The 72,089-nt window shown below is 42.4% G+C and overlaps 2 protein-coding genes and 1 long non-coding RNA gene across 9 annotated transcripts; 2 read left to right on the top strand and 1 right to left on the bottom strand.

Moving 5' to 3' along the window:
* On the bottom strand, positions 31,658-35,496 carry LOC110436783. 7 transcript variants are annotated; one of them, XR_002454626.1, is made up of 6 exons: positions 35,103-35,496; positions 34,936-35,024; positions 34,535-34,851; positions 34,200-34,305; positions 33,122-33,184; positions 31,658-33,033 (listed from the first exon to the last, which is right to left on the bottom strand). It is a non-coding gene; the product is annotated as an uncharacterized LOC110436783 (long non-coding RNA). The 7 variants fall into 7 exon arrangements; XR_002454625.1 differs by having other exon boundaries at positions 34,535-34,646; positions 34,729-35,496; XR_002454623.1 differs by having other exon boundaries at positions 34,936-35,496.
* Positions 48,987-50,096, top strand: LOC8067955. The gene is made up of 2 exons (XM_002445277.1): positions 48,987-49,776; positions 49,933-50,096. Exons 1-2 carry the CDS (start codon positions 48,987-48,989, stop codon positions 50,094-50,096), a joined length of 954 nt encoding a protein of 317 aa, XP_002445322.1.
* On the top strand, positions 60,318-70,623 carry LOC8067954. The gene is made up of 3 exons (XM_002445276.2): positions 60,318-60,569; positions 60,688-60,884; positions 70,138-70,623. Exons 1-3 carry the CDS (start codon positions 60,456-60,458, stop codon positions 70,424-70,426), a joined length of 600 nt encoding a protein of 199 aa, XP_002445321.1. The 5' UTR covers positions 60,318-60,455; the 3' UTR covers positions 70,427-70,623.

Here is a 72,089-nt window from a genome sequence, read left to right as displayed (position 1 = left end):
GTCACAAGCCATCAAGCCGTCTAGGAGGTGGCAACCTCCAAGAGTAACAAGCACCACCGGCTTGTAACATGAACACCTAGGGCCACTCGATGCAATCTCTCAATGCAACGCACTAGAATCGCTCTCACTCACAATATCAGATGATCACTATCAAGCATATGTGAGTTAGAGGCTTCACTAGCACTCCCCAAGCATGGACACTAAGTCCCAAGAGTGCTGTACACCAGCCAAGGCCGGGCACCACTTTTATTTATAGCCCCAAGAGCTAAACTAGCCATTGCCCCTTCACTGGGCAAAAGTTGTGAGCACCGAACTCACTACAAGTAGCCACCGGACGCACAACCCCCAGCGTTCGGTGCTCAGGCCACAACCACGTGTCACTAGCCGTTTGAACACGACCGTTGCCACCAACAGCTAGCACGCACGCGCACCTGCACCAGCCACACTAGACGCTCTACAGCTTCACACCAGACACGTCCGGTGCACACCAGACTCGTGCGTAGAGAGCACCGCAAACTCATAGGGTCACCGTATGCACACGAACAATCACACCGGACGCTCAACCCAGCGTCCGATGCTCAGTAGTTAGAAACCCCTCGCGCACACTGCTGACGTCACGCACCACCGGACGCATGAATAGTGTCTTGCCCACGTCCGATGCCAGCATCCAGTGTGCTCAGCTCACATGCGCTAGAGTCAGACACCTCACCGGACACGCAGGGGGCAGCATCCGGTGCTACCAACACTAGTGAGAAACACTCCTGCAACTTCTCTAAACTTCCCACCAGCACAATAGAAAATATACACTTAATTTTCTCAAAAGCGCCGAATCTCGCCTCGCAAGCTCGGCGGGAGGGAGAGAGGAACCCAAACCCCTCTCTACCCTAGGAACTCCACCTCCTTTGTAGATGTGCTAACACCAACATGTGTACACCACCAAGTGCAAGTGTGTTAGTTTTTTCACAAACATTTTCTCAAAGGAGTTAGCCTCTCAGACTTGCCACACCACTCGATCCTAACACGTATGCAAAGTTAGATCACTCAAGTGGCACTAGATGATCGATATGCAAACAAGTTTGCCCCTCTTGATAGTACCACCATCTATCCTAAATCCGGTCATAATCTTCTCTACACACCTATGACCGGTGAAATAGAAATGCCCTAGGTTATACCTTTGCCTTGCACATTCCATTCCATCTTCTCTGAGGTTGATGCAACCCATGCACCAACCAATGACCAAACGATATGATCCACTTCATATCATCACGTGACCGTATTGGTTCATCAATCTTGACCTCACTTGGTCTTCACCATTGCCTTGGTCCATCGGCGCCAAGTCTTGCTCAAGCTTCACCGTCACACGTGGTCCCTCGCTTCAAAGCCTTCGACTTGCCCTTCACTCTTGCAACCGGTCCATCGAGCCAAGCCTCATCTTGATCTTCTCCACCTTGGTCACATGACTCCATGTCATGACTCATATGCAATGAGCTCCTTCATCATCACATAATCACTTGTGGACTAATCTCCTATGTATCTCACATAAACACTATTAGTCTAGCTAAGTTGTCACTCAATTACCAAAACCAAACAAGGACCTTTCACCATGCTCAAGGGTCGAGCGAGACGGAGCCCATGCATGGCCATCAGGCGAGGCGGGGCCAGCCAGCCCTCTAGCTATCAAGTGAGGCAGGCACTTGTCCCCTAACTTTTGGGTGAGATAGAGCTCTTGCCCGAGGGCTTGGATGAGGTGGAGTCTACGCCCCTGATGTCGGGCCAGACGGGATCGTATTGTAGCCATCAGGTGATGTGGGGCCTGTTGACACTTACTAACACCACTTGAATACTAGGTTGTCATCCCCAGCATGGTGCCAGAGTGTACAAATGTATTTATGAATATGAAGGCTCTCTAGAAAATAATCTATTCTATCCGCAAGCACACAGATAAAATACCTCATTGTAGCCTTTCACCAGGAAAAGTCTTCCGGGTATCGTTATTTATATTTTGCTTAAGAGAACGGCGAAAGTGAAAATAGGGGTAAAAATCTATCAAGGCATAAACTAGAGATAAACTTCCAATAACATGATTACTAATGAGGAACTTGTCACACAGTCACTTGCTTTAGCAGTTGGTAAGCCATAATAACAAAGATAATGAAATATAAGCTCATGGGTAAATAACACAGCTATTAGAAATAGACTACTCAATATAAATGTAAGGTGACGTCGGATTAGCTAGAGAATGGATTCTGAGTATCTACTATCTACTAGGTCACAATCTACTCTAGTTATCTACAAGATCATATATAGCATAAAAGACTCTTTATTCATGTATAAGGAACATTGCTAAAGTAAATCAGAACATAGCAAGACTTACTCCGCAATACAAATTCTGCCGGTCCTATCAACGGAGGGTGGACTATATAAGAATCAACGAATCTGTCACCATCGCGAACTACCACACGACCCGGCCAATAGGATACATTTGCAGGTAAATAATATCTAAGCACCACGCCCACATATGATCTACCACTTAACTCCCTCGAGTCAAGAGCTAAGTGCTTTGCAAACTTATACATAAACTCATTATCAATCATAACTATATCAAATATAGAACTAGAGCAAACTAAGAACATAACAAATAGAGACATAATGCAATTAGAATAAAGTAGTAGAGAAAGATATGAATAATACCAATCTTTATTGATGAAGATCCGAAATCCAGAGCGCTAGGCTCTACTTCTCTAATTCTATCTAATAAATCCTATAGAACTTGAAAGATTAGGGAGTAGCTAATTCTAATTCTCTGTGGGAGAGAAGTTCCTAAACCCTAACTTTGATGGCTTCCTCAGATAATGATTTCTCCCCTTCCCCTGGGGTGGAGAGGCCTTGCTTATATAGCCTTCTCAGATGAATTTGGGCTGTCGGATCAAACCGACATTAATCGCACGGTTATTCTTGAAGATTAAAGACGGTGGAGCACGATCAAGGAGACAGAGCCTGATTGGCTCCTGCAGGTGGGCGGGCGCCCAAGGGGGTTGGGCGGGCGCCCTACCCCCGGTCCCGTTCGGCCTCCCGTTCGTTCCCGTAGCTTCTGGACTCTTATAGATTAAGGAAAATTGCACGGCATGTACTTATCTCATTGCAAACCTGACATGTGGGCCTTCTCTTCATATTTTCTGATAACCCCCTATAGAAATAGACAAACACCAAAGCTCGTGGAATTCTGTCAGATAAAACCCTAATTCTAGATGTTTTGTGCATATTGATCCTTTTCCATGTTTAGTTGATGGTTAAATTTAGTACTTAAGGACCGTCAACAAACTCCCCCAAGCTTACCTTTTGCTCGTCCCTGAGCAAACAACTAAACTCAGATGGATCAGGAGTTGCTTCGATGTTTTCTTTCCTGACAGGCACACATGCTTTTACATAAAAATTCTCCTAGATTAGAGTGAAGTGTCATGGAGCTTAGTACCTGCACTTAAGTCTTAAGTAGTCGAAAGACAAAATAATTAAGTCAAGCACTATTCCTCCTGTCCATACTTCACCTTTGTTCTGGAGTTTTGCATACGTTTTCAAAAATAAAGCTTAGAGTTCCCAGCTATGATACTCTCAAATCTCTCTATATATGGTATTTGTGGATCCTTACCAAAAATGTCACTTTCCTATAACTAAGGCAATGTTTATGTGGAGCTCATAGGAGTGAAAAACAGCTCATACATATGTTGTCTAATCGAGCCATGGATCCGAAGGAACTCAACATATAGTTAAATTAAGATGTGCATGTGTGGTGGAGTAAATGATAGTAATGGTGAAAATTTATAAGGAATGATAAAACTTACTTCTCATTGCTCCTCATATTGCTATCTCTCCTCCTCTTGATCTTTGCTTTGGGAGAACATGGGCTATCTCTTTTTCTTTTCACTTTTTTTCAGGTGGGTAGTAAATACCCCTAATTCTACTGCCGGACACTTGTCCATTTTTTTCCGCTCAATTGGGCATCATTGTACCCCTAATTCTACTCCGGACACTTGTCCATTTTTACTTCTCGTTTCACTCTTTTTCTTTCTTTTTCGAGGTTCCAGGCACTTGCCCCTTTTTATTTCCTCACATATTTTTGCATAACCCATGCCTCTTCTGCATTGAAGCTTTTTGGAGAGAGATAATAACAACATTTGGGACAGTGAGTGATAATATTTTTAGCAATTTTAATGAATGGTGGTGGATGGTGTAGTAGGTGTGTGCAAGTGAATATCTTAATTTAACCACATGAAAAGCTCCTGAGGGTCTACACAGCTCGATCAAATTCAATGTGAATATAAGTAACAAAAGATGTAGAAATTATAGCAAGTATGGTTGTGGTAGGAATTTTGTTATGCTAGAAACTCATCATGTGATTTTCAAGTTTTCAAAATAAATCTCGAGAACTTAATGTAGTAGAAACAAGATAAACAACAGCTCAAACTTTATATCATATCCTTCTCTTACCTAGACTTTGGTTTTAGGTTCATGCTTCCCATAGATAGTAAATTTTAGTTTTTTTAGTAATTCTTGGGAGAACTCTAATATGAAAGCTAGGTACTTTGAAAGTAAGCAAACAGAGCAACTATTCATCATTTCCATCATGCATCTTTTAGTCTTTCTATTTTTCTAGAGATTAACACTTAGCAGATAAATAAGCACACTTATCTACACACTTTTTTTATTTTGTTTTCATGTTTGTAGTGAATTAAAGCAAGAAAATATTTATTGGGTTTTCTATGTTTTTCTTATATATAATTAAGACACTAGAAAAGAATAAATAAAAGGAGCAAATAAAAACTTACTTGATAAAACGGGGAGAAACACCCCCAAGCTGGATGTGATTGTCGGTCTTACCCAATGTTCTAGAATCGCATCATGGTGGTGATGTTGTCGTTCATCGTCGTGGTGTCTTGCCTTAGTTCTTGTACTGTAGTGGCGTGGTCTTGGTTCCACTTTTGTTGTTGTTCCAGGAGTCATCCATGTTCTGCTTGCGTATTCTAGATGTCGAGGAGAGTGTTGTCGGCACGGGTGAAGAAGGCGACGGCCTCTTGGTAGTAGTCGTTCGTGCAAGCATAAGAGGCGTCGGAGTATCGTCCTGCATCGAATTGGGGCTGGGGCCTAGACCCAGAAGCTCCATATGGATCAGTGGAGTACCTGCCCGTACTAAAAGGCGGGTTTGTCCACTGGTGATCTTAGCCCTCCGGCCACGTCTCCTGTGTCGGCTCCTGCGGCTGAGCATGTCGAACCCACGGGTCCCGAAGGACTCGGGGGTTGTAGTCGCGGTAATGCAGGTGCGGTGCTTCTTCCGGTCCGGGATCAGCTCCATACCAGGTGCGTTCTTGATGGGTGGTCATCCTTTCTGATGCCATTCGCTGTGGAGCTCTCTGGTTTACCGTTGTCACTACAATCTCAATCAAATAATTTTGAACGACATAGAGGCCAAGGTTCAGGTTAGGTAACCGAATCTTGCCTTTATTATCGTATAACATATACATTACGTTCCCCTCTTTTTTCAGCATCCGAGCTTGCCTAAATGTGTCATAGCCATGATAAATTCGTAACTCGTCAATGAATTCCAATGACGAGTTTTCTAGCAAGTTAAGACTAGAGGCTAGACGAGTGATGAGTGAAGTACAACCGACAGGTCCCTGAAGACTAGGTATACTAAGCCAATGAGAAACCAAAAGAGTAACAGGTGAAGTGGGTATTTTATTTATAGCAGCATAAAGAAGTTGTAAATCTCCTACTCTTACTTTTCTAATATCATCACGATGGAAAAGATTGTACCCGAGCCATTTGTGGAACATCCTAAGAGTGGGGTGTTCCATGTCGCTGGTTCGGGCTTGACTATAAAACTCATCCCTAGATATCTCTCTCCAGAACTGGTGCCTCTCAAAATTGGGTAAGTCGGAGTCAATGTCCAGGATGCATCTTGAAGAGAAACCAAGATGGTCGCTCAATTCTTTCCAAGACAACATAATGTCCTGTTTGAACATCCGAAAAGCGATTCCCGCCTCATAATATTGCAAAGTGCAAAGAAATTCAAGGGTGAGAAGATGGGAACCCAGCTCAGTTATGTCCCAAAAATTTGTCCATCCCACCATCTAGAAAATCAAATCAAATTCGGTATCCATACCTGTTTCTTGTAGCAGGATAGGATCAAGAGTGGGGGTGTGAATGAAATTCTTGTTCTTCAGCTGCTGGAAAACTTCCTTCTCCCTGCGGGTCTTTAGTCCAAGGTCTCCTATCTTGAGGAGAACCTTGACTCGTGTACCTGACGAAGATGACGGAGCTTGCGGAGGTGTCGGGTCGACGCTCATCTCTGACTAGTGTGAGGAGTGTCGAGATGAACTCCTTGTACCTATGGTCTTGAGGGTCTTGCCCATGTTCTTTACCTTCTTGAACATCCTGTAGACAAAAGTTGACACAAACACAACTAGTGGAAAATGTTAAAGGTCAGCTGTCCGAAATATCATTAGTCTAGGGTTTAGTCGTCCGAAACAAGTTTTAATTTTGGCAGCACCTCCCCCTAAGCAACTTTTAATTCTACTTTAGACAGCAGGATCACTACTTGATAATGAACCTTGCTCTCTTACTCCCAAGCTACCAAACTTACTTTCACTCTTCTCTTCCCCTTTACCCTCCTTCTCACTTCACTACTAGAGCTTCCTTCTCTAGAAACCGAGTGTGCGTGGATTTTCTGGAATGCTTGTGTGATGGAGATGGAGGCAGGAGGTGGCAATTTATAGGAGGAAGGGGGGACAGGGCGGGCGCCCTCTGTAGGTGGGCGGGCGCCCACTTCTGGTGGCCTCCCTGGCTGCAACTTTTCTATTCCCTCCTTTGCTTAATCTTTACGCCAAAAAATAATTCATGGGTGGTGGTTGGTCGGTGGAAAAGTGCTGGTGAGTGGAGATATGTTGGTGGATCAAATAATGTGGCGGGATGTGTGTGAGGTGTGGTGTATGACATGTGAGACCCCAGGAGTGTGGGTCATGCTTCTAGAAGGTTGCTATAATATAATGCAGGAAAAATTATGAAAAATTTGAAACTTATTGAAAACGAACATAGAAAAATATTTTTGTGCCTCCACAATAATTAATAAATGTGGGTTGTCACACACCATAAATATTATTTATATGGGGTTTTTTATTATTATAATAATGCTATGAATAAATATGACTAATGCAGGAATTAATTATGCAAGAATTTAAATGATGTGGATAAATACCAATTTACCTCCCGGCGAGGGTTTGGGATTTTTAGGTCCCCCAAGATGGACCTCCAAATCTTTTAATCTTCTGAATTACCTTCCACCGGAGATGGTGTCTCCAGTGGTTCTTAGAGTCTCTCTCTAGTCTGGGCTTGAATGTGAAGTGTTATTCTTTTCCGTTTATGTTGAACTTGATTTCTCCCTTCCCGACATCAATGTGGGCATTGGTAGTGCTCAGAAATGGCCTTCCAAGGATAATGGACACTTTTGAGTCGGGACTCATGTCCAGTACCACGAAGTCTACTGGCACAAGGAAGTCTCTTATCTTGACTGGAATGTTTTCGGCGATGCCCAATGGGTGTCGAACTGATTGATCTGCTAGTTGCAGGCACATTGATGTTGGTTCTAGGATCGTATGCTCAAGCTTCTCGTAGACTGATGCTGGCATTACACTGACACTTGCTCCGAGATCACAAAGAGCATTGTTGAAGTGTTGGTTTCCGATCGAGCAATCAATGGTGGGACATCCTGGATCCTTCTTCTTCCTTGGTGGTTTATTGAGGATGGCCGCACTACATTCTTCTGTCAGCTTGATAACCTCAGTGGTGGGCAGTGGTCTTTTCTTGTTAAGAATATCTCTGATGTACTTTGCATATGTGGGTACCTGTATGGCATCAAGTAGAGGTATATTGACATATAATTTTTGAATGACCTCTACAAACTTACCAAACTGCTCATCTGACTGTAGTCCTCTGTTTCTTCTGGGAAATGGCAAATAGTTGGTGTCTTAAAAATCTTTCCGCATTTCTCCATCTCTTGGTGGTTGTAGCAGATCTTCTGCTTCAACTGGGCTTTCTTCTTCTATCACTGCTGGTTGCACTGGTGCTGTTGTTCTCTATTTCTCTTTTGGGTATGGGGGATCCCAGGTGGCTTTGCCTCCTCTAGTAGTTATGTTCTTTACCTGCTCAATGTTAGTAGCAACAGGCAATGCAGCAGCTAGCTTTATTAATTTAAGCTCTACCCTTTTATTAAGAGTGTTTTGCTCATCAAAGGCAGTTAATACAAAATCCATTTTATTGTGTATATCTTTTAGAGATGATTCATTTGTATCTAACCTTTGTTTAACTTCATCATTAGTTTTGGTTTGTTGAGCAATTATCTCTTGCAATGAAAATTACTTGAAAGTGCTACCTGAATTCATACCTTTGCTATTGGGTTGACTCGAAGTAGGTTGATATTTGTATACTGTCTCAATGGCCCTTTGATCTTCTTTGAACTTGGCCCTCTAGTCAATCCAATGGAGCAAATTTTCCATCTTGGTTGATAGTGCATTTACTTCTTCTGGTATTTCTTCAGTTTGATGACAATGCTGAGCTTTATCTTGGAACCAGCTTTGGTTTTCTGCTATCTTATCCAAAAGTATCTCTGCTTTTCCAATTGTAAGCTCCAAAAATGATCCTTTAGCAGATGCATCTAGGCACTCACGAGCCTTTTGGGTTAATCCATGGTAAAAGGTCTGCATAAGTAACCATCTGGCCATTCCATGGTGAGGACATTCTTTTATGTATCCTTGAAAATGCTCCCATGCTTCTGAAATGGTTTCTGTCTTCTGCTGTTGGAAACTGACAATATTCCTCTTAAGGCAGCTGTCTTGCCTATAGGGAAAAACTTTGATAGAAAGGGATCTAACAAGTGCGTCCAATTGTTGATGTTATCTTGATGGGTGTAGAACCACTTCCTCGCTTTCCCTTCTAGTGAGAATGGAAAAAGGCGAAGCAGTATCACGTCTTTGTCAACTCCGTTGATGCGGATTGTGCTTCCAATCTCCAAGAAATTCTGCAAGTGTGCACTAGCATCTTCATGTGCCTTTCCACTGAATTGTGTAGCTTGCACCAAATTGATGAGGCTTGACTTGAGCTCGAACTCGGGTGCTCCTTCTTCTACTGCAAATCTTGGACCAGTTGTAATGTTCTCAAGACTTGGAGCAGAGAATTCTTGCAAGGTCTTTTGTGCCATAGCTTCAGCAATTGGTAGGTAGCTTCTTCTTTCTTTCTTGATTGCTTTGGTTCTGATGATGAAGAGTTGAATGTACCAAAATCAATCCTGATATACCCTGTATAAAAATATAAACATAGAAAAACAACAGGGTGAACCTGCCAAAGCAGAGGTGCCTTGTTATGATTTCTCATTTAGTAGTTGTTTATGCAATTATTTCTCCATAGTCTAGTCTAATATTTTTATGTGAATAACCTTGACTGACTTCCTGACTTTCCTTACCGTTACCCAGCAACGGCGCCAGAAATGCTTGTTGACACTTACTAACACCACTTGAATACTAGGTTGTACAAAGGTATTTATGAATATGAAGGCTCTCTAGAAAATCATCTATTCTATCCGCAAGCGTACAGATAAAATACCTCATTGTAGCATTTCACCAGGAAAAGTATTCCGGGTATCGTTATTTATATTTTGCTTAAGAGAACGGAGAAAGTGAAAATAGGGGTAAAAATCTATCAAGGCATAAACTAGAGATAAACTTGCAATAACATGATTACTAATGAGGAACTCGTCAAACAGTCACTTGCTTTAGCAGGGGGTAAGCCATAATAATAAAGATAATGAAATATAAGCTCATGGGTAAATAACACAGCGATGAGAAATAGAGTACTCCATATAAGTGTAAGGTGACGTCGGATTAGCTAGAGAATGGATTTTGAGTATCTACTATCTACTACTCCCTCCGTCCTGAGATAGAAGGCGCAACTACTTTTTTCAATTGTCCCAGGAAACAAGGCGCTCGACTCCTCGGCTCCGCATGCGCCGTCGCTCTGCGTTCCTATTTACTGCTTGACATCGTACCACCCGCCTTCTACTGGAATATCGCCGTTACTCTCGGTGGCCAGTCCGTCAACCCAGCAGTATATGCACCGGAGTTGTACTTGCATGCAGTAGAACGACCGTGGGCTGGGTCTAACGGTCGTGACAGAACTACGTTTCATGCAGTTATCCTGTGATGGAAACGAAGCGGACATTACTGGGAGCATGCGCTAATTAATGGACATCTTGGTCTTTGTAATTTTAGAGTTGTGCCTTCTATCCTAGGACGGAGGGAGTAAGTCACAATCTACTCTAGTTATCTACAAGATCATATATAGCATAAAAGACTCTTTATTCATGTATAAGGAACATTGCTAAAGTAAATCAGAACATAGCAAGACTTACTTCGCAATACAAATTCTGCTGGTCCTATCAACGGAGGATGGACTATATAAGAATCAACGAAGCTGTCACCATCGCGAACTACCACAAGACCCGGCCAATAGGATACATTTGCAGGTAAATAATATCTAAGCACCACGCCCACATATGATCTACCACTTAACTCCCTCGAGTCAAGAGCTAAGCGCTTTGCAAACTTATACATAAACTCATTATCAATCATAACTATATCAAATATAGAACTAGAGCAAACTAAGAACATAATAAATAGAGGCGTAATGCAATTAGAATAAAGTAGTAGAGAAAGATATGAATAATACCAATCTTTATTGATGAAGATCCAAAATCTAGAGCGCTAGGCTCTACTTCTCTAATTCTATCTAATCAATCCTATAGAACTTGAAAGATTAGGGAGTAGCTAATTCTAATTCTCTGCGGGAGAGAAGTTCCTAAACCCAAACTTTGATGGCTTCCTCTGATAATGATTTCTCCTCTTCCCCTGGGGTGGAGAGGCCTTGCTTATATAGCCCCCTCAGATGAATTTGGGCCGTCGGATCAAACCGACATTAATCGCACGGTTATTCTTGAAGATTAAAGGAGGTGGTGCACGATCCAGGAGACGGAGCCTGATTGGCTGCTGCAGATGGGCGGGCGCCCAAGGGGGTTGGGCGGGCGCCTTGCCCCCGGTCCCGTTTGGCCTCCCGTTCGTTCCCGTGGCTTCTGGACTCTTCTAGATTAAGGAAATTTGCGCGGCATGTAATTATCTCGTTGTAAACCTAACATGTGGGCCTTCTCTTCATATTTTCTGATAACCCCCTGCAGAAGTAGACAAACACCAAAGCTCGTGGAGTTCTGTCAGATAAAACCCTAATTCTAGATGTTTTGTGCATATTGATCCTTTTCCATGTTTAGTTGATGGTTAAATTTAGTACTTAAGGACCGTCAACAGGGCGCACGCTATAGCCATCGGGCAGTGGAAACCTCCCCAGTGGTCGGATGAGACTACGATCCCATCCTGGCACTTTCTAGGGGGTTTAAGGCTAATTCATATTATCTCCCTTGCTTAAGAGACCATGATATTGGTACCCGACAACTGCCGGTTCAAAAACCCTAAACTGTTTGTGGGAAACTGGTAATAAGGTTTTTCAGAAAACAAATTTCAAGTTGAAAAATAGGAAAAAAAAGTACTAGGAGAGACCCCACTAAACAACTACATGTGTGCACTGTCAAAAGTCAAGTGCGCTTTGTGGCCGCTAGCACACGAAACCATGACCACAGGCTTTGTAAGTTCATCCTTATCCACTCCACCCAAAAGACACTTATGTTCATTTGGGATATTCGTCCTCCCCAATTTATGTCTACCTTTAAAATAAGTACTTGAGATCCTAAATAAATTCAATCAAAAAGATATCGACTACAAAATTTTATAACTTTTCAAATCTAAACCTTTGGTTTAGGTCAATTCTCCAGCCTAGGTTGTTTGAAGAATTTAAATTTTAAATGTGAGAAAATTCAAATGTAATTTTCATTAGATAGAAGATTTCAAATAAAAAGGTTGTCACCTACAAAGTTGCATAACATTTTGAGACCTATAACATTTGTTTTGGTCGTTTCTACATCCAAGGTTGTTTGAGAAACTAAAATTTCAAATGTGAGAATTCAGATGTAACTTTTTGTTAGATAGATGATTTCAAATAAAAAATATTTCAACTACAAAGTTGTATAATTTTTTGACATTTATAACTACTCTTTGGGTCACTTTTTCATCCAAGATACTTCACTACACGCTCACTTGTGACTATAGAGCATATGGATTCCTTTAAATTTGATGTTAACTCAATAAAATCTTGCGGGTGCTTGTTACTCCAGCTTAGGAGGGCTAAAGAGTGGGGTTCCAAAAGAAGCTAGTGAATAGATGGCCAAATAGAGAAAGTGAAGAAATTCAGGATTATTGGAAGAGAGTTAAAAAACATATTAGAAATTTTTGTAAAGGATGGGGTACTAATATTAGGGGACAATTACAGAAGGATAAAAGAGCTTTGATGGAAGAGATCAAATTAATTTCCACAAGAGCTGAAGAAGAATACATAAGTGCCACATAGTGGGGTGAACAGTGTTGACGCTAGAAGTGGCAAACGGATATACCGTAAGCGTACGGTAGTCAATGTAGCCTTCATTGGGAGTATTATAGGTATCGTGATTTCCATAGGGAACATGAAGTGGTTCAACTAGGTTCAAGATCGTTAGGTGATGATTGAAGGGTTTAGGATTAAGTATTCCAAGTATAACGAGGTTTATCACCTCCTCCCTTACTAGGGGCGATAGTTGAAATAGTAGGAGACGAAACCCATACTAAGGCGACTACCCTGCTCAGCCCCGCTATTATGGACAACTTGCCTAACAACACATACGAGGAACTCTAAACACTAGCAAGGCCTGTCACCCCTTACGCTAGCGTGTCTTGCAGTGCGACAAAAAGCTCACACTGGTAAGATGTAGTCTAGACACCACATCTATACAAATCTCACTACTCTAAGCTTAGCTAAAGTGTTGAGCACTTCAATAATCAAAGTACTATGCCAGTAAGAAGACTATATACTTAAAGTACCAAACTAGAATATTAAATACTAGATGGACTCAGATGTAAAACTTACAAGAAGATTTGCATCCGCTGAGGCATACATTGGAGAAGACTCTCGACAGATCGGGACTCCTCCTTGGAGACTCCACATTCTCTTCCCTCCATACATGTACTAAAGCTACTAAAATAGTATTTCCTCCTAAGATACATGCTCTAAAGTGAAGGCCTGTGGGGGGTATTTATAGGGGGAGATAGAGTAGCACCATGTCATCAATCTGTGTGCTTTTCACCTTAACCCTTGGATGAACCGGCCTTTAACTGACTGTGGATGGATGCCTAGGATTTACCAAGTGCACAATTGCACGCATGAAGTCAGTGGGAGGAAGCTGAGCTTTCAAGCTCCCAAGGTGGGGGTTGGCTGACCCCCTCAATTTATAGGTGGGCCCCAAGGTGGGTGTCCCCACATGTCATGGAGTCTAACCTAGGTATTGATTGAATTGTTGTCACATCAGTTCTTTTGTTGTGGGACCATGGATCCATGTGCTTTGATCTTTCGACATTGATTTCAAGCATACTTGTGATCCAAGGGTGGAGATTGGGATTGAAGTACTTCACATGGATAGTGCCAGCTGAGCATGGTCTAGGCCCATAGGATAGGGGTCAGGTGACGCTCTCTTTGTGGCCCCAGAATGTTAGTCTTTGCACATTGCTCCTTGCTTCCATGGAACTGATGTTTATGTAGTCAACTTCTATTTCTTGATTGTTGCTACTTCATCCCTTTTAGGCTTGTAGACCCTAAAAAGTAATTGTTCTAGTACCTACAACCAAATAATGATATGTACATGTGGAACTAGGTTATTTGTACCTATATCACTACTTGTTTAGTTGTTTCTTCCCCGTAATGAGTGTTTGGTTGACGGTTATGTTAGTAGAAAATATGGTATAATTACCATCAATAACCCCCACACTTGAGTCTTTGCTCATTCTCAAGTAAAGGTTAGAGAAGAGCGAACAATGATTATGACATATTCAAGATCATAGTGATCATAAGTGTTATTCAAGACAGTTCATACAAATGGGTTATGTGGCAATGTCTAGTATCTATCCTTTACAAGTTGAGAAAAGGAACAATTCTTAAGGCAAAGTCATCTCCCAAATTCCTATTCTTGGTACTTAGAGTTTTTATGATAATTTTAAAAAGAAAGCACATAGTGCATTCTTATTCCTCATTTAGCACTCTTGAATCACATAAGCCATCTATGATTCAAGACATAGTTCATACAAATGGGTTTGTGGCAGTTCTTTGATCTTTCAACATTGATTTCAAGCATACTTGTGATGCGAGGGTGGAGATTGGGTTTGAAGTACTTCACATGGATAGTGCCAGCTTGGGATGGTCTGGCCCATAGGATAGGGGTTAGGCGACCCTCTCTTTTGTGGCCCTAGAATGTTAGCCTTTGCACATTGCTCCGTGCTTCCATGGAATTGATGTTTATGTAGTCAACTTGTAGTTCTTGATTATTGCTACTTCTTCCCTTTTAGGCTTCTAGACCCTGAAAAGTACTTGTTCTAGTACCTACAACCAAATAATGATATGTACATGTGGAACCAAGTTATTTCTACCTATATCACTACTTGTTTGGTTGTTTCTTCCCTGTAATGAATGTTTGATTGATGGTTATGTTCATAGAAAATAGGGTATAATTACCATCAACAAGACCCCCCACACTTGAGTCTTTGCTCATCCTCGAGTAAAGGTTAGAGAAGAGTGAACAATGATTATGTCATTTTTTATCACAAGTGTTATTCAAGACATAGTTCATACAAATGGGTTATGTGGCAGTTGTTCGGCATTCTTAACGTCACTACCAAAAGTAGACTTAGTTTTCTAATTCTGATAACGGTGCCAAAAATGCCAAACCTATCCCTCATGCCACTTAAGCCAAGTTGTCATCCCCAGCATGACATAAGAGACGCGGTATTGAAATATGCAATTGCTCTTCTAAATAAATAACAAATGGGATCTGCAAGCGCACAGATTAATACCGATGTAGCATTTTAACCGGGAAGTATTCTAGGTATCGTTATTTATATTTTTACCACTGGGAAGGGATTAGTAATCATCAATGTTGATTATAGAATGGAATACAGAATTGAGTATCTATCATTGCATGTATAATTGAGAGCATCTATCTATCTCTTTCATACAGGAATAAGTGTCACATAAAGGATATATAAAGTAATGAATGGTGACAAAGATAATTAATCTGATCAGCATAACTTAGCCACATATAAATATGATAAGCACCTCAATTAGATATTCTAGCAAGTCATTAGCATGGAATTAGGACGAACTACAAGAATATTTCCTAAGTTATTCTTAACTATACAGTCTAGCATATCATAGTTAGTGCAATTATACTTAGCAATCATTGTGAGACAGGACTACGCCCATGCATAGTGATATTATCAAGGAATATGAGAAACATCGCAATCACTCCCCTGTAATAATGTTGCTCTGCCAGCCCTATACACGAGAGGGGGACTATATAAGAATCAATGGAGCTGTCACTGCCACGAACTACCCGCGATTTGGCATATAGGGTACAATCGCAGATAAATACGGTATAAGCACCACGCCTACACAATATCTATCATTTACCCATGGATCCAATGGATAAACGCTATACGATCCTAAACATGTATATAATTCCAATCTAACTAAGCCAAGTATATAACTATGATAAACTAAGAACAATATAATTGCGAATATAAACAAGTAGAGCAAAGTCATAATCAATATATTGAAGTAGAATAAAGTCATATTCATAATATCAAAGAACAAAGATGAACAATTGAAGAACAATAGAGAATTACCAGGAATCCTCTTGACAGATCTGGAAACCAATCGAAGATTGACTCCTTCTAGTTCTAATCCTATGTAGCTATGCTAATCTAGAGATCTAATTGATGTGGTGTCTCTAGGGCTTGATCAGAGGCTTCTTCTCCCAGATGAATAATGAATTAGGGTTGAGAGGTGCTCTCCTCCAGGGGCCAGGGGGTCTGGTTATATAGTCCTTCCAAGTGAATATGGGCCGTCGGATCAAACCGACATTGATTGAACGGTTATCCTTGATCCTTTAGGTCGGTGGAGCATGATCCGCGAGATTGGCCGTGATTGGTAGAAAGGCCAGGGCGGGCGCCCTAGGGGGGAGGGCGGGCGCCCTGCCCCCGAGCCCGTCCGGTCTCCCGTTCGTTCCCGTGGCTTCTGGACTCTTCTAGATGTAAGATAATTGCGCGACACGTTAATATCTCTATGTAAACCCGATGTGTGAGCCTTTCTTCCATAATTCCTGATAACCCCCTGCAGAAATAGACAAACACCAAAACTCGTGGAATTCTGTCAGATAAAACCCTAAGTCTGGATGTCGGTTGCATTTAGATCCTTTTCTTTGTTTATTTGATAATTAAATTTGATACTTAAGGACCGTCAACAGCAGTGTCTAGCATATATCCTTTACAAGTTGAGAAAAGGAACAATTCTTAAGGCAAAGTCATCTCCCAATTTCCTATTCTTGGTACTTAGAGTTTTTATGATAATTTTAAAAAGAAAGCACATAGTTCGTTCTTACTCCTAATTTAGCACTCTTGAATCACTCAAAGTATGTAGTAATCCTCACCAAGGCATAAAATACTTGCCCTTCTTATTTCATCCTATATCTATCAGCATACTTCGCATTGCAAATGTTGTTAAGTCAATGCAAGGATACAGGGAGAAAAGTGTCATAATCCAAGATCAAGATGTGTAAGTGTGTGGAAAATGATAAATTAAGATGCTCTTGTATTAGGTAAGATTCCCCTCTATTTATTTGAGACTTGGCTAGCAAATTTTTTTAACTTAAATCATGGACTTTCATGTGTCCATCTATTTTTTTTCTTTTTCTTTTTGCATAGCCTTGTGTCTCTTTTTCTAAATCATACTTAGAGAAGTATACTAGAACTTTGACACATGGAGCATCTATATATGGTGGAAATGGATAGCATGTTTTTGCATACTTCCAGTGTAGAAGCACCATATATATGTGACATGCGTGTGATCTTGATCTTAGGATTATGACAAAACTCTCTCTAGGGTCAACAAGATTTGACTAAACTCATTACAAATGCGCACTCAAGAGAAGGGTTGTTTTGACAATCGAGTATATGGCTTTGGTAGGACTTTTCTTGCTAATGAGGAGTGAATGACGCTATGGTTTTATGACATTTTCAAAATAAACCTCTAAGTACCTTGAATAGAAAAGGTGTGATTCATGAGCCAAGAACTATACCACTTTTATCAACAACTTAGTCAATATGGTTCCTATAAAATATTACCCATAAGTATAAACATGTGCAAGAACCAAACATCATGTCACTATGGCTCTTTGATTGTCATGAATCTAGTCACTTTTTATTTAGGATGCATAAGTTTATCTTTTTATTATCATTTATTCATTTTTTTACACATGAAGTAAAAATAGAGAAATGAGTAACTCGAGAAGAGGAGAAGGGGGCAAACCACATAGGAAGGTTGTGGTCGATGAGTTGAAGTTGTCTGGTGGGCCCAGGGCTCCATGGGGGGTCGGACGACCTCACCTTGGTATGCCTATTGCTGTCATTTGAATTTTGTTACTCTGAAACATATTCCTGCAACTTTGTTTTCCTGTTGGCCACCAAGACAGGGGTCGCCCGACCCCATACTTGGGTCAGTTTTTGTCATGTCAACGCATCTAGCCATGTCTAACACCATGGGGTCTTCAGTGCGATTCAGAATCGTAGTTGGGGAATCAGCTGATTCCCCCACACTTGGGATTTTTATTGCTCTGAATTGCAAAAAATTGGAGAAACGTCAAGTGCAGATGTCCTGCTGGTGGTAACACACAAGGAGAACAAAATTTATTTTTTTTATTTAATGGATCATGGGCACAAGTTACAATGATAACAATTGAATGAACTTGGCTATGTGCCTAGCATATTTGTGAAGAGGTTTGATGTATCTATGAAAAAAGGTCAAAGGAGGAGGTCCTCATGCCCTATTGTTGTTTCTAAGGGTGCAAACCGCACTAAGGACCTTCTTCATGACTCTCTTCTCAAACAGTCATCCTCAAAACACCTTAATGGTTCATTGATTATGGACTGTCCTTCCATTAGATGGTCTTTGGGTGAGCTGGTGGAGTTCTGCTACTCCCACAACTACTTCTTCTCCTTGAGGTGAACAAAGGAACAAAACAACTTCCCTTCTCCTAACCTACTGCCAATGCCGTTGTGGTTCTTATGAAAGCTAGGCATCAAAGGCATGGTAGTGCTCAAATCATCAAACACAAGGGCCTCCATGGCGACCTCTAGGTTTTCAAACAGGTCTCCCTCATGATTGAAAGGGTCCTCACTAAAGGAAATAGTGACACGTGTGCTAGTGGGGGCCATGGTAAAGTTACTCTAGGTAACTTGGGAGACAAAAAGGAGGCTAGAAGGTGTTGTGCTCAAGGCAAGAAAAAATGGGATGAAGAAAAATAGGAGGAGAGGTCAAAGGGAGCTATTGCCCATGAGAGTTGCAACTTGGGATGGCTTCTATGTGTTGGTTCACTGCTCTAGGACAAGCAGGTCACGCTGGACCTCCAACTACGGATCGCCCCACCCCAACTTGGCAGAACCAAGTGTTCAAACCTCTCCCTGAACTCTCCATGTTGTAGAACCAGTCTTGAGACTTTTGCATCGTGTCAAGTTGGGGTTGCCCAACCCCTAGTGGAAGTGTTTCGAGTGAGCAGGTTTGGGTTCTACACTTTCTAGGTGATGAGAAGTCGTTTGGCCAAGCTTAGGCCCAAGTGGGTACTATGCCTAGGTCGCTCGACCCTTGTTTTGGAGGTTCAAAATGTATGGGTTTAGGATTTGCATTCCCCCAAGTGTAAGAGATGGTTTGGCAAAATTTGTGCTTGGTTAGCCAACAACTAAGGGTCAGCCGACCCCCTTATGGAGGCTTCCTCGACCCTATTTTGTCATGGAGGCTAGCATAGGTGTATTCATTCTAATCTAGTTGCCAAACCATATAGAAATGAAAGGAAGTTAAGACATGTAGATTTTAGTCATGTTGAATCATTAGTAAGGATGAATTCTACCATGTCTACTTCTTTCAAGGTTCATGCTCACGGAAAACTTTAAGAAGGTGGCTACTTACCTTAAAGATGATGAGTTGTAGCATTGGTTCTTCTTAGTTGCATCAAAGTTTTCCTTGGTCAAACGGCTTGACCTTTGACCATGAGGACCTCGATTGGTCTCCATGAATGACCTTATGACTTACCCATAGAGATGTCGATGTTCTTGCTATAGGGGTTAGTCCCAAAAGTGCAACCAAGTTCCATGCAAGTATGTTTTGATTCAACAACCAAACTTATGTCCATGTCTTGTTTGATTAAGGTAGTCTATTTAACCTAAGCACCATGCTTAATTTAAAAAGACTATGAAGGTCAGATCGATCAGTACACCCAACCCAAAGCATGCTATCATAAAAAAGGAAGCATGATAGAATAAACAAGATTCATTCAACTAGAGACGAGTTTGAATGGTGAAGACAAGAAGCATTTTTTATTTTGCTTTAAACGGGGAAAGATAAAAGTAAGAGAAATGCACAAAACGGGAGGGATGCAATGTGACAATCCAGTCAAGGAGTATGGCTCCACATAGTAGAGGTTGACTGGTAGGCTAAGGCCCATGGTGGGGTCGGCCAACCCCACCTTGGAGGCTCCAACCACTTTGGTCCCCATCTGGTGTATTCTTACCTCTAATGTAGTGTTCCTACACTAATGCTTTTTGCTTGGGGTGTCCTTCAACACCCAAATGTGTTCGATGGGAGTCAAATGACTCCCCCACACTTGGTGTAAGGTGTGCCCTCAGTCATGGAAACCAAGACAACATCGAGTGCAGGAGTTCTACTAGTGGCAACACACCAATTGAACCATAAGTCTTACTATCCTACTCAAGTTAGGCACACAAGTTGCATGATGTTAATTCAAAACCAACTTGTGGGAGCCTAACTGCAAGAACTCATACCACTATGAGATTTGGAAAACTTATGGTAAATAAAAGCATCTACAACCTCTACTACAAAGATTTTGGACATAAGAAGAGTGAAGGAGTTGTAGGTCTCTTGTTTGGTAGTGGTAGGAAGAAAGATTGAGTTGGGAGATTTCTCAAATGAGCAAGGACTTGGTGAGAGGATCAAAGGATAACTTCCATGCTCATTGATGAAATTCTCCATCTCAAAGATTGGGTGAGCGCTTTCCTTTTCATGACATTCCAAGTCCTTGAAAGGTCCTTGTTTGGTTTTGGTAATTGAGTGACAACTTAGGTGGACTAATAGTGTTTATGTGAGATACACACGAGATTAGTCCACAGGTGATGATATGATGATGGAGGAGCTCATTGCATATGAGACATGACATGGAGTCATGTGACCAAGGTGGAGAAGATCAAGATGAGGCTTGGCTCGATGGACCGGTTGCAAGAGTGAAGGGCAAGTCAGAGGCTTTGAAGCGAGGGACCGTGTGTGACGGTGAAGCTTGAGAAAGACTTGGCGCCGATGTACCGAGGCAACGGTGAAGAGCAAATGAGGTCAAGATCGATGAACCAATATGGTCACGTGATGATATGAAGTGGGATCATATCATTTTGTGATTGGTTGGTGCATGTGTTGCATCAACATTGGAGGAGATGGAATAGAAAGTTCAAGGCAAAGGTATAACCTAGGGCATTTCCATTTCACCGATCATAGGTGTGTAGAGAAGTTTATGACTGGATTTAGGATAGATGGCCGTACTATCAAGAGGGGCAAACTTGTTTGCATATCGGTCATCTAGTGCCACTTAAGCGATCTAACGTTGCATACGTGTTAGGATCGAGTAGCGTGGCAAGTTGAGAGGCTAACTCCTTTGGGAAAATATTTGTGAAAATGCTAACACACTTGCACATGGTGGTGTACACTTGGTGGTGTTGGCACATTTGCAAAGGAGAAGGTGTTGGAGTTGATTTTGTTCAACTTGGAGAAGAGAGAGAAGTCTTTCGGTGTTCTCCGGACATTAGGATGGCTTTTAGATTGGAATACTGCTTTGATCTATTTTGATTTGGATTGAGTATTCATATAGATTGGATAGCACTCTAAGTAAGCTTTCCAAAATGTCCAAGATCATCGAATTCGGAGTTCAGAGCTAGAAGTTAGCAACCTAACAAGTTGAACTGCAGGCACAGGACGCTGAGAGTCCGGTGCGCACAGGACGAGTCTGGTGGCACAGGACACTGAGAGTCTGGTGCGCACAGGACGAGTCCGGTGTCACAGGACGCTGAGAGTCCGGTGCTTCTACAAGTTTGTGTTGCTCTCTGCGTACGGGTCCGGTGCGCACAGGACGAGTCTAGTGTTACAGGACGCTGAGAGTCCGGTGCTGCTGCAAGTTTACGTTGCTCTCTGCGTATGCGTCCGGTGTGCACAGGACGCGTCCGGTATGGAGCAGCAGAGCGTCCGGTGCTACTGTTCCAGACACGCGTGCGTGTGCTAACCGTTGGCGACAACGGTCGAGTTCAAACGGCTAGTGACACGTGGCTGTTTCTAGAGCACCGGACGCACTGTTCCAGCGTCCAGTGCTACCTACAGTGAGTCCGGTGCTCACGACTTTTGCCCAATGAAGGGGCAACGGCTACTTTAGCCCTTGGGGCTATAAATAGAAGTGGTGGCCGGCCTTGGCTGGTGCTGAGCACCCTTGGTACTTAGTGTCCATGCTTGGGGAGTGCTAGGAAAGCCTCTAACTCACTTGTGCTTGCAAGAGTGCGAATCAATAGCGAGTGAGTGATTCTAGTGCGTTGCATTGAGAGATTGCATCGAGTGGCACTAGGTGTTCGTGTTGCAAGCCGGTGGTGCTTGTTACTCTTGGAGGTTGCCACCTCCTAGACGGCTTGGTGGCTTGTGACTCCGTCGAAGCACGCAAGGAGATTGTGCGGTGCTCTGGATAAGAGATTGTGAGGGGTACGGTGCTCACCCCGCGGGGATCGCGAAGAGCAACTCTAGTGGATTGCTTGTGGCTTGGAGGATCCCCATCTTGAGAGTGGATGTGCGGCACCTGCTGAGGGTTTGGCTTTGGATTGCCAATTAGCTCGTGATCCATCAAGTGGGTGTATCGCCACAACAAGGACGTAGCTTGGTGGCAACCAAGTGAACCTCGGTAAAAATCACTGTGTCAACATTGTCTACTCTTCTCGGTGGTTTGCATTCACCATACACAAGCTTGTATTTATATTCTTTATATACTTGTTCTTGTGTAGTTGCTTTTGTAATTAGTTTAGCTTGTGTAGCTTGCTAGTTACCTTTTTGCTTGTGTAGCTAGAAGTAGTTCCCTTGCGTGGCTAATTCGGTTTGTGTAACCTTCTTAGTCACATTGCTTAGTTTGTGTAGCTAAGTAATTTGCGCTCTCTAATTTGGCATTGGTTGCCTTGTTATTGAGCATTGCTAGTGAGCTTAGGAGCTTTGTGCTTTTGCTTACTAGTTGTGTAGGAGCTCCCTGGTTTTCAAAGTACTAGTGGCATAGGTTTGTGTGACCTTGCTCCTAGAATTGGTTAGGTGAGCTCTTGCTAAGGTAGCACCTTGCTTGCTTGTTTAGGATCTTTTCAAGGTGCTAGAGAACTTAGATAGAGGGGTGTAGTCTTGGCTAGACTGATAGTTTTAATTCCGCACTTGTTTCGGTTAGCCGGTGTGTTAAAGTTTTAGAAAGGACTATTCACCCCCCCCCTCTAGTCCGCCATCTCGACCCTTCAGTCCCCCTCAAGACCTAGATATGTCATGATTGCTTTTGAAACCATCTTAAGCTCACCCCTTGGAGCAAGAATAGGACTAGATTCTACCCTTGTGCTAAGAGGTTGGGAAGTCCAAACATGTAGAAATTATTTTCCTATTCTATGACCAAGCTTCTCATTTCCCAAAGCATTCTCTAAGATTTGCTCAATTGGCCTTCCAATAAAAGTGAGATGAAAGGAGAGTCTAGGAAGGTCAAAGATGTGGAAATCTAGGGTAGATCATCAATCACCACAGGTATGCCTTGAAGAACTCCTGAACAATCGAGGACTTGACCATTCAGGAGCCTAAGACATTTTTGGGATTGGAGTAGGTGATTCTTTGATGAACCTTGAACATGGAAATGAAGAATGAAGTTTATCCCAAGGCTAGGATCATAGAAAATTTTACTAAAAATTCCCATGACTTGGCAAGATATTCTTTTTACATGAGTAGGCATTTTAGTAATTTCACTAGAATCCTTGGCATCATCCAACCATTCTTGACTTACAACAGTGGATGGATTCTCCAACTATTGTTGTTTCTCTCCTTAGTTAGATTTATGGCCCTCGTGACTCCCATGCCTTGGGTGTCTTAATGAATCTCTAGAGTCAATGAGTGGATCATCATAAGACTTAGAAGGAGGAGCACCATTGGGATAATTAGGATTAGGGATAAGTTTAGAGATGGTTCAAAGGACATGCTAGATGTGGGCATACAAGAGGAGAGGATAGATTTTTCTTTTATGCGTCTTAATTCTTCTTCTATCGGCACAAAGGCGTTTCTTTTGGAAGTTCATCCAAGATCCTAGGTTTTCCCAATGTGCTACTTGAGAACTCGAGGCATAAAATGGTGCTATTTTGGGAGGTTTATGAAGAGATCTCTTCTTGAGAGGGTTTGAATAGTGTTTCTTGGATAGTCTCTTACGGGCACTCACAAAACTAGCGGGTCATCTAAGGCCCTGTTTAGATTAGAAATAAAAAATTTTTGTGTGTCACATCGGATGTGTCGGAAGGATGTCGGGAGGGGTTTTTAGAAACTAATAAAAAAACAAATTACATAGCTCGTCAGGAAACTGCAAGACAAATCTATTAAGCATAATTAATCTATCATTAGCACATGTGGGTTACTTTAGCACTTAAGGCTAATCATGGAGTAACTAGGCTTAAAAAATTCGTCTCGTGATTTTTAACCAAACTGTGTAATTAGTTTATTTTTTTATGTACATTTAATGTTCCATGCATGTGTCTAAAGATTCGATGGGATGGATGAAAAAATTTTGGGTGGGGAACTAAACAGGGCCTAAGAGTTTGGCCTCAAAATCAAAAGAGTGATTTAGAGGATGTGTTTCTTCCTCCTTCGATATTTGTGGTATTTGTAGTTCAGGATCGATGGTGGAATCTTTGGATGGCACTATTGGTGATTCGACTATCGAGATTTCTCCTTGCTTGGGGACGGATTCCTTCTCTTCTTTAGGAGGCTCATCATACACATTACTATGGTGAGTGTTCTTAAGAAATTTATCTAGAAGTTTCTTCCCTTCACCAGCGGTATGACGAAGAAATGCTCCTCTAGAAAATATATCAAGGAATTGTGTGGAATTTTTTCTAAGACCGAGGTAAAAGTGTTGTAACAATGTTGGCTCGGTTAAAGAAACATCAGGGCCAAAGGATATTAGATCCATGAAACAGGCCCATGCTGCACCTAGAGACTCCTTCTATTCCTGCTTGAAGTTTAGAATGTCTCTACGAAGATGAGCTACGCAGGAGATGGGGAAGTAAGTTAAATAGAACTTGGCTTGTAGCTTCTCCTATTCTCCTCCTACACTACCTACATAGCGAGTATACCATCTTTTGGCTTTTCCTGACAAATAGAATGGAAATAGCTTCCATTTAAGGGATACTCGCCTCATCCCTTGGTTGTGAATGCATGAACAAAGTTGTTTGAAATCATGTTGGTGTGTATAGGGATTCTCATCTCCTTCTCCTAAAAAGGGATTTTTCCTGAACCATCGCTATGAGACTGGGGCAAAGGTCATAGTGAACGGCAAAAATGGCCTAAGACGAACTAGGTGGCTCCAACTCAGCGCCCGATGGAGCAGCGTAATTGAAGAGGGTTGTTTGTAAAAGGTTTTAGTCAAACAAAGATAACTTAATGATTTTTACCCTAGTTAAAATAGCTATCGTTCCCTGGCAACGACACCAGAAAGCTTGTTGACACCAGAAGTGGCCAATAGATATACCACAAGCATATGGTAGTCAATGTAGCCTTCAATGGGAGTATTCCAGTATCATGATTTTCATAGGGAACATGAAGTGGTTCAACTAGGTTCAAGATCATTAGGTGATGATCTAAGGGTTTAGGAATAGGAATAGAGAGGTCTATCTAGTAGAAATATCTGGCCATGGCACTCTGAGTATAATGAGTTTTATCACCTCCTCCCTTACTGGGTCGATAGTTGAAATAGTAGGAGACAGAACCCCTACTAAGGCGACTACCCTGCTCAGCCCTGCTATTATGGACAATTTACCTAACAACACATACGAGGAACTCTAAACACTAGCAGTGCGACAAGAAGCTTACACTGGTACGGTATAGTCTAGACACCACGTCTATACTAATCTCATTACTCTAAGCTTAGCTAAAGCTTCGAGCACTTCAACAAGTAAAGCAGTATGCTAGTAAGAAGACAATATACTTAAAGTACCAAACCAAAATATTAAATACTAGATGCATTCAGATGTAAAACTTACAAGAAGATTTGCATCCACTAAGGCGTACCTTGGAGAAGACTCCCAATAGGCTGCTACTCCTCCTTGGAGAGTCCTCACTCTCTTTCCTCTATTATTGTACTAAAGCTACTAAAGTAGTGTTTCTTCCTAAGATACATGCTCTAAAGTAAAGGCCTATGGGTGGTATTTATAGGGGGAGATGGAGTAGCGCCATGACATCAATCCGTGTGCCTTTTCACCTTGAACCTTGGATGAACCGACCTTGAACCAACCTTGGATGGACGCCTTGTATTGACCACGTGCACAATTGCATGCCTGAAGTCGGTCGGAGGAAGCTGAGCTTCCAAGCTCCCAAGGTGGGGGTTGGCCGACCCCCTCTATGGCAGGTAGGCCCCTAGGTGGGTGTCCCCACATGTCATGGAGTCTAACCTAGGTACTGATTGAATTGTTGTCACGTCGGTTCTTTTGTTGTGGGACCATGGATCCATGTGCTTTGATCTTTCAACATTGATTTTAAGCATACTTGTGATCCAAGGGTGGAGATTGGGCTCAAAGTACTTCACATGGATAGTGCCAGCTTGGCATGGTCTAGGCCCACGGGATAGGGGACAAACGACCCCCTCTTTGTGGCCCCAGAATGTTAGCCTTTGCACATTGCTCCTTGCTTCCATGGAACTGATGTTTATGTAGTCAACTTGTATTTCTTGATTGTTGCTACTTCTTCCCTTTTAGGCTTCTAGACCTTAAAAAGTACTTGTTCTAGTACCTGTAACCAAATAATGATATGTACATGTGGAACCAGGTTATTTGTACCTATATCAGTACTTGTTTGGTTGTTTTTCCCCATAATGAGTGTTTGGTTGATGGTTATGTTAGTAGGAAATAGGGTTTAATTATCATTAACAAACAGTATGCCAAAGAGCAAGGTTTAGAGCAAATCTATGCTTTTGAAGAAATTCATTGGCAAAAGAGAGGAGGTGAGAAGTGGATTCTTCAAGGAGATGCAAATACTGGTTTTTTTCACAATAAAGCAAATGGAAGGAAAAAGAAGTGTACTATCTTCTCTCTTGAGGATGATGATAGGATAATTTCTAAGGATCGAGCATTAAGAGAACACATAGAGGAGTACTACAAAAAACCTTTTAGATCAGAGGAAGATAGAGGGGTGTCAGTTGAAGATGATTTCTGGTCTAGTCAAGATGTACTTTCTGATGAGGAAGCTAATGAGCTGATAAAACCTTTTTCAGTAAGTGAGATTGAGGCAGCCCTTAAAGATATGGATTCAAACTCGGCTCCAGGTCCTACTGGGCTGCCTGTAGTTTTTCCAAAAATATGTGGCCGCACATTGGGGAGATAGTTGTTGAAATGTTCAATAATTTATAATATGAAGAACTCAACATGAGTAGAATGAACTTTGGCATGATTACTTTGATTCCTAAATTGAAAGAAGCAAACAATATTAAGCAATATAGACCTATTTGTTTGTTGAATGTAGATTATAAGTGGTTTACAAAGGTTTTGACCATGAGACTGGCTAAGGTTGCAAATAAAATAATTAGTCCATCCAAAATAGCTTTTATTCTTGGTAGATTCATTCTAGAAGGGATTGTGATGTTACATGTGGTGCTACACCATCTTAGGGTGCGTCATCAGTAGGGGATCATTTTGAAACTAGATTTCAAGAAGGCATATGACAAAGTGCAATGGAGATTTGTGATGGAGGTGCTCACAAAGAAAAACTTCCCAGCAAAATGGATACACTAGATGCAGCAAGTAATAGAGGGGAACGGGTGGGGATTATGATTAATGGTCAGCCTAGGAATTATTTCAGAACATATAAAGGACTGCGACAGGGAGATCCTTTGTCACCACTGCTTTCTGGTGGGAGATACTTTGTCGATGATGTTAGAAAAAGCTAAGGCAAGTGGTTTCATCAGAGGATTAGTTCCAGAGTTGGTGAAAGGAGGGTTGACGTATTTACAATATGCTGATGATACAATTTTTTTTCTAAACCTTGATGAGGAGTCTATCTGCAATACAAAATTTCTGTTGTATTGTTTTGAGGCAATGTCAGGACTTAAAATAAATTATCATAAAAGTGAAGATTTTGTTCTCGAAGCAATAATTGAGAAACAAAAAGAAGTGGCAGATCTTTTCAATTGTAATGTAGGAAGTTTTCCTATGAAATATTTGGGGGTTATGCTGGACATATATTACATGAGTTCAGTGGATTTTGCATATGTTTATCAGAAGGTACAAAAGAGAGCCCCCACTTGGAAGAGCTGTCTTCTCTCATATGGAGTCAAAATGATACTCACTGAATCATGTTTGAGTTCTATACCTAACTATGTGATGGGGGTTTTCATTTGAAAGGGGAGGCTCACAATAAAATGGAGTCTACTAGATCTAATTTCTTTTGGCATGGGCCAGGGCAGAAAAAGAAGTACCATATGATGAGTGGGAGGTCCTTGCTACCCCAAAGCCAATAGGAGGCTTGGGTTTTATAGATACTAGAGTGATGAATCAATGTTTGTTATTTGAGTGTATATATAAGCTGGAGAGAGGAGACAATAACCCATGCTGTAAATTGCTACGAGCCAAATACCTGGGGAAGGAGGCTTCTATAGTTTAAATAATAGAGGGGTATCTCAGTTCTGGGCTGGCTTACATGAAGTAAAACACTATTGTTCTCGGGGTCTTATCTATTTGCAGAGAAATGGCAAGAAAGCACATTTCTGGTTAGACATTTGGTTGGGTAAATGCCTGTTTAGCATTGTGTATAGTAGAATTTTCAATATCTGCAATGAACAAGATTGTACAATATATGAGGTACTTAAAGATAACATGATCAATCTCACTTTTAGAAGATCGTTTGGTCCTCTAGAAATTGAAGAGTGGCAACAACTTATTGCAAGTATTGGAGAGTTTCAGTTGCTAAATGAACCAAACACAGTTATGTGGGCTTTGGAGAAAATGGGAAATTCACAATAGCCTCATTATATAAAGAATTAACCTTCCCTGGAGTTGAAAATAGAGAGATTATGAGCATATGGAGAGCCAGACTACCACTGAAAACAGATTTTTTTTCTGTGATCCATCTATTCAAATTGTCTCCCTTCAGAGCGAACCTGGTTAAACATAATTGGCATGGAGATGAACATTGTAAAATGTGTGGAAACTTAGAAACAACTCAACATATTTTCTTCGAATGTCACCTTGCGAACTATTGTTGGTGGATTTTCCATGATGCTTTGTTCTGGACACAAATACCAACTAATCTCCAACATTTTCTGATCTTTTTGCTTGCTTGTATTTGCTGGAGTTTATGGTTAATTCACAATGATTTTGTTTTCAACAACAAGGTTATTTCGAACCCTAATGTTGTGGTGCATCGATCAATTATCTTCATGCAGAAATGGAGCATTCTTCTAAAGGAGAAAGAAAGAGACTGGATTTTGAAGACAGTGGAACGACTTTCAAGAATTTTGACACAAAGCGTCCAAGATTAGTGTTGTAGCAGAGAAGTGGAGTATAATGCTCAAGGAGAAAGAAAAGGGATGGATTCTGAAGCGGAGTATAATGCTCAGGGAAAAGTGTAGCCAAGATCTAATGCTTTGATGTAATCTTTTGCTTTAAGTTCTTTTCAAACTGTTAAAGCGGTAGTTGTTTGGTGTGGAGTGTTAAAGAGGAATGTGCCAAATGCACGATTGCGAACCTTTGTAAGCTGGTTTCCCCAACAATACTATTTGCTTTCTCTAAAAGCTGGACCAATCAGTCTTTGGTCTAAAAAATTCTTGTAAATCAAATATTTCGCATCAAAACAACTTCAAATAAAGAAGTTATGAGCTACAAAATTGCATAACTTTTTGAAATTTACTTCTTTTAATTGATTATTTATCCATCTAAGATACTTCTCGACCACTACAACTCACTTCTGACTATACAATAAGGATTCCTTTGATATTCACTCTACACAATCTTGCGATGCATATTTTGAAATCCAAACATTCTCAAATAAAAAAGGTTTCAACTATAAATTGTAGATCTTGTCAAGTACTACAACTTTAGTATAAATTTTTTTCATCATTAGTGATGAGGACATGACACCATGGGATACGACCACTGATTAGGTGCGCTCTTTCCTATAATTGCATAGTGATTTTGACTATAATTCACTTGGTTCCACATGTACATGTCATTATTTGATTGTAGGTACAAATGTGTCTCAAAGTGCAAGTTCATCAACATTAAACTTTCAGTTCGTTGGTAGCCCAATAACGCTTCATTCCAAAAGTTATAACTCATCCATTTGGAGTGCGATCAAGGTCAATGAGCACTTGATGGACAACCTGTTTGATAAGTTTCAAGTAGATCTGGTCCCACCTCAATATTACATCTCAATGCCTCTGAATCATCAAGATATTTTGTCATTGTTTCTGCCAGGTGGTACATCATGATCGTGGGCTTGTTTTTCATCCTTGGGACCCTGGCCCAAGTGGGAGCACGCCACAAGGAGATGGTGAATCCACCAAGGAAGCCCTTGCACCTCTTTCTCCTTGGCCACCTCCTTAGGAGCCCAGCAAGGGCATCTAAGCTAAGCCGAAGACCCAATCCAATCTGAGTTTGAGTCTGCCTCGGCCATTAGGATCATTCTGCAATAAATGAACGGCCAGGACGCATCTAGACTTTGTTTTTTATGATCGATACATCGATGGAAATATAATTTTATAACCTAACCAATGGCTTTTGTTTGAGGCTCAAATTCCATCAGAGTCAATGAGAATCATCAAAACAAGTTGATGTCTAAAATTTATTAGGGCGCTGTGTCGCCGCCTTTTGGGCTATTGGAGCCTTATAACGTGTTGAGAGCACCTTATGGATGTGAAGAGGGGTCTTTTGATGCCCCTTAGGCTATGTAATCAGTAGCTGCCGCGTATGTTAGGGTTTGGATTTTGCTTTAGATTAATATGTCTTTGAACAGTCGCCATTATCAGTTTGTGAAACCCCACGTTGTGATTAATCATACATCTACAAATTGTCACTTCACTCGAGTTGTATTTTATCTTGTTCTTTCTAGTATTCTTTGATTCACAGGACACAATTGATAATCAGTGGAGACGTTGTACTAAGGTTGCAGGGTTCATGTCTTTATAATCTAATAGGTAGTATGCCCGTGTGTTGCTACGGGATAGCAACATTTTGTACTAAAAATATACAGATCGCATGATAAGATAATAATATTATATAAAGACTAAATATCAATGTTAAGGTGACATTTAATCCAAAAAACAAAAGTTTCTGAAATTAACACAATCATGGAAAGCACGACATCGTATCCTCATAAACTCTACTTTATGACCTTTCCATAATACAACTAAAATATAATATTTTATATTGGCAGGAAGAAATCTTCAAGATCCATTTCTTTTGTATGCCAATAAATCTACAAATAAGTTCCACCACATCTCCATACCATAATAATGCAATTAGCACACAAAGGCTACAATGAAAATTAGTATTGAATAATCACTTGACTTCAAAATCTAAGATAATAAACTTTTATACTAAAAACATAGGGATCACACGATAAGATAACAAAATTATAAAATTAAATACCGACATTAATAAAGTGGTATTTAATGCAAAAAGTAAAGTTCATAAAATTAACACAATCCTAGAGAGCGCGACGTCACAAGCTCACAAACTCAATGTAGACCTTTCCGTGATATGGCTAAAATAATGTTTCATATCAGTATGAAGAAATCTTCAATATCCATTTCTTTTTGTGTACCTATAAATCCACAAATAGGTTTGCGTTGCTACAGGATAATTTCTTTTAACAGGATTAGAATTTTTTTATTGTCTTTTCGAGTTCTCAAAGCATAATATATTATAGAAATACCATAATAAATTTTTTGAATGGTAGAAGTACAAGATTGAGAAAGCAAATTGCCAAGCTTGTTTGGCTAATCCAAATGTGCAAGTGAAAAGTATGTCAGGTTTAAAAAAAAAGTGTCATCAAAATCAGCACAAGGAACACACATAAATGAAAATGCACAAAAACATGAGTGATATACATCCATATGACCATTGACCACAATGTCCAACTTCAAGGCGATAAGCGCTTGTAACGGGCAAATAGGGATCCAATATGTTAACATCGTATACATTTTCTTTACCTGGTGATACTTGAATCCTTCTTGCACAAAGCTAAAGTAAAACCATATATCTATTGTCTTAGATCAAAAGAAGGCCATGTCTGAGATAAAAATGAGTCAAGACGCAGACAAACAACTCCCAATTATAGATCTATATCATTACTAAAACCTTTACTTCTAATGGAATGTAATATGAGGGAGATTCAGCGGCAACCAACCACAACCACTTCTTGCCTTGTAAAGTTAAGCCTCATCTGAGCAAAGCTTTTTTCTTCACACAACGAAGGAGCAAGTTGTCCAACATCATAGGTCATTACCATCTTACCATCATTCAGAAACATTAGTCTGGCTTGATAGCTAATATGCACAAACCAGAAATTATATAGCCAAGAGTATCAAAGACAATGTAGTGTAACTGATACGAAAACATCAAATACTGAAAATTAAAGATGTGATTCGGTGATCATCAACTGATCATCATAAAAAATGATAGTGTTGGCGTGGTTTCAAGCTGTGACAAAATAATATATCAGTCTCACCTTAGAGATGTTTCTGTAGTCTCCTTTTATTTCAACCATACCTAAGTGACATGTTCTAAAATCATGACAGCACAAAAGTGGCCATAAATATTTTAAACAATAGCAAGGACACATTTTGATTGGAGCAGGCTCATTAAGTAAGCTAAATTGCACAAAGCATCTAACTGGCACAAAGCACCTCATAATATAGCCGTAAGTAATTTTGTTTTTTTTTAACCTGACTCTAAAACAATGTCCTTCCCTCCCTCTGATGTGGCTCTCCCTCTCTCCATTTCAAAAAATAAGAACGATAAAATGGAAGCAGTTAGATAAAGTGGCTAATTTAAGATAAGTAATGATTTCAGCTAAAATGATAGTGCCAAGAAACCTTCTTCCTAAACTCCCATATCCGGTAGGCAGTGCATTATTGGATAAGAGACAATTAATATGAGCAAGGTAGAGCAAGCTGACCTTGGAGGTGTGCAGATGCTGGGATGGGTCTGTCTCTGGAGCAGGTAAGGCAGTGAGGAGGCATTTGGTATGGTGGCTTTGCAGCAGAGGGGGCAGGAACCAGGTGTATATCATTGCATTGGGTCCGTCTCCGGAGCAGGCAAGGCAGTGAGGAGCTGATGAAGGCAGTGTCACTTGGGCCTGAATGATCTTGAAGGCGGTGGCATTCTCAAGTTTCTCCTCAAAATAGAATTTCTACAAAAACTGAGAGCAGCATACCCGTGTTGTCATGCCAACCTGTTGTTGAAAAATTGCCACATGAGTGATCTAGAGGTGTAAGGTAGAAACCAAAGTGGATCTTGTCAATATTTTAAACAATACTTACAACTGAGGAGTATGTGAAAATAGCAAGAGAACTCTTTATACCAATTGGTAAAAGCTTCATTCCCTAAAAGTGGATAGGGAAAAAAGGTCAGGGTAAGCAGGTGGTGCACACAAAATGATTGACTGAATAGGAGACAAAACTTAAGTTTCCTATTGAACAGTTAAGATTCATGTGGAAAGGCTGCATACTACTGGTATAAAATAACTTGAATAACATAGCATCAGGCTAAGGAAAGATTAAACTTCGTGACTGTAGCTAGTGGCACACAGCATTGCCAATCAACTACAGTAATGATGTCATACGAAAAAAACACATCACACTCTGCAAAATAGAAATTAAAGCTTTAATAGACACAATTCTGCACCTAATATCAGGGATTTTGTGTCATCACATGGAACAGGGGAACAAATCAAACGAAAATACAAAATAAAACCAGAAGTAACGAACCATATGCCTTGACCTATGTGATTTAAGATCAAATTCTTTTTCCCTTGATAGTAGCAAAATTAGTCAACTTGATTGCCATCCATTACATATAGCTCTGTGGCCTAAATATGTAGCACATGACTCATCTACGGTAATTCTAATTCACATAGGGGAAGACAAATACATCCATCTACCATTAGTGTTTCCATCCGATAACATCCAAAAGTTCAGATAATAGTTCAGGCATCTAAATTTCAATACCAGATCAAGGATTCAGGGGAGTTTGGGTCGAGACGGATGGAAGCATAAAGACAAACAGTAGCATGACCCATTCTCTCATCCAAATTAATTTTTTAAGCAAGTTTTGCAGATAGTCTAGCACACTTGTGTTAGCCTAAATTACTAAAATGGCTTAACCCGTTCAGCTATATTCGTTAGTTCAATGTAAATAATTTCATCAAAAACTGAATAACGCATAACCTATCTTGTTAACTAAACTAAGTTTTGTTAAGGGAACAAAAATCAGGCTCCTTGGCCTCTTGTTAACTAAACTAAGTTTTGCAAAAACCTTATGCAAATACAAATGTTCACTTATTTGGAAACATCAGACACAACATAGAAGTATGGAATGCAATAGAGCAGATACAAAAACCTGATGCAAATTCAGAAGTCCACTTTACTGAGCAAGCTGCTACAATGAACATAAGTCAGAAGTCATATATGAACACCTGGGCTATGCTGAATTACTGGGCAAGCTCCTACAATGAACAAAAGTCAGAAGATTAGCAAACTTGCTTTCACCATGAATTAGCAAACATTCTGAAGCAAAAATATAATAAGAAAATGGCATGTAGTGAAAATGAAAGAAAGTTCTTAAGTTTGACGATAACTCATCCAGTTTTATATAATGCCAAAATTATAAACAAGATCATCTCATCAGGCATTCGGGCTGCAGGAAACAAGGAGGCTGAGATCAAAGGATCCCACCTTGGCACCTTGGCTTAGCAGCTTGTTGCATATGGGCAGAACCTGCATCAAAGGCCCCAGCTTCTGGTGTTCGACGAGCAACTCGGCCAAGAGTACAAGAAACCAACGACAACTATCGAAGCTATGATATTAGCATCAATCAATTAAACCAAAACAAGAAAAGGGGCAAAGAAGAAATACATGCCCATCTCTACCTATCGTTCATCGGGAGAAATACATGCCCATCTCTACCTATCGTCATCCGGATTGCTAATGCAAATTACAAACATGCATGCTCATATGCCTGGATGGTTTTAGCCCTTTAAACCTACATCTACCTGAAATATGGAGTAGAGACCTTCAGAAAACATGAATAGAATTGACATTCCTCTTGCAATGCACTAATCAGACATGGAAGTAACCTTCTAATCCAGATGGCTCTACCTATCAACATCCATGCGCCGCTTCTAATCCGAAGAACCCTTGGTTGTAGGGCATGACAGTTTGCAACCTGCAGAGCAGCAGCATCACAGCTAGCATAGGGGGGAGGAGATAGAGAAGGAGAGGAGTTGGTAGGTAGCCACAAGACCTGGCAATCCACGTGGGTGTCGTCTACTGGCGCAATGCTATTGTTTGAGGGAGCTGGCGGCAAAGCCCTAGCGTCGCAGGCCACGGTACGCCACCGGCGGCGGCAGCAGGGGCCCAGTGTAGGGTAGGAGTGATAAAGCGAAGGTTGCAGAGAACGCAAGGAGTCGTCGCGAGGTTGGGAGGAGCGCACGGCTCATGACCGTGAGGGCGAGGGCAGCACACTACGGAGGAGCAAAGGATGAGGGCGGCGGCGGTGGATCCATGAGGAGCGAGGTGGGCGGGGCGGGGGTGAGGGCAGGCATGAGGCTAATGGATGAGATTCTGAGCAGAGATTAGGGGGCTTCCTTCCTTTTTACAGAGAGAAGAGAGAAGAGGCACTGGGCGCAGCCGCGCAGCGCTTGTGCAGGCGGAGGCAGGGGTCGCACAAGGAGGCAGAAGGACGAACCAAAACCAAATGTTGCACCAAAAAATGTCCACACTTTGTTCGTTTTAGTTATATTATATATAGGAGAAGCCAGATTGGTGTGTCACTCTCCGACCAAATCGTTGTTTATCTTGAACATAATAAAAGATCGAGAACCACGTCCCTATCAAGTGGCAATAAGGGCTTCAGCCATCAGGTTCGTATTTGCCCTAGATCAGTTGTGTTTTTTGTTCGTCCCATAAATCCAGAAAAATGTCATACAAAAAATTTGTGTTCATCACCCGTTGTACCACTGCAATTTTTTATTTCAGTTTATGCTACTGAACGGTCGTTCCTCGCATATCATCGTGCTGCTGTATTACTCTTGGTCGTTGCTAGGCATGAAAACAATACGGATATTTTCCGACCGTATTCGAGACCAAATTCGTTTAGAGGGGTTCAGATCTGTTCATATCCGAGTCCGAATATTCAGCATCCAATACCGTATCTGTATCTAAATACTTAAATCATATATTTATGATGTCGACATCCAATCATATCTTATCTGACATGATTGATATTATCCGTATTCGAATCCAAATCCGACCAAAAATATGAAAACAAATATAATATCGATGATATACGTCCGTATCCGATCCGTTTTTATCCCTAGTCATTGCCGAGCAGATAGCGTTTCACTTTTTGTTTATTGTGCTGCACTTTTTTTTCTCTTTTGTGCCGCACATAACACTAGTATAAAAAAGCTCTAAGTTGACAATGGAAATGGTGCATTTTCACAGGCGGTTCTTTTAAAAAAACTGTTAGTGAAAATCTATTTTCACTAGCGGTTCTCCTAACGATACCGCCAGAAAACCACCTATAGAAATAATTTGAAATTGATTTTTTTGAGTTTTTCAAATGACCTCATATGAAACTACTGATAAAATAAAAGTTGTAGATCTCGAAAAGTTAGAAAACTTTATAGTTGATAATTTTTTTATTTGAAATCATCTTGTCATCGAAAACTACGTTTGAATTTATCAAACTTGAAATTCAAATTTTGTAAATTACCTCAGATAGAAAAACTACCATGATAGATCTTGAAAAGTTATATAACTTTATAGTTGACAACTTTTTCTTGGATCCGTTTAGGGTCTCAAACAATCAATGTTTGCTCGGCTTAGGATAATATGGGAAGAACCAAACTCTAGTATAGACATAAGTGAGTAATAATGGGTGGAGTGGTAGAGGAGGCTACGTATGAGGGAAAGGTTGCAGGTTCAAATCCTACTGGTTGTGTGGTGCACGATTTTACGCGAAAAATACGCGACTAGTGGACCTTCCCCATAATTTTATCTATTTCTAAAACCCAGTTTATATTTTATGGACAAGCTTTTACATAGGGATTGACATAATACAAATCTCTATGAAAATCGATTTCCACGTACCACCGTTTATATAGAACTTCATTCTACTACTAGTGTAAAGAAAGGATAGAGAGGTATCATAATTTGTAATACCCGATTTTAAGGACAAAACCAGATATGCACCATATGTGAGTCTTAGAAGTAAAATCTCACATATAGCTACAAATAAGGGGTAATATCAAAAGACAATACATAACTATATAACATACTTAGTATAAAAGAGATAACATTTGATAACAAACAGCGAATTGACAACTCCAAACTTCGGTATTAACTTCTCTCTACAGGATCCAAACTGACTGGTTGATCACAAGCACAAAACTTCTCCTGAGGGGTGTCGGGAAATAACAAGGGTGAGTCCATATCGAACTCCACAAGTATAGCAACTAGATTGTATAGCTCCCACAATCTCATGATCAACGTGACATAAATAATGTAAAGCATTAAACAATAAACAATAAGCATATTTAACACATAAGAATCATGACCCTTAATATAGATGTCCCCAAGGCCGCTCCTGACCGAGAGCTCGGCTAGTATACTAGTTTTTAACACTCTGCAGAGGTTGTACATCTTTACCCATGAGTCATGATTTACTCTTTCGCCCGAGGTGATCAGCCTCTTAACCCACTACCAAGGAAGGTCGGCAGGATCACTATGAAGTCTTTCAAGGTTCGTCTAACAAATTAGAGCCGCTTAGTTTCATTAGTCAGTCCATGTGATCCACCCGCAGGAATCCACGTTCTGCTATTCCCCAATTGCGCCACACGGGTAACTGCTAACGAGCTAGAAAAATTACTCATACTTAACTAAAGCCAGAGCCATTATAGCCCTCATGGTTGCACTGTTGTCCCGGGTGATCATGTACAAATAAATCATCAAGTTGCTAAAAGTCATTTTTATCATTTATTACTTAACATTAATCTAGCCACAGGATCATAGTCACAGAAATAAAATCCAAATGCTATACTTGCCTTGATCCAAATGCTCTTGTTGATCCTGCTGGTCTTACTAGTTGTCCAAGGCTCTGATCTTGATCACTGAAGCACTCTTGATCACCACGAATTGCTCACCGACTAAATTCGATCATCGATCATCAACACACAAACAATCGGAGAAAACATACACGAAGCAAACAAGGCTATAATTAGAACATTACACCAATCATGTAAAAATTGTATGAAAAGTTTATAGAATGATTCTACGCATCGCTACGATCTCACAGACGTAAAGATCACGAAAATCGGAGTTAAAACGAAAAAGATATGAATTTTCTAAGATTTTGTTTAAAAAAGTAATTAATTAAATAGGGTCACAAAATTAAAAAGTTTCAAACTGAGTAAACAATATTACTAACATGTAGAGCTCGTGAAAACAAAACCAACGCAATTTGAATGGGTCAAAACGGAGTTAAAACGAATGTTTTATAAGCTATTTAATTCCAGTGGCAAACTTGTAAATTCAGAACACATATTTTAGTTCAAACCGGCGCGGAATACGTTTTTAAAACTGAGAAAGCGTATTCCTGCGAGGCGCTTTGGACCACGGGTTGGTTTCAATAAAACGCAGGGACTCTTTAAGAAAAAAACCCAGCGAAGGGGTATTTTCTAATCAGGGTCGTTGAATCTCAGTTGGACGACTCACATTAGATCGAGGAGAGGGGGACGGCTGGCTGGTCGGAACAGAGGGCACCGACAGCGGCGCCATGGACGGGGCTCACCGGAGCTTTGCCAGAAAATGTTTTCGGCCTCAGTTTTCGATGGGAGTAACGCAGGGAGATAGAGGGGAGGTCAACGAACTCACCTAGACGATTATTACGGGTAGAGAGAGCTCAGGGTGGTCCGGCATCGACATGGGGCAGGCAGCGAGCTTCTGCAATTGTTCGGCAACAAAGATTGAGCAAACCGGAGCGAAGAACAAAGGCGAAAGAGGTCCGGGGACTTCGCAAGTTCGTTACAAAGCCCGACATCAAGCTTACGGGGGCACAATTGTGGAGGAAGCGTTGATCCGTGTTCGGCGTCAATCTATGGAGTGGCGGCGGCGCTTGCAAGCTGGGCTAGGGCAAACCGATGCCCCGGGGATGGGAAAAAGACATCGGGGAAAGGCGATTGAAGCTTTATAGGAACATAGGCATGGGGGACAAGCCGAATCGTGAGAAGGTTGCAGGGCGGATTCGGTGGATCGGCCAGGAAACAGTCCAGACCGCACCCGACTCAGGGTTGAAGAAGAGAAGGGCGACTAACGAGCGGGCCCGAGGCATCAGCGACTCTGGGTGTGGGGTCCACGCGTCGGAGAATGAAAGGAGAGGGGAAGGGAGAGGAGCGCTCGTGGGCTGCTGCGGGTGCTTGGGCCGCTGCTGAGAAAAGGATTCGCAGCTTGGGCCGGCCTGCTTGCGGCCCGAGAGAGAGAGGGGAGGGTTTGGGGGTCTTCAGGCCAAATAGAGAGAGGAGGGGGACTAGCCTTCGGCCCACAAAGTAGAGGGGGAAGTTTTTCCTTTTTCTTTTGTTTGTTTTTTTCTTTTATTTCCAAACCATTTTCAAATCAGTTTGAAACCATTTTGAACTTCGCTCAATGTCACACATTACAATGAAAACAAATGCTCCAAAATGAATGCACAAACAAGTTGCTAAATCCTATGATAAATTTTATTCAAATGAAAAATATTATTTCTCTATGTTTCATGAGCACAAAATACAAAATTAAATCATTTTCCACCTATTTCAAGAGTTGTAAATTTTAGGGTGTTACAAATATACCTCCCTTAAAATGAATCTCGTCCTCGAGATTCGAAAGAGACACAGATCCTCTGAGAGAACACAGGATAAAGATCTTGATAACTCTTTCAACTTCACAACTTGTATACCAAAGGCAAACTCAAATATTCCATGGAATGTCTATTATTCATAATTGATCAAAGTCCATATTGACTACTAACTTTTTGACTTACACAACTCATAGATATGACAACTTAGCATGGATATGCCTCCTCAGGTAGGAGTGGACCACCTTGATACTCAATTCTTTTCCCTGATGGTGCGATTAAGAAAATTTTCCACTGGGTACATAGATCACTCCTTTGTGTGCACATAACCATCCATTACCAAGAACCAAAGGAATGTCGAGTGACTCTAGCACAATGAGGTTTACAGTGAAGTTCTCCTTGCTTATGACAAGATTGATATTTGAGCAAACCTGATCTGCCTGTATCTCTCCCAATGGGGTTTGAACTAACAAAGGCTTCCTTGTTGGACACTTCACTCTCTCGATCGTTTTTACCAAGTCAGCAGAAATGAAAGAATGCGAAGCACTTCGGTCAAACAGAGCAAAAACTAGCACTGAGTCCACTTGAATATAGCCTCCCACCACTTTGGTGGCTCCTTGAATGTTATTCCTATCCACATTGCTCAGTCTTCCATTGATGTAATTTTGTTGCAACTTACTTCCCAGATCAGGCTTCTTTCGACTTTTCCTTTTTCGCTTTCATCGTTGTGGATTCTGATTTGCTCCAATGTCAACTTGCTCTTCCGTATTATTATTTTGATAACACTCAGCTTTGTTATACTCATAGCATCTTTCTTCAAAGGCAAGATGATCATAATCTTCCCACATATCCATGTGAGGCGTCATATTGTGCTCCGGATCCATGGGACACTACACTCCCTATCATCAAGTGACCAACGTCAGTAACACGGCAAGGATAGATGGCCATAGCCATAAGATATCTCAAAAGACAATTATCACTTCAAGATAGTTTTAAAAAAATGCATCACCCCGTGAAATCAAGGTACTACCCCCTTAAGGCAAGGTTGATTGGGGACACTAGGGACTAATTCTCCTATCCTTTTTGGACGCTACACATCATAGTCTTTTAAATTCCTTGTACTAAGTCTCTTAATCCAAGGTTGGTTTCATCACTAAGTTCCATCATTTGGTACCTTTATCGCAACCAAGTTGTTTCACTCTCATATTGTACATATAGCTTTGTAAACTTTGGTGTCATCTGATCCTCATAACATAACTCTCAATCCATGAGTATCAGCCATGACATATATCTCCATTAATATTCTCTAAATGGGATGATACCTTGAATCAAAAACCAATTTTTTTACCGAACACTTGTGATCCTTACATATGATCCAACACTAGCCAATCCTTCTCATTGTAACTCCTTTAAATAGACTACCCCCATAAGATAAGGTCAACTAGGGGCACAAGAAAGGTAGCTTGCACTTTTACTTGACAAGTTATCTAGCATTGAGCCCTTCTGACATCCCAAAGAACTAATGTGCAAGAGAACAAACAGGTATCCTGAAAATTTCTCGTGATATGAAAACACCAGCGTAGTAAAATTTGTATAACTCTTATTCTGTTAATCCACTAGAGTTGTAGCTTATACTGTTAGAAAACTTATAAAATTCTCCACAACTTTCATTTAGAAGCCTTCCTTGGATTGTGTCTTTAAGCTTAGGTAAAACAACCAACTCAATATCCATCCTGACAATGTCTCAGCACGAATGCAGTAACTTGTACTAGTCATATCTAGAGCTACAGAACTCATATGATGATTATCCTTATATTGTTGAAAAGATTATAAAATCCTCTACAACTTTCGTATACAATATGTTCCCAGATTCTGAAGTTAATTTGGCTGAAATTAGAAAAATACCAGATCTGTCCAAATTTTGAAACAGTACAGAAACATCCAATTGTAAATATCATATCTCAGGTTCTACTTATCCAAATAAGTTCCAGCTTATACCGTTGGAAAGCTTAGCAAATTGTCTACAACGCTATAGAAAACTTTTTCAAATTCTATAGTTATATATGTCTAAAACAGTAAGCAACCGAAACTGGTCCAGATTCTTGACAGCACATCTGTATCATCTTGTGATTTTTGTAACTTCCAAACCATAATGTCTATGAGGGTGATTCTTGTGGTCAGAGAAAGATCCTGAAGTCTAGTTGTTCCCAGAATAATTTGATAAACTTTGCATGATCAGAACTTGAGGTACACCAGGATTATTGTAGACTGCTCCAGAAATCAGCAAGGGACAGAAACAGGATATAACCAACCCAACTACTTATTTCATTACTCCTTATGCCTTAGGCCTATAAACTAAATGATATTATGGAGAAATCCCACAAAATCCTTGCACTCATTACAAAGATCCAAATCAAGCATAAACATAATAACAAACCAATTAAGCATCAAAGGTTCACAAGGCACACCAACCCAACTTGCGCTACTAGCGTTTTTATTACACAAGGGGACACAAACTCCTAAATCTTAGACTCGGTGTGGCTACTTTCATGATTCATCTGTTGATTCTTTTGTGGACAAGAGCTTATATAATGTCCTTCTTGTCGGCAGTGATAACACCTTCTCTTAGCTGGATCCTTTGTGATGTCATTTTCCACTGAAGTGTTGCTCGGTGTGTTGTCATCTTGCTGACTCTGATGGTTTATCTTTGTCTGGTTAGATTTCTTCCTACATTGCTTGATCCTTCGAGGTTGAAACTCTTTATAAGTGATTGTCCATCCATCTATGCATACCTCATGAGCAGTGGGGTTAGTTTGGGGAGTTTGTCCATCTCCAAGGTTTGAATTTTCCTGACAAGCATTCAAAGCTACATGTGTTAACTTAAGATTTGAATGTTGATCACTACCCAAAGCTGGCTCTAATGATTTTGCCTTCCTCTTCTTATCCTCATTAGTCACACAAGTTGGTTTTGTCTTAACTTCCTTTTTAGATGACCTTTTTCGAAGACAAGGGAGTCCATAATGCTCACAACAGTGGCATTGATCCTGATGTCCTAATGTATTACTCCCAACGCTTCCATGAGTTCTCATTCTGCTACTTGTCTCCTCACTGGTCCTGAGATGTGTTGTTGAGAGTTCTTATTCTGAGTTATTCCTTCCACTACTTGGGTTTGCATAGCCTGAAGCTTCTCCTTGTCGAATGCTTTTATAGTTGGCACCTCTGGGTGCTTTTGTTCCTTCACGCCAAAGGTCTCCTCGTTATGATCCATCTAAAGAGACAATAAGGGACGATTTAGAATAGAGACAAGGTTTTATAAAATAACAGGGCAGAAGTAAGCATAACTTTTAGCAATTATCAAGGTTAAGGTGAAAGCAGGAAGTAAGCAAGGATAGAAGCATGCTAAAACGTCCGGTTCTAACTAGGCTTGCGTCCTACAGTCAGCATTGCTCTGATACCACTTTGTAATACCCGATTTTAAGGACAAAACCAGATATGCACCATATGTGAGTCTTAGAAGTCAAATCTCACATATACCTATAAATAAGGGGTAATATCAAAAGACAATGCATAACTATATAACATACTTAGTGTAAAAGAGATAACCTTTGATAACAAACAGTAGATTGACAACTCCAAACATCGGGTATTAACTTTTCTCTACAGGATCCAAACTGACTAGTGTAGGGTATTTTAAATGCAAACAGAAAAATCCGCAAGCGCACGGATACCGATGTAGCTTTCACCCGGGAGTATTCCAGAGTATCGATTTTCCACAGAGAACGTGAGTGTACTAATTAAGATCCAAGATCGCCCAAGGATAACTATATAATTATTTTTGGTGGGAAGAGAGAAAGTTTCCTGAGAGTTCTCTTGTTGATCTAAGAATCAAGAATTACTTCAAGATTATCTATTTTGGGACATCAGAGCACTAACCACAGAAAGAGATGAGAAGGGGGCTAGAAAGGTCTGACTACGGTCCTACAAACACCGATCCGAACGTGGTGGAATACGTCAACCGTTAGGGCTGTCACTACCCTAAGGCTACCACAACAATCCGCAGGATTGGGTGCAATTCCGGGTAATTGCAAGACTAAACACCACGTCTAATCTATTAATTACTACTCTAGCGTTATAAAGACTAGAGCACTTGATGCAAGCGGGAATCCAATAAATAACTTGAATGTAAATAAAAGTAATTAAAGAACTCAGGAATTATGAGTTGAAGAACCTGGAGAACGATGAAGAACGAACCAGATGCTGCAAAAGTATAATGTTGAGGAAGATCCGACAGATCCGGCTCCTCCTCCGCTCTCCTCTTCTCTCTCCCTATTTTCTAGATTACAACTAGAACTAACTAGAACTAGAACTAGAGGAACTAGAACTAGAACTAGATGAACTAGAACTAGATCTAGATGAACTAGAGGTAGAACTAGAAGAACTAGAGGGATCCTCTCTACTTGGATGAAGAATTGAAACCCTAGCTTTGATTCTGTAGAAGAGGTATGATCTCCAGGGGCTAGGGGGTCTAGTTTTATAGTCCCTTCAAGTGAATCTGGGCCGTCGGATCAAACCGACATTGATCGTGTGGTTTTCCTTGAAGTATTAGGTCGGTGGAGCATGATCCCCGAACTTCACCCTGATTGGTCCAGGGGGGAGGGCGGGCGCCCAGTAAGGGAGGGCGGGCGCCCAGTGCCCGGCTCCGTTACGTCTCCCGTTCGGTCCTGTGGCTTCTGGAGTCTTCTAGATGATAGAAAATTGCGCGGCACGTTAATATCTCTATGTAAACCCGACGTGTGGGCCTTTCTTCCGTATTTCCTGATAACTCCCTACAGAATAGACAAACACCAAAACTTGTGAAATTCTGTCAGATAAAACCCTAAGTCTAGGTGTTGGTTGCATTTGGATCCTTTTCTATGATTAGTTGATGGTTAAATGTGAGCATTAAGGACCGTCAACAACTGGTTGATCACAAGCCCAAAACTTCTCCTGAGGGGTGTGGGGAAATAGCAAGGGTGAGTCCATGTCGAACTCCACAAGTATAGCAACTGGATTGTATAGCTCCCACAATCTCATGATCAACATGACATAAATAATGTAAAGCATTAAACAATAAACAATGAGCATATTTAACACATAAGAATCATCGCCCTTAATATAGATGTCCACAAGGCCGCTCCTGACCGTGAGCTCGGCTAGTATACTAGTTTTTAACACTCTGCAGAGGTTGTACATCTTTACCCATGAGTCATGATTTACCCTTTCGCCTAAGGCTCTAATCTTGATCACTGAAGCACTCTTGATCACCACGAATTACTCACCGACTAAACTCGATCATCGATCATCAACACACAAACAATCGGAGAAAACATACACGAAGCAAACAAGGATACAATTAGAACATTACACCAATCATGTAAAAACAGTATGAAAAGTTTATAGAATGACTCTACGCATCGCTACGATCTCACAGACGTAAAGATCACGAAAATCAGAGTTAAAACGAAAAAGATATGAATTTTCTAAGATTTTGTTTAGAAAAGTAATTAATTAAATAGGGTCACAAAATTAAAAAGTTTCAAACTGAGTAAACAATATTACTAACATGTAGAGCTCGTGAAAACGAAACCAACGCAATTTGAATGGGTCAAAACGGAGTTAAAACGAATGTTTTATAAGCTATTTAATTCCAGTGGCAAACTCGTAAATTCAGAAAACGTATTTTAGTTCAAACCGGCGCGGAATACGTTTTTAAAACTGAGAAAGCGTATTCCTGCGAGGCGCTTTGGACCGCGGGTTGGTTTCAATAAAACGCAGGGACTCTTTAAGAAAAAAACCCAGCGAAGGGGTATGTTCTAATCGGGGTCGTTGAATCTCAGTTGGACGGCTCAGATTAGATCGAGGAGAGGGGGACGGCTGGCTGGCCGGAACAGAGGGCACCGACGGCGGCGCCATGGCCTGGGCTCACCGGAGCTTTGCCAGAAAATGTTTCCGGCCTCAGTTTTCGATGGGAGTAACGCAGGGAGATAGAGGGGAGGTCAACGAACTCACCTAGATGATTATTACGGGCAGAGGGAGCTCGGGGTGGTCCGGCGTCGAGATGGGGCGGGCAGCGAGCTTTTGCAATAGTTCGGCAACAAAGATTGAGCAAACCGGAGTGAAGAACGAAGGGGAAAGAGGTCCAGGGACTTCGCAAGTTCGTTATGAAGCCCGACATCAAGCTTACGGGGGCACAATCGTGGAGGAAGCGTTGATCCGTGTTCGGCGTCAATCTATGCAGTGGCGGCGGTGCTTGCAAGCTGGGCTAGGGTAAACCGACGCCACAGGGATGGGAAAAGGAGATCGGGGAAAGGCACTTGAAGCTTTATAGGAGCATAGATGTGAGGGACAAGCCGAATCGTGAGAAGATTGCAGGGCAGATTCCGTGGATCGGCCGGGACACAGTCCAGACCGCACCCGACTCGGGGTTGAAGAAGAGAAGGGCGACTGACGAGCGGGCCCGAGGCGTCAGCGACTCTGGGCGCAGGGTCCACGCGTCGGGGAAAGAAAGGAGAGGGGAAGGGAGAGGAGCGCTCGTGGGCTACTGCAGGTGCTTGGGCCGCTGCTGAGAAAAGGATTCGCGGCTTGGGCCGGCCTGCTTGCGGCCCGATAGAGAGAGGGGTGGGTTTGGGGGTCTTCAGGCCGAATAGAGAGAGGAGGGGGACTGGCCTTCTGCCCGCAAAGCAGAGGGGGATGTTTTTCTTTTTTCTTTTGTTTGTTTTTTTCTTTTATTTCCAAACCATTTTCAAATCAGTTTGAAACCATTTTGAACTTTGCTCAAAGTCATACATTACAATGAAAACAAATGCTCCAAAATGAATGCACAAACAAGTTGCTAAATCTTATGATAAATTTTATTCAAATGAAAAATATTATTTCTCTATGTTTCATGAGCACAAAAATACAAAATTAAATCATTTTCCACCTATTTCAAGAGTTGTAAATTTTAGGGTGTTACATAATTTATGGCTGTAAGTTTCCAAACTTCATTCTACAAGTGTAAAAAAAGATAGAGAGGTATCCTAGTTTATGGCTGTAAGTTTCCGTTTGCACGTGGCACGACTTGACGTATCCTTGTCAAATTGTTGAAAGAGTCTGTAGAGCTTATCAGTCGAATCTGTTAGCTACTCGGTAGTATTTTTCTTTCACAATAAATTAGCTAACGGTACTTTCTATCATGGCTTATCAGCCAAACTAACAAGGGATTTGATTAATCCTGTACCGAGTCACAATTTTGGTTTCGTTTGTCTTTTTGTTTAGTTAAAGAAGTCAGGGCCATATTCTTTTCTTCAAGTGTGGCTTCAGGTTTCAGCTAAATCACGGCAGAACAAATTCACACGACCACATAGTCGTTGTACAAGCTGTGTCATCTAGTTATTTTGTATTCTTTGCGGCACTTTCTGAAATAGTAAAAAATATATAAAGATAGAAAAAGATAAAGAGGTGCAAAGAAAAAAAAAAGTAAAAGCCGCACCAAAAACGAAAGGAAAAGGTAACGACCTGCAAAACAAAAAGTAAAATCCACAGCCAAAAGAAAGAAAGAGAGAACAAGAAAGTGAAAAAAAAATTCACAAGTGTGTGCATCTTCTAAGTCCTTGTGCTGAGATATTGTTGCTTGCTTGAACTAGATCCCTAACGAGTTTAGGCCGCCGACATAGATTAGCTTGAGACTACTTTTTAATCTTGCAATTTCTGAATTAAATTATTGTTATTCTTTGCTATCATATTATTTAGCCTCTCAAGCTCCACATATATACTTTAGATTAGTATAGAAAAGATCCTTACAATCTCGATATAAGGCCATCACATGTATTACGAATCAACCACCAATTGTACTGTCCACTATTTTGCTTTGGTAAGAACACTTATAAGAGCTTGGCAAGACTTGTGAGAGTGTGATTCCACCGATCCATAAAATTTCATAGGGCATTTATTTTGATTGCTAACAATGCCAAACGCTTCTATTTAAGAGTGAATTGTAGGAAATCATAGACCAGAAGTTTACAAGGATAGACCAAATGAAGAACAATCAGCCATCATATATACACTATAATCATCAAGGTATGAGAGATAAATTGACCATATCATCCTATTCTGGATTTTATGATGGAGAAAAATATTTTGATTGGGAGATGGTTGTAGAATAAGAGTTTAATTCCCAACTAGTTCCTGAGATACATAGAGTTAAACACGCCACTAGTAAATTCAAAGATCTTGCTCCATTCTGGTGATAAGTGTTATGAAACTAATAATGTTAGTGGGCTTATACCGAATTAACTCTTGAAGTTCAAGAGCTCAAGAGTTATAACTGAAGAAGTTCAAGGGTCATCTTCTATCTATATAAGGAACTTATGTATTCACTTTACAGAGATTGAGAAAGAAGAGAAGATTACAAATACTTTGTCTATGGTGTCATCTTTCTGTGATCTTACAATGGGAACGGGAAACGGGATATTCTACTAGTTCTTACGTCTCTTGTTGCTTTGGTGACAGATCGGGGATCCGTAACTATTAGATATTATAATACGTTATCAGCAGCTCGCCACTGAGTTAAGGTACAATCTTCATGATCTCTATATTTTTCTCCCTGTTTTTTTTCTGTTATGATTAGCCTTTATAATCAGTATCGTAAGCCTGTAGCTTATATCGTTCATCCTGTCGATGAATTATCTCATGTTCTTCGTACTTTGGACCCGAAGTTCCTTTGTATATTGATGTTGTCATTGTGAATGGATCGGATTGGACAGCCGGCCTTCAGGCAACTCACACACATATTTTTTTTGCACACCTACTGGTGATCTTGCTTGTGTGTTGTGCTAATCCTATGCCATGAATGAAATACTTGGCCTCATTGTTGTCATGACCGTATAAACTTCTGAAAGGTCATGCAACATAAAAAAAAACCTGAAGATTTATGTGGGTATGATTGCTACTGCTAGTTGCACGAACATGGATATTAATTTATAGTAGAAGTGACATCTTTTATGTTGGCATGTAAATAATATTTTTTGCTCTTTCATTACAACCATTGCTTTTTACAAGTACCATGCCCGTATGTTTTCTATTGCTAGTTCATGAAAGTAGATAATAAATTCCGATCACCGTGGAATTCCTTTTAAGTTGGCACATCAATTTTTTTTTCCTATCCTATTACTACAGTTAAGATGAGTCTGTTGTACTTTTCATCTTTATTAAATCAAAATATATATTCGTTTTTATCTTATTTACCCGAAGAATATTTGCATACATGAATAGGCAATGTCTCACATCATCAAGAGGCAAGTGCCGTTTCTTGCGCTGAACGGCAAGAACTACCAAACATGGGCTTTGGACTGTGAATTGCACCTACAAGGCATGCCATTATCGCACACCATTACTGCACGCCAGAATGATGCTGCAGCACCGCCACCGCATGAACAAGCACAGGCTGCAATATTTCTGAGGCACCACATACACAATGACTTGAAGCAGGAATATCTTGAAGTGAAAGATCCTCTCACGTTGTGGACTGCACTCCAGGAACGTTTTGGTAAACAAAAAACGGTGATCCATCCTCAGGCTAGGCATGATTGGGCTCAGCTTCGGTTTCTTGACTATAAATCCGTGGAGGCCTATAACACTGCAGTTCACCGCATCGTGGGACAGCTCAGGTTTTGTGGCCAGAAGGTAACTGAATCTAAAATGATTGAAAAAACACTTGAAACTTTTCACCCATCAAATATGGTGCTCCAGCAGCAGTACCACAACAATAAGTTCAAGAAGTACTCTGAATTAATAAATGTCTTGCTTGCTGCAGAAACTCAAAATGAGCTCCTTATGAAAAACTATCACATGCACCCTGTTGGTGCACAAGCTGGTCCTGAAGCCCATGCTAGTTTTCGTAAAAATTTTCATAAGGACAAGGGCCAAGGCCAGCAGGCCCCATGGCAGCACAAAGGGGGAAAGAACTTCACGAAATATGCACCTAATGGCCCGAAGTATCCTAGGAAAGGGAAGGTCTGGAATGGCCCCAAGCATCATGTGGAACATGCCAAACATCCAAACCAAGGTTGCAGGCGTTGTGGCTCCATGAAACACTGGTCCCGCACATGTAGGGCTGAACCGCATCTGATAAAATTATATCAGGAGTGAAAGGAGCGAAAGGACGCCGAGGCTCATTTCGTTCAGGTACCTGTTGATACCGATGTGGAAGCACCCCTACCAGAACTGCCCAAAGAAGCTGAAGCACCAGAAAGTTCACGTGCCATGGATGTTGATCCTACTTCCGTGTATGGCACCCCAGCCAATGGTGATGATGATGATATCAATCTTGACGTGGATGATTTATTTGGCGACGATGAACTGAACATGTATGGGGACATGGAGTAGTTTGTATCGCTATCATCTATATTCCCTCTAAATAAGTCATACATGTCAGTATCATGTAGTAATGTAATAAATGCTCTAGCATGAGCGCTACTCGAGCGTTGCCTTGGCTGAAAACTTGGTTCTAATATATATTACTTGAATTATATATTTGGCTCGAGGTTTTTCTATTTTATTTATATATATATATGATGACTTGTTTTAATTAAAATATTTGATATGTATCATATCTGTGCGGCCAGATGAAGGATGGAACAAAAGAACCTTGCTTGGTTGATAGCGCCGCCACAAATTCAATCCTTAGAGAGATAAAATATTTTCAGACGCTTCAGAAAAGAACTGAAAATATATTAACAATTGCCGGAAGCAATGGCCGCATTATAGGTTATGGTCGAGCCACCGTGGTTCTACCTAACGATACTAGAATAACTATTGATGAAGCTTTCCTATATCCAGGAGCTCAACGTAACCTTCTTACTTTTAAAGACATCCGTCGTAGTGGTTATCATATCACTACTGCAACTGATAGTGGTACCGAATACCTCTATATTACAGAATCAAAAGGAGATCAAATGCGTGTGGTAGAAAAAGCGCTTGGAACCTCATCTGGAATATACTACACACAGATTGAGCCCCCTCATGAATATGTTGCAATGCCAACTATATTTAAAAATCCAGAATCTTTTAAGATTTGGCATGAAAGGCTTGGCCATGCTGGATTAACAATGATGCGAAGAATCATTACTACCTGTGCTGGTCATGGCATTAACACATCACACTTTCCTAAACCAAAGGATTTTTTATGCACTTCTTGTGCAACAGGAAAGTTAATAATTCGGCCCTCTTACCAGAAGATAAAGGATGAGTCCTTACGATTTTTAGAAAGAATCCAAGGTGATATTTGTGGCCCGATCCACCCATTATCAGGACCATTTCGATACTTTATGGTCCTCATAGATGCTTCTACAAGGTGGAGCCATGTGTGCCTATTATCAACACGGAACCATGCCTTTGCAAAGTTTATTGCCCAAATCATTCGCTTACGTGCTAGTTTCCCAGAGAACAGCATTAAGTCGATTCGAATGGACAATGCAGGTGAATTCACCTCAAAGGCATTTAATGATTACTGTCTAGCAATGGGGATAGATGTGCAACATTCTGTTCCCCATGTTCATACTCAAAATGGACTTGCTGAGTCTTTAATAAAAAGAATTAAACTTATTGTTGCTAGGCCTCTTTTGCAAGATAGCAAACTCCCCACCAGCTGCTGCTTTAGTTCAATATCGACCATCTGCATATCACTCTACTTCCCCTCTTGAATTAGTGCGCGGACAACAACCTAAGATTTCCCATCTGCGAAAGTTCGGTTGCGCTGTGTACGTGCCGATATCACCACCCCAACGAACAGTTATGGGCCCTCACCGGAAGATGGGGATTTATGTTGGCTATGAAAGTCCATCAATAATTAAATATTTGGAGCCCAAAATTGGTGACTTATTTACGGCTAGATATGCTGATAGTATATTTGATGAAGATTGGTTCCTGGCATTAGGGGGAGGATTGTATCTAAAAACAAAGGAATGCCAAGAAATTGAATGGAATGCTAGTGGCATTCACTCACTTGATCCGCGCACTAAGGACACTGAACTTAAAGTTCAAAGAATAATTAGCCTACAACAGTTTGGCAAATAATTTACCAGATGCTTTCACTAATATAAGAGGAGTATCAAAATCGCATATTCCCACGGCTAATGCACTAGAAAGAGTGGAGATACCCATGGAAGGGATAAACTCTTCTCAAATCCCCAATCCTAGGAAAAGGGGGAGAGAACCGGATGACTCTATACAGGCACAGCGGAGACGTCCGCAAAGCCGAGATAATAGAGAACAGGTGTTAAATGAAAGCCCTAGTGCATTAGCGTGCACAACTATAAGTAATTGCACAAGGGCATCGGAACAACCAGCCATATTAAATATGGGTAATCAAGATGAGCTGGATGAACCAAATGAAGAAATTGCCGCTGACTATGCAAAGTCAAGAGAGTTATACAATAGAAAGACTATAGTTGTTGATATAAATTTTGTCTCTAAAATTGCTGAAATCATTGATGAGGACTCCGAACCAAAGTCCATGGCAGAGTGCCGAGAGCGCTCAGATTGGGTCCAATGGAAAGAAGCTATAGAGACTAAATTGCGCTCGCTTAATAAGAGGCAAGTATTTGGGCCTGTAGCCCGCATGCCCCCCAAAGTATTTCTGTTAGGATACAAATTGGTATTTGTTCAAAAAAGGAATGAGAATAATATGGTGGTGAGATACAAAGCAAGACTTGTAGCGCAAGGGTTTTTGCAGAGACCCGGAATCGATTACGATGAAACATACTCTCCAGTTATGAGTGACATAACGTTTCAATATTTAATATCAATGGCAGCTGGTATGAATCTTAAAATGCAGTTAATGGATGTTGTGACAGCATATCATTACGGGTCACTAGATACAAATATATACATGAAAGTCCCCGATGGATTAAAAATTCCGGATTCTAAAGGCAACCGTAAGTTATACAGTGTTAAATTACAGAGATCATTGTATGGGCTCAAACAATCTGGACGGATGTCGTATAATCGGTTGAGCGATTTCCTCCTGAAGAAAGGTTATGTAAATAATGATGATTGTCCATGTGTATTTATTAAAAGATCCCAGAATGGATTTTGCATCATTTCAGTATATGTTGATGATTTGAATATCATAGGACACACAGAGGACATTGATGTGGCGTGTACCTACCTTAAAACGGAATTTGAAATGAAAGACCTTGGTAAAACTAGATTTTGCTTAGGTCTACAAATTGAGCATCTCCCTGAAGGAATTCTAGTACATCAGATGACTTACACAAAGAAAGTTCTTGAGAGATTTAATATGTCAAAGGCTCATCCCCTAAATACCCTATGGTGGTGAGATCACTCGATGAGGAGAGAGATCCATTTAAACCCAGGAGTGAAGATGAGAAAGTCTTAGGACCTGAAGTTCCATATTTGAGTGCCATAGGAGCACTAATGTATCTTGCAAATTGCACTAGACCGGATATTGCTTTTGCGATAAATTTGCTAGCCAGATATAGTGCGGCACCAACCAAAAGGCACTGGGTAGGTGTTAAAACAATTCTTAGCTACCTCCAAGGTACAATAGATCTTGGCCTATTTTTCCCGAAGAATCATGATTTGACTATGGTCGGCTATGCAGATGCTGGATACCGATCAGATCCTCATAATGCAAAGTCACAAACCGGTTTTGTATTTCTTTGTGGAGGTACAACCATTTCATGGAGGTCTTGTAAGCAAACTTTAGTAACAACATCTACAAACCATTCAGAGATAATAGCACTATATGAAGCTTCACGTGAATGTGTTTGGCTAAAACGAATGATTAGCCACATCCAGAAGTCATGTGGTCTTAATACTTTGGATACCCCCACTATTATATATGAAGATAATGCAGCATGTGTGGCACAAATGCAAACAGGCTATATAAAGAATAATTTAACTAAGCATATTTCACCAAAGTTCTTTTATCCTCATGAACTCTAGAAGCAGGGTGAAGTAAATATACTACAAGTCAGATCATGTGACAATCTTGCATATTTGTTCACAAAATCTCTTCCAGCCACAACATTCAAAAGATATGTTCGAGAGATTGGCATGAAATTCCTGAGTGACTTGCAGAACTCAGGGGGAGTAAATCCCTAGTTATTAGTTCATATTCTTAAACATCTAGAAAATGTTGAAGCCCGTGGTCTGGAAGATTATAAGATATATGTTGCATACTATGTGGCAAAATGCACTCTTTTCTCTGTTCTTTTTTCCCATTGGGTTTTTGGACAGAGTTTTTAACGAGGCATAGTTTGTCGCGGTATTAGCCCAAGGGGGAGTGTTATGAAACTAATAATGTTAGTGGGCTTATACCGAATTAACTCTTAAAGTTCAAGAGCTCAAGAGTTATAACTGAAGAAGTTCAAGGGTCATCTTCTATCTATATAAGGAACTTATGTATTCACTTTACAGAGATTGAGAAAGAAGAGAAGATTACAAATACTTTGTCTATGGTGTCATCTTTCTGTGATCTTACAATGGGAACGGGAAACGGGATATTCTACTAGTTCTTACGTCTCTTGTTGCTTTGGTGACGGATCGGGGATCTGTAACTATTAGATATTATAATAATAAGAACTAGGCAATTTGCATAAACAACCTTAATCATGGGATGGACTTAAAGAAGCAATGCATGATCATTTTATTCCTCCTTATAAATGTGATTTACGAAAAACATGCAATGCTTAGAGCAAGGCAGTGTGTCTGTCCAGGAATTATGTAGAGTTTCAAAAGGTGTAATATGTTGTGGGATAGTAGAGGACATGTAAGATAAAATTGTTTGCTTTTATGATGGTTTGAGGCATGAAATACAGGATATTATTTATCATAAAAAATTTTGTATTGATAACCATTTGTCCCACCTTGCTATGCTAGCAGAAAAATAATTATTGGGACATCAACAAAAGAACCAGACCAACATCGGTGACAACCTCAATCAGGTTTTAGCAAGGGTGGAACAAGCATTTATGAAGGTTGAGATTGTGATAAGTAGGCGAATGGTCACACTTCCGCTGCTGCAACAACATCTTCACCACCACCACCACCACACACATCCACTTAGGAGTTTGGTAAAACTTTAATCCATGCTAAAATTATACAACTTGAAAGAGAGAGTGCCACTACTGAGAAATATAAATTCACTTAGGAGGGATCCATTTTTTATGATCCAGATATGGCTGGAAAGATAATTTCATACGTGAACCAATGGCTTTGGTTTGAGGCCCAAATTCTATCGAAGTCAACGGGAATCATCAAAACAAGTTGACATCTAGAATCTGTCAAGGCGCTGCGTCGCCGTATTTTAGGCCATTGGGGCCTTGTAACATGTTGGGGCACCTTATGGACATGAAGGAAGGGTGATTCGATGCTCCTTAGGCTATATAATCAATAGTCACCACCTACATTAGGGTTTGGATTTTGCTTTAGATTAATTTGTCTTTAAATAGTCACCATTATCAGTTTGTGAAACCCCACGTTGAGATCTTAATCATACATCTACAAATTATAACTTCACTTGAGTTACATTTTACTTGTTCTTGCTAGTGTTCTTTGATTCACAGTAAGGATTAACCTTCATGGCAAGGTCAACTAGATTGTGACATAGTTGATAACCAGAGGAGACATGGTTTTAACATTGCAGGGTTTTGGTCTTTGTGATCTGAAGTTGGATTGGTGTGTCGCTCTCCGACCAAATTGTTGATTATCAAAATACATAGGGGCCTTTTTGCAAAACTAGCAGGGCTGACCGATAAGTGGACTGCTTGACCCAGTCTTTGCCTACATGGCCGATGGCGCTGTCGCCACATCAGCAGCTAACGGGGCTGGTTGACTTTGGTTGACTGGTGCCTGGATCAAATCTGGGTCGTCGGTTGCGGATTGGACGGTTGTAGTGGCTCCGGTGGAATGAGGTCGCTAGAGCGGTGCTGGCTGAGGTGGCACACAGTGGGGGCTCGAAACGGCAACTCTGGGGCTCGAGGGCCTAAAGCGAGGGCACGAGAGGGTGCGGTGCGGCCTTGCGAGCACGATTGTGGGTTCAACATTGGTAGAGACAGGTTGAGACGCGATGTGCGCATGGTGGCACCACGGAAGGTGGCCACAAGCTCACCGGTGCTCGGTTGAAGGGCTAAGGCGATGATACAAGAGAGTTCCTCACCTTCGTGCGAATGTTTTGGTGGCAGTCTTGTCGTTAGACGTGTGCCGACGAAGTAGATCGACGACAACGACACTCTTCAAACTAGCGACAGTGGTGGCACAGACGAGGGCTAGGGCAGGGGTGGCGGCTGTGGCTACCCTAGGGCTCGCGAGGGGGCGTGACACAGATAGGGGCTCAGCCTTTGTAGGCCAGTGAACCTAGGGACACGTGCACAGGGAGGAATCGGGCGGTGGTGATGGTGCCCGCTCGATTCGGCATGTCGAGGAAGAAGCCACTGCTGTTGACGTGGGCCTGGCCGGTCAGCGGCTTAGGCGCTGGGCGAGCTGCTGCTGTTGTGCTTAGCTGGGCCACGGTGCTAGGCCATGGCCCAAGGGCGGGACGTGGGCATGGAAGGGGGAGGCAGGCCGGGGTGCGGGCAGTTGTTGGGCTGACCTAGGGACAAAGGCTCGCATGCGGAGGGGGGAAAGGTTTGCTAGGCTGGGCTACAAGCAGGAGCAGGCCAAGAGAGAGAAGGGAAAAAAGAAAAGACTTTTCTTTTATTCAAAAGGGTTTAAACCAATTTTTCAACATATTTCAAACCAAAATTTGATTTACTAATTTGAGATTAATTTGGGACTTCTTTTCTTTACTACTTGTGGAAAGAAAACATATTTTCTTAAAACACATTTTTAGATTGTTTTTCAACTCAAATATAAATTCATTTTCAAATATGACCTTTTGGAGTTTCCTTTTTTCAAAAACTGATAAAGGGCTGAAACAATGATTACTCAAATTTTATAAATTATTTTTTCTTACGTAACTAAGACCAAGCAAGAGCACAACAACAACAACAACAACAAACAAAACACCCTTCACTTCACTTTGTAAAAGTTTTAAAATTCCACATTATTTTTTTCTCTTTTTGAATTATCAATAATTTAATAAATCTTGGATTTTTTTAGAATTTTTTAAAATTCTTCATTTTATTTAGCTTTTCCTAATAACAACCCAAAATTGGAATTTTAAGGTGTTATAGCTAAGTATAGAGATGTCATGTCATATGCCCATTTAATGGGTGGGAAGCCCTATCGGGCACTCACCTAGCAAGGTCACGCAACCCGCGTGACACAAGTGGACAAAGGGACTTCAACTCTAGGAGCGAAGTGCTCTAGGGCCCACTAGTTAGCCCCTCTAGGTGGGGCTCCTTGTAGGCTCAGGAAGCCTCAAGAAGGCTAACCTAGGGGAGGTCATGCCGCAATAGGTAGCTCCTAGCGGTCAAGTGCTAGAGCGGTGGCAACGACATTAGGAGGCGGTTGTGGCACTATCGACTCATCCCTATGTGACAAGATGGTGTCCAACAGTGTCGTAGTAGAGGACTCATGCACCTAATGCACACACCATAGACTAGAACCAAACTAAATTGCAAACCATGACCTCCTAGAATATAAGGAGAAGCATGCCTCTATGTAGGAGAGGATCAAAACCCAACTCAGCTAGAGAAGGTCAGATTCTTACTCGCTATGGATGAACATGGAGAACCCCTAAGATAGCACCATGCGATCCCCTACCAAACTCTCTCGATCCCCACCATTGTAAACCCCCAATTGGGTATTCCTACCATGAGGATCACTATATTGCTAGACATAGGCTCAGAAGCCCAAACCAATATAAATCGTCGTGTTCCTTCTGTTTTTGAGTGTCCAAGCCACCAAAAACTCACACATTGACTTGCAATGAATAACAATGATCCTCACCACGGTTATAAACCCACGACAGGTTGGAAAGATAATTTCATAAGTTTTCAAATACCATTGGTCCCACCTCATAATTTCTTCGAAGTCAATAAAAATCATCGAAACAAGTCTATTATCTGACTTTGCCAAAGTGTTGTGGCACCATCTTTTGATTTGTTGGGACATGTATTATCTTAGAGCCTATTAGGGGGCATGTCTAGGGGTATGCACTCCTAGGACTTTATAATTAGTAGTCGTCACAATCGTTAGGGTTTGAGTTTTATTGAGTTCTAGTTTCTCATGAAATAGACATTATTTATAGACCTTAGAGGGTGTTTGGATTCTGGCTACATTGTGCCACGCTTCGTCTGTGGTGATGCCACACCTGTGGCGGTCAAATCAGACATCACATATATGACAAAACTTGTAGACTGAAAAAACTGTGTCTACTAAAGTTCATGAGGAACCAAACATTGAAAAACCAAACAAGAGTAAAAAAGGTATGTCAGTCTAGGAGTGGTTGTGGTGTGCGGAGGCTAGGAACCAAACACACCCTTATATGTTGAGTTTGACAACTATGAATCAAGGCTCTTTGATCTTGTTCTTGTTCGACTGTGTTGATTAGTCCTTTTGTATCAAGACTTGAACCACATACCAGATTGAAATACTTCATATATATTTGCAATATTAGATCATGTTCTTTATGATCTTAGCTTGTGTCACACCCAATTTTAAGGATAAAATTGAATGCAATATCTTATGGCCTAGAGATCAATCACACATAAGCCGATAAATTATAGAGAGTATCATCACAAGTGTTATTACATAACAAATAATATCACAGTATTTATATAAATATAGTGAAATAATAAAGATAACTCTCTCGTGGAAGCTCCATAACACAGGTATGTCAACTGGTTGACCATAAGTCTATAAATCCTCAAGGAAGTAGAAGTAGAAGTCATTACCTGAGCTATCTATTACCCATCTACGATTTTTATGCAAATAAAGAAAATAAACAAGCATAAGTAGATCTCGTACTTAACATGTGTAACATGGAATTCATGAGACTCAAAAGACAAAAGTGGCATGGCTTTGGGGAAAGGAAGCAAGCGCGATGAGGGCCCTCAAACCTTATAGACATGCTGAGCATGCGCTCCATGCAAGCAATCCCATGAAAATCGAGATCGGGCACTGCTTGGTATTCCCGATCAGACCCTAGGTAGAAGAAGGGAGAAAGGGACTGACGAGATAGAGAGAGAAGGAAAGGGTAGGAGAGAAGCGTCCAGACGGGCCTCGCCTTGATGCTAGGCCGGTCGGCTAAAATGGACCGCGTGAAAGGAGAAATGGAGATGGGCCAACGCTTTTACGGCTTGGGCTGTGGAATGGAGAAGGAAGTCAGGCCTCAGGGCGAAAACCAGCAAGGAAGGGAGAGAGGAAACAAATTCCTTTTCTTTTTATTTCAAAGCTTTTCCAAAATTTTTTTTAAATGGTTCTGAATTCCCTTTTGAATTTGAATCAAACTACTCAACACAATAAAACATATACAACAACATGAATGCACAACATGTAACTAAGCCTTATATTTGATTTTAGTTTAATAAAAAATTATTATTTCTCTAAATTTTAATGCTCACAAAATGCATATCAAATTCTCCTATTTTAAAAGTATGCGAAATTTAGAGTGTTACAACTCGCTTATAGGAAAAACCTTCTTCTAGATAAGATCAATCATATTGTACATGGTTGATAACCAACAGAGTGTAATGGTTACACCTCTGAATCATACTTGGTTTGAAGCCTGGATGAAGCATGGATCATCAACGTCTGAGTTTTCTATGAATAAAACACACCCATCGAAAGACTGAACCACGCCTCTATCACAATCATAGCTTATTTGAGCTAATTTTTAGCTCAAACTAGTAACTAGTCATATGTAAACATGTTCTGTATAGAATTATTGGACTGAGTTTGCTTGCGGACCCCATGTGACTAGGTTCATATTAGAGCTTTTTACCTGCATGGCCTTAGAAAAAATGTATTTCTCTTGTGTGGCCTCATTTTTTCGAACTTACTTGTATAGCCACGAAACTGAATTTTCTTCCTTCTATGGCTTTCAGTTCGTTTTGAGCACTTGACGGTGTTAAGCCAAGTAGCAAAAAAATAATATGCAGAATTTTGTTTGTCTCCATTTATAAAGTGACCATATTTCACAAATAAATATTGCTGGAAACTCTCAATTTATAAAAAATAAAATGACCATATTATGCAAATAAATATTGTTGGAAACTCTCTGTTTATTTTGTACAAGAGACAAATAAAACTCTTATTTTTTTTGTTACTGGTAAAATGGTCATTTTATCCTTGACTTAACACCACCAAAAATTCGAAACGGACGAAAGGAAATTAAGTTCGAAAAAATAAGGCCATTCGAAGAAGATTTACTTTTTCTAGAGCCAGGTGAAAAGCTCTCCATACTATCTTAAAGCAACATTATTGTACTGTTAACATTGTTGCTAATTAATAAAGTCTCTGCTTTCTAGAAAAGGAACTAGATAGCCAGAGGATCGAAAGGTGAAGAAATAAATAAAGTTCAGAAAAAAAAGCTTATATATTTCAAAAGGAAAATAGTAAAGGAGAAAAAGGTATCTGGCCGTACACCGGCACACGAGACAGCTACCCCAAAACTCGGATTGATAATGATATACTGGTGGCCGACGAGCGGGGCCCGAGCATTGTCTCCTCCTACCTCGCCTTCCCCTACCAAGGCTACCACCACTCCCAGAGTGAAGGAAGAGAGAGCTCTCCGCCTCCGCCTTGCAGCGACGCCGCCGCCGGAGCTCGATACTAATGGGTGGCTTCGGGACCTCGCGCCCTGCCTCCGTGGCCCTCTGCGCCTTCCTCACCTTCCTCAACCTCTTCGCCTTCCTTCTCGCCGTCGGCGCCGAGCGCCGCCGCAGCACCGTACGCGCTGCGCCCCCCCCCCCCTTCTCTCCCTTCGCTCCTCCGTTCCCTCTGCGTCTCCTCCGCGCCTACCACTACGCGCGTCGCTGAGATCTTCCTGCTCGATGGCTGGATGCAGGGGAAGGTGGTGCCGGACGAGTACGACGAGCGGTCCTACTGCCTCTACGACACCGACGCCTCCACGGTCTACGGCGTCTCCGCTTTCTTCGTGCTGCTCCTCCAGCAGGCCATTGTCACCGCCGCCACGCGGTGCCTCTGCTTCGGCCCTGTGCTCTCCTCCCGCGGCTGCGCCGTCACCGCTTTCGTCCTCTCCTGGTGCGTGTCTTAAACCCTAGACCCGCACCTAAACCCCGCATTTTTTCCCATTATTTCTTCGTTCTTTGATCTGTATGTGGCGTCATGGGCTCATGATGCGTGCCATGGCCTGTAGATTGATCCGTAGATTTGGTTCAATTTCAGTACATTTGTTTCTCGGGTTGGTATTAGGCACATATGCATACGCTTGAGGATTGCAAATCCGAATCTGTTTGTGCAGTAGCCTCCATGGTTGCCTTTCGTAAGCTTAATTATGGATGGATGGAGTAGCAGCATTGGCTTGTACTCCATCCATTCCAAATTATAAGACATTCCAAGAATCTTGGAGAGTCAAAGCATCTCAAGTTTGACCAAAATTATAGAAAAAATTACAAAGATTTATGACATCAAATAGATATACTATGAAAATATAATTAATGAAGAATCTAATGATACTTAACAAATGTTATTATCTTATCATATAATTTTGGTCAAACTTGAGATGTTTTGACTCTCCAGGATTCTTGGAATGTCTTATAATTTGGGATGGAGAGAGAAGTTGTTACCAGTTTTGTCTGTTCCATTACTGCAAGAGCAGTGGAAGGACTATCTAACCCTCACAAGTGTAGAGCAGATTCAACATAATCATTTGATAATGCTGTAAATGTACTTCCAAAATGCTTCAATGGCTTATACATTAATGGCAACATAGCATTATATTCTTGGAATTAGTTCTGTGGACAGGAGGCACTCTGCTGGTTCAATTATATGGACCTATATCCTACAGCAGCACAGCTCTTTATGTGTCCAAATGGTGAATGATTTATATTACATACCAATTAAACATTTAGATAGAAGACTAACATTAATTGGTCTAAAATTATCAAATCAGTTTTTCTGGGGAAGCACATTCGACTAGATTCTTCAGCGGCTGATGGTGCATCCAATTTTATCTCTTCTTTAGCTTATCTCATTTTTCCAAGATACTTTTTCCCCAACCCATTGCTTTTGTTATGCATATGATGCACCTGCTATCAGCATGTTAATGGATGCCTTTGATGTACCTTCAGATTGTTTTTCTTTGTTAAATGTATGCTTGTTATGATTTAGGTTTGAGGAGTTATGCGAGTAATGTTTGATCTACATATCAAATATGTCATTCCATAGCTTAATGGATAAAACTGAAAAAATATAGATTTAATGATTAGCATTCAATGCAATCTTTTCTCTCGATAATTTGAAGAAATATCACTATTTATTAATATGTATCTCAATGTGAACACTATGACCTGCCAATCACCATAACAGTTGTATACTTGTATTGCTTTTCACGTTAATAATCTCAGTCGCCCAAGCCTGCTTGACTTCATTTTTAATGGAACTTTAATCAAAGTTATGAGCTACCTTTATCTGTTCTCTTTTACATATGTTCCATATCATGTATCTCCTGACCCTTTTCTTGTGTGACATTGAACTGGTGGAGATGGCTGCTGCTTATAAATTATATGTACTGCACACCTTTTGTGAAACCTGAACAATCAGAAAATTTCAGATGTTTTTGTTAAGAGTAGTCTCTACTACGGGCCTGTTTGGAATGAAAAACACTGAAAAGGATGAAAACACAGGAAGAGGAAAGAAGTGTAGTGGCCAAACAGTGGATTGGAAAGCATAGGAATTATAAGAGTTGGTGTTTGAGATGCAGGACAGAAAGAGTATTGGAAAAAAATGGAATTAATGGGAAACTTACTTGCTTGGACTCGATGTGGTTTTCATTCTTAAGACATAATCAGGTAGTCTGCTCATATCTATAGGTGTAAGAGTTTTTAACAAGCCACTGACATATGGATCATTTTACTTACTACTGCACGTCTGTGAAGGATTTTCCCTCAAAAAACGTCTGTGAAGGATTGAGAACTTCCATCTCCTTTCTGTTGCTTTCACTCTAGCTGGATCATTTTACTTACTACCGCACATCTGTGAAGGATTGAGCACTTCCATCTCCTTTCTGTTGCTTTCACTCTAGTCTCTTCCATTTTCGATCTTATTATCTCTTCCCCCAAGCCTCATCTAGTTTCTCTCCTCCACCTGGGCACCATTTCTCTCAGCCCATGCACGGCTACCTTGGACCACTCCCAACTGGCAAGGGCAGATCGTCTGTGTTGTCCCATTCGGGATGGTCCACATTACACTCTGTAGGCGCTTGGTTGGTGCGGAAAATGGAAGGTGAGAAGAGGCTGTGATGCACTTGATGGTGCAACATCACTGTAGCAGTACAGATCTTGCTTTCATGCTGTTTCTTGTGGGTTCATCTCAATTTTCTCTCTTAAGCACGTGTCCACCTCAAGCATCTGAAAAAATTTTGGGTCTGGGCAGATGTTTTTGTTGCATTTGCAAAGTGAAGCGATCCTTTCTGGAGGAATGGTGAGATTCATTCCTCAATCCAAACTGCATGTTCCAATGATCCAAACAGGGCCTTAAAACATTCAAGTTGATGCTGATGATTTGCCTGCCATCACCATCACTCTGCCCCCAAACTTCTTATTTACCCAACCTTTGCTATTGAGTCTGATTATTGGGAATTTGTTGACTGTCTTATTTCACTCTGATGGTTTTATCATTTGTAGTCCCTCTGACACTATTATCACATGAATTGTCTATGCACATGTAATTGTTTGATTTTTATGCCTTTGAGATACACAGGCTTTTTGCTAGTTTTGAAAATTATCGTAGTTGTAAGAAACCTCAAGCTGCTTGGCTGGTCACACCAAATCTGACGTTTTGGCCTGACATCAAATTTTTTTTAGCAAACCTACCCTAATAAAGTTAGCATATACCTGACCAGATTGCATCTATCCACATTAAAATCTTCCGCCATTGTGATCTAATCATTACGGTGACCTCTATTCTGGCTCCAGCAAACTGTTGTTTGATTAAGGTGGGGGGTTTTGTGAAACCTTTGTGCTTTAAAGCCTGATGTGAAGCGTCAGCAACCAAAGAAAATCTAGGTTTTCTGCACTATGAATCTATGATTATTAAACAAGTTTGGTTCTGAACATCACTGTGCTCATAGTCTTTATTCTTCCTTCAAAATCTTGGTATTCAGAACTAGGACAGTAGTTTCCAGATTTGCTATTAACTCCCACTAGTGGGTCCCACTTTGGCATGCAAACCCGTCTGAATTTGTCTTTCTTGTATATGTGGAAACATTTGTAGTTGGTGTACAAGTACATTGTTTGAAGAGTACTTGTGATACGGCGTGGGTGATGAGGAGTACGCAGGGGAGAGTGGAGAAGGTGCTGGGACTGAGAGTTGGAGCGCAAGGGATAGCGAGGCAAAGGAGCAGCGGGTTCGTCGTCGGTGGCCACGGCTGAATCGCCAGTGGACACCGTCGAAGGGGAAAAACCCGCCCACTCTTTGGGAGGTTCTATTTCCTTCGATGCCTTTCTTACATCCACTCAATGGCCCTTATAGAAGGTGAGCCAAACACACACACGCACACACACCAACAGAGGACTGCATGCTGCTGTCTAAAAATAGCCAAGTACTCCTAGCCATTGCATGGGAGACTTATTCTCTTCTAAACCCGACCGTTTCCTCAGCCACTACTGCTGTTGGCTGTGATCCTCCTAGCCCGGCGCCTATATTGCCTACCCACAAAGGAGTCTACAACATTTCCCTCCTCCCCAACAAACAGCTCGTCCACGAGCTGAAACGCTGGGTAGCGCTCCTTGAAGTCTGCGATCGGCTCCCAAGTTGCATCAGCAGCAGTGCAGCCTTCCCACTGCACCAGCAGCTCCCAGTGGCCTCGGTTCAGACGAGCGCGAACCACCTGAGACGGAGTAGGCACCACACGACCCCGAAGAATGGCCGGTAATGGCATGATTGAAGCAGGTGGGTCACCCTCATACTTCTTCAGTAAGGCGACATGGAAGACATTATGTATGCGTGCCTTCGGTGGTAGTTGCAGACGATAAGCGACCGCACCAAGCCGCTCGATGACCTGATAGGGCCCAAAGTAGCGTGGCCCAAGCTTCGAGGGTGAGGCAGCCGTGATGCCCACCGCTGTGCGCTGCTGCAGGCGTAGCAGCACCCAGTCACCAACAACAAACTCCACATGGCGACGTTTCTTGTTCTGCTGCTCCCTCATGGTGTCTTGAGCCAAGATGAGACGCTCCCGAATCTCAGCCAGGAAGACATCACGATCGCGGAGCTGACGATCAACAGCAGCCACACGGACCACGCCTGGCGTGTAGGACATCAGAGCCAGAGGCGGTCTACCATAGACAACCTCAAATGGTGTAGTCCGAAGGGCTGATTGGTGTGAAGTGTTGAAGCAAAACTCTGCCCAAGGAAGCCACTGCAGCCATGTACGGGGACGGTCTCCAGCAAGGCACCGCAGGTACATGACGATGATGCGGTTAGTGACCTCAGACTGGCCGTCTGTCTGTGGGTGGAAAGCAGAACTGCGCAGGAGCTTGACGCCGGCAAGCTTGAATAATTCCTCCCAAAAGTGGCTGGTAAAGACCGGGTCACGATCGCTCACAATCGAGCACGGGAAGCCATAAAGCCGAACAATGTTGTCGAAGAAAGCCCGGGCTACAGACTGTGCGGAGTAGGGGTGGCTCAAGGCCACAAAGTGAGCCATCTTGGAGAAGCGATCGACGATTGTCAGGATGACTGACTTCCCGCCAACCCGTGGAAAGCCCTCCACAAAATCCATGGCGATGTCAATCCAGACATGGGTTGGCACAGGCAAGGGCTGGAGAAGGCCTGCCGGGTGGAGATGTTCAGTCTTGTTGCGCTGACAGACTGCGCAGCCCCGCACGAAGTCGCGTACAAGGCGATGGAGGCGGCTGCTGTAGAAGGAAGCTCGTAGCCGGTGGAGAGTCTTCTGGGTACCTTCATGGCCAGCCTCATGAGCATCACGGAGCAGCTGTGGCCACAAGACGGAGCCCTCCGGAACGAAGACACGGCCGTTGTAGAGCAGCAGGCCATCGACCAACTGCCAACCGTCTGGTGCCGTGCCTGCAGCGAGCTGTTGGCGAAGGTCCTGGGCTGCTGCATCGTTCTGCAGCTCAGCACGCAGGGTGTCATAGTCAGTGAAGAGGGGCCCGGTCAGAGCCAAGACCGCCACCTCCTCATCACGGCGGGATACCGCGTCGGCGACGGTGTTCAGCTTCCCGGCGCGGTATTCAACCGTGAGGTCGTACCCGAACAGCTTGGACACCCACGTGTGCTGAGGGATAGTTGTCAGGCGCTGGTCGAGGAGGAACTTGAGACTCCAGTGGTCGGTCCGGACGGTGAACGCCCGACCCCAGAGATAAGGCCGCCAATGACGAACAACCTTGACTAGCCCAATGAGCTCGCGCTCATACGCCGGCAGCTTGGCGTGGTGGGGAGCAACCGGTCGGCTAAAGAATGCAATAGCACCATCTCCTTGGTGCAGCACAGCGCCAAACCCAGCGCCGGACGCATCGCAGTCCACCACAAACCGCTTGGTGAAGTCCGGGAGCTGAAGGAGAGGCGCGGTGATCAGCGCCTTCTTGAGGGCGATGGAAGCCTCCTCGGCGCCCGCTGTCCAGGTGAAGGCCTCCCGCTTGAGGAGAGCAGTCAGCGGTGCTGCCACACCGCCGTACCCGGCGATGAACTTCCGGTAATATCCGGTGAGGCCGAGGAACCCGCGCAGCGCCCGGATTGAGCGCGGTTTTGGCCAGGCCTTCACCGCAGCGACCTTGTCAGCATCCATGCCGACCCCTTCGGCGGTGATGATGTGACCGAGGTAGGCCACAGAAGGCTCGCCGAAGGAACATTTGGATCGCTTGGCGAAGAGACGGTGGTCGCGCATTTGCTGTAGCACAACCTTGACATGTTGTAAGTGTTCAGCCCACAAGTGGCTGTAGATGAGAATATCATCAAAGAATACAAGCACAAAGTGGCGGATATATGGCTTCAAGATGTCGTTCATTAGTGCTTGAAAGGTGGCAGGCGCGTTGGTGAGGCCGAATGGCATGACAAGGAACTCAAAATGCCCACGGTGCGTCGGGAAAGCTGTCTTGGCGACGTCGTCCGGATGCATGCGCACCTGGTGGTACCCGCTGCGTAAGTCGATCTTGGTGAAGAAGCGGGCACCTTTCAGCTCGTCCAGGAGCTCGTTCACCACCGGGATCGGGAATTTATCCTTGACAGTGGCGTCGTTGAGGGCGCGGTAGTCGACGCAGAAGCGCCAACTGTCGTCGTGCTTGCGGACCAGGAGCACCGGGGAGGAAAATGGTGAGGTCGACTCCCTGATGATCCCTTGGCCAAGCATGTCCTCGCACTGCCGCTCGATTTCATCCTTGAGGAGCTGCGGGTAACGGTACGGGCGCACCGCCACAGGTGGCGTGTTCGGCAGGAGGTGAATCTTGTGGTCGTGGCGGTGGTGGTGGCAGACCACGGGGTTCCTCGAAGATGTCGTGGTACGACTGTAGCAGTTCCTCCAGTACGGGGGTCGGCAATGGCACGAGCGGCCAAACCCTGGTTGTTCACGCCGGTCCAGTGGTGGGAGCGGCCGTTGTACCAGAAGGACATCGCGTGGGCGGCGAAGTCCCAAATGATGGGCCCCAGCGTCCGGAGCCACCGGACGCCAAGGACCAGGTCGAAGCCGCCCAAGTCGAGCGCGAAACAGTCGATGGAGAAAGCCTCGCCACCAATGGTGATCGGAGTAGCAAGGCAGGCGCCCGGGCTGCGCACCCGGTCGCCGTTGGCCACCATGACGTTGAGGCCAGCACGCGGCGTGACGGTGAGGCCCAGGCGTTGTGCGAGCGTGGAGTGGATGAACGTGTGGGTGGAACCAGTGTCCACCAACGCCCGCAATTGTACACCAGCCACTGTGACCTGCAGCAGCATAGCATCAGCGGCGTTGAGGCCGGTCAGCGCGTGGAGGGAGATCTCCACGTCGTTGATCTCGGCGAGGGGGTCGTCCTCGTCATCCGCCAAGTCCATGAGGAAGACGCCCTTAGCGGCGCACTTGTGGTCCTTGGTGTACGGCTCCAGGCAAAAGTAGCATTGCCCGTTCTGGCGCTTCTCCTGCATCTCTGCTGGTGTGAGGCGGCGGAAGCGCGGCCGCGGGCCCTCAGTCCTGCCACCCTGCGGCGTGGCACCGGGGGCAGCAGTAGTGGTGGCAGAGGCAATGGCGCGGCGGCCAGAGCCCTTCGGCGTCGTTGCACTGTTGACAGTCGAGGCCTCCGCATTGCGCTGCTCGAACGCCCGCGCAAGGCTCATGGCCTGCTGGAGGTTGGCGGGGTGCTGCATCTCGACGTCGTGGGCCAGCGGCTGTCCCAAGCCGCCGGTGTACATGTCGATCACCGTCCGCGGGGCGAGGTTGTCACAGTGTGCGAGTAGGGCATGGAAGCTCCACGAGTAGTCTTCCACGGATCCCGTGCGGACCAAGGCCTTGATCTCCGCAATCGAGTTGGTGCGGATTGGTGGCCCGAAGCGGAGGTTGATGAAGTCAACGAACCACGGAACCATGCCGAAGTCACGTTCCATCTGGTAGTACCATTCCGCCGCGGTGCCGTCGAGGTACAGGGAAGCCATCCACACCTCATCCTCTGGAACACGATGACCGCGAAAAAAACTTTCACATTTGTTCAGCCATGTCAAGGGATCTGCCTCACCGTTGAAGGTCGGGAAGGGAATTTTGGGTGGCCGGTGTGGTTCGCGGTGACGATCAAAGACATGGCCGCCACCGCGGTCGTAGTCGCGGTTGTCACGCTCGTGTTCGCGCCCTCCTCGATCGTAGTCGCGGCCCATGCGGCCGAAGGTGTGGCCCGCACGGTCGAAGTCGCGCCCGCCGCGGTCGAAGTCGCTCCCGCCACGGTCGAAGCGGTCGAAGTCGCGCCCGCCGCGGTTGTAGCGGTCGAAGTCGCGCCCGCCGCGGTTGTAGCGGTCGAAGTCGCGCCCGCTGCGGTTGTAGCGGTCGAAGTCGCGCCCGCGACGGTCAAAGCGATCGAAGTCGCGCCCGCCGCGGTCGAAGTCGCGCCCGCCGCGAATGTAGAAGTCGCGATCGTAGCCTCCGTAGTCGCGACGGTCGTAGTGGTCCCGCTCGCGCGAGGGCCCGCGACCGGAGCCATCGTGTTCATGAATCACGCGGTCGCGGAACGCTGCCCAGGAGCGATCGCGCTCTGAGCCGCGTGTATCCTCCTCCTCGCCGACGTCGCTGACGTCGTCGCCAACATGATCATCGGTCCCGTCGGTGCTCTTGCCTGCGTCGGGCTTGCCGGACTCGATGCGCGCCATCCGCCGGTCGTGGGAGTTGAGGCGGTTGGTGATGGTGGTAAGCTGGACGAACATGCTATCGAATTTCTTATCCAGCCTTGCCTCCAAGGCCGCAGGATCGAAGGGGGTGCCGGACATGGTTGTCGATGCACCCGGAAAGGTCTCCGATGCCAAATTGATACGGCGTGGGCGATGAGGAGTACGCAGGGGAGAGTGGAGAAGGTGCTGGGACTGAGAGTTGGAGCGCAAGGGATAGCGAGGCAAAGGAGCAGCGGGTTCGTCGTCGGTGGCCACGGCTGAATCGCCAGTGGACACCGTCGAAGGGGAAAAACCCGCCCACTCTTTGGGAGGTTCTATTTCCTTCGATGCCTTTCTTACATCCACTCAATGGCCCTTATAGAAGGTGAGCCAAACACACACACGCACACACACCAATAGAGGACTGCATGCTGCTGTCTAAAAATAGCCAAGTACTCCTAGCCATTGCATGGGAGACTTATTCTCTTCTAAACCCGACCGTTTCCTCAGCCACTACTGCTGTTGGCTGTGATCCTCCTAGCCCGGCGCCTGTATTGCCTACCCACAAAGGAGTCTACAACAACTTGCAATAGGCAAAATTTGGTGCGGGACACTTATTTTGTTTGTGCCTTTTGATCTAGGACAGCTATTGTGGAAATCAGCCAGTGGACATTAACTTCTTTTTTCATGCATTGGCTGTTGGGCACAATTTAGTGCCCTTCTGCACATGTTTGTTCCAGAATACCAAATTGTGTCCTGCAGAAAACTTCCCACAATGCATGCCTTCGTACTACAGAATTTGGTTGAAAAATATAAGCTTAATATTGTACCTGGGTATTTTCTTTTATTAGGTCAGATGTAGAATTTGGATTGGACCATTCAGTTTGTTACTTTTTTTTTTATTAAGTCAGATGTACACGTTGGTGCTATTTCCTGAGATTTAAAAGTTCTGTTTGGAAATAACTTCATCCTTCCATTTTTTTTTTTCATTTGTTTGCAGGATAACATTTCTCATTGCAGAAGCTTGCCTCATAGGAGGATCGGTGAGGAATGCAAAGCACACCAAGTATTTAGGCTACTATATGAAGCATGACTTGGTGAGCTGTGCCACCCTTCGCAAGGGAGTCTTTGCAGCCGCGGCTGCAATGATGATCATCAACCTCCTGGCATCCCTTGTGTACTACTGGAGTTACTCAAAAGCTGCGACGGGTGGGTTCATGAAGCACCAAAATGAGGTTGGTGTGGGCATGACGGATTACGGCCTTGACAAGGGTGTTTCTGGGCCCTGAGTGAGATGGAATCTTACTGGCGTTTCTGTACTAATGGTTGTACCTGTGGTATGATATATCGTTGAAATGTATGTGCACGAAGTTCTGTTGTTTCTCTGCGGTGTGAATGATATACCATGATTGTACTCAGACATGTGATAGTGGTGATGTTGTATGGTCGTGATTTATCTGTGAAAAATGTGGTAGCATTAGCTGTATTTTCTGTTGCGCACGACACGGACATGGCTTCCTGCTCACGGTGGTGGTTGTAAAGCAGTAGAAATCAGAAAGCGGGACTTCAATGTTCTTCGCTGTCATTAGATCATGCAAGGTAGTACACTAGTACTGTACTGATTTTGCACTAAAATGGCATCTGCTGCGCATGCAAGGACCGGCTGCATCTATTCGCCGCCTAAGGTGAAATTTACTGCACATAGTTATAGTTTACGTTGACGTAGAACAAAAGAAATACTCCAATATTGTCGACAGCACAAAACATTGCCCTAAGAAAATTTAAAACATGTTAACCACCCGTCACGATTTGAGTGCAAGATATTTGGATGCATCGACCAATTTAACTTAAAAGTTTAAGATACTACATTGAGGTATGTGATTGTTATGTAGGTATTTTTTTGGTTAAATTAGTTGGTGCATGGAAAACAATATACCGTTAGTACCCGGCGTGTTGAATTTGAATTCTGGCGGTTTCAGTTAAACAAAATGATTACACTTGACTCGTACTAATTTTGTGTCTGAAGCCCGATGCAATTAAATAAGAGGGTATTTGAAACTGCTCCACTCCATGTTTTTCAACACTGCTTCACATTTTTTAGCCAAACAGGTTTAGCTCCACGCACTCTATAAACTCCATGTTTTTTTTGTGTGCAGTCAGGGGTGGATCCAGAATTGGGACAAAAGGGGGGGCTAAATAGTGAAGGTTTAGAACTAAAGCTAGAGATTAATGGTAATTTGAAACAAAGTACTATGGATTTAAAGGCATAAATCAGGATCTAGGGGGGCTACAGCCCGAGCAGCCCACCCCGTGGATCCACCCCTGTCTGCAGTTGCTCTATGGTGAAGTTAGTGGAGCATAGTTCGTGAAGTAATCCTAAACATGTCCTAAAATAATTACAAGTCAGCTCTTAATTCTATGTTCGAGGCCCTCGGGAGGCTGCATGTAGGGGGTTCATTTGCATGTAAGCAAGTTGATCGCCATTATACACATTTTGGGTTAATCTAGTTGTTTCATTCAACTCAGTATAGTAGTATTGAGCCAGAGGTCTTGAGTTTAGAATATGACAAGCGCAGCTGAATAAATAATTACACCAAATCTTATTTCCACGTTTGAGGCCTTATTTTATCTCCTACCTTTGCGTTGACAAACAACAATGCAAGTCTTCCTAATGACATGTAATTATGTATAGAGAATGATGATGACAAAGCATATACAACTTAAATGCATTACAGGTTACGAGTGAGTTGTATGATGTCCCTTCCCCATCCCGCTTATATGAGATTGATGAATCCTAATGCAAAGAAGGGAGAAGAACCTCAAGTAGTCCGGACAGGGCAAATTGTAATGAAGAGAGTAGTTCAATTTGTCACATTGTAACACAGACATAATTCAATTTTCTTTGGGTACAATAGGCAGTCATAAAGGTGTCATGTGTGCAAAATTAATTTC

The sequence above is a fragment of the Sorghum bicolor genome, chromosome 7, assembly GCF_000003195.3.
Source record: "Sorghum bicolor cultivar BTx623 chromosome 7, Sorghum_bicolor_NCBIv3, whole genome shotgun sequence".
Taxonomy (NCBI): domain Eukaryota; kingdom Viridiplantae; phylum Streptophyta; class Magnoliopsida; order Poales; family Poaceae; genus Sorghum; species Sorghum bicolor.
The sequence above is the reverse complement of the archived record's forward strand: the minus strand, read 5'-3'. Positions and strand labels throughout refer to the sequence as shown.

Coding starts and splice junctions, on each gene's coding strand:
- LOC8067954 (XM_002445276.2), top strand. CDS start 60,456: ATGGGTGGCTTCGGGACCTCGCGCCCTGCCTCCGTGGCCCTCTGCGCC. Junction 60,570..60,687: donor CCGAGCGCCGCCGCAGCACC/GTACGCGCTGCG, acceptor GGCTGGATGCAG/GGGAAGGTGGTGCCGGACGA. Junction 60,885..70,137: donor ACCGCTTTCGTCCTCTCCTG/GTGCGTGTCTTA, acceptor ATTTGTTTGCAG/GATAACATTTCTCATTGCAG.
- LOC8067955 (XM_002445277.1), top strand. CDS start 48,987: ATGTCTCACATCATCAAGAGGCAAGTGCCGTTTCTTGCGCTGAACGGC. Junction 49,777..49,932: donor TGCCAAACATCCAAACCAAG/GTTGCAGGCGTT, acceptor CACCCCTACCAG/AACTGCCCAAAGAAGCTGAA.